At 34.8% G+C, this 72089-nt stretch overlaps 1 protein-coding gene across 1 annotated transcript in view; it reads right to left on the bottom strand.

Annotated features, from left to right (window-relative positions):
- Positions 1-1898, bottom strand: part of LOC120185371 (IAA-amino acid hydrolase ILR1-like 3) — a 13768-nt gene extending 11870 nt beyond the window's left edge. The window contains exon 1 of the mRNA XM_039189611.1: positions 1548-1898. Coding sequence (XP_039045542.1) covers positions 1548-1898 — 351 coding nt within the window. The remainder of the gene's footprint in view (positions 1-1547) is intronic.
- Between the last annotated feature and the right edge of the window lie 70191 nt (positions 1899-72089).

Genomic DNA, 72089 nt, shown 5'->3' with positions numbered 1-72089 from the left:
GCTTGACAGCTTTATCTTTTGCTATCGCACCGGGTCCTTTCCTGTGCTTGACTGCTTTGACACTTGTAGTCTCGTCATGCCTCGCTCCTCGATTTACTACTTGTGGACTTGTAGTCGCACCATCCTTGTCCCTTGATTCGGCTACTTTGGAACATTTAGCCTCATCAAGTCTTGCCCCTGCCTTGATACTTGAACACTCGCAATTGCATCGGGCTTTCTTCTGGGTTCGGCTGCCTCAACATCAATAGCTTTGCCTCGTCTCGATCCTTGCTTGGCCGCATTGGCCCCCTCAATCGAACCAAGTCTTTTGCCTAGATTGGCAGCTTTAACACTTGCAACCGTGCCAATTCTCGCTACGTCTCCTTCTTCCATCCTCTTAATGATGGTTGCAAGGAGACGCTTCTCGGGACATCCTCTAATCAAATGAGGATCATCACATAAGTATCACTTTAACTTTTCTTTGCTCACCTTCTTCGTCGCACCGGACTTAGCCTTGTCATTCTTTTCCGATGGCTTTTCTTGGCTATTAACAGTAGATGGCTCTCCTTGGCTATTAATAGTCGATGGCTCATATTGGCCATTCGAATAGCTTCCTATACCATCTCCCCACTGTACCTTTTCCCGATCTCCCCCATTATTGCCACTATCTCTAGGCATGGGCCTGGACGAAACATCGCTACTTGGCTTGACACCTGCAAGCTCAGTCAGCTTTCCGGCTACATCTATGGCCTCTGAAAGTCTCTAGGCATCACCTTGCTCTCTCCCTAGCATTGCCCCTGGTTTAATTCCTTCCAAGAAGGTCTTGAGTGCACCATCCAACTTCTCAATTTACACATTCCCTTCGTCTGCAGTCATCGCTCCCACTCGAATCTGGCTTCGTTTGGATCGTTTCTGACAATTTCTGCGAACCACCGTTTACTAGAACACCTCCGGCGACAAACTCGTATCGCCAACCAAATTTTACTATTCATGTGAATAGTAACTCATAGAAAAATTGACAAAATTCACAACCAAAAGCTCTTATACCAGTTGTTGAGAAATAAAAAACATGTAATTTCTTATAACCAAATTAGTGAGAATGTCAAATAAAAGCGAAAAAAATAATACCCAAAATTGATAACGGAGATCAACCAATTATGCCTACGTCTCTGGACTGTTGCAGATCTTTTACTTAAGGGAGAAAATTTACAGGTGCTTACAAAAAACACTTGAGAGAGAGCTATAATGATTTGGGGATGATTTTGAAGCTAAATGGCTTAGGGTATTTATAGTTGAAGCTTAAGGACTAATCTTATAAATACCTTAAAGTGTACAGGGACTAAAATGCAATTATGTCAATACCATTTTCAACAGAAAACAAATGCACCGAATTCGGTGCCACCCTTAACCCCCTTTTTGACTTTTCTAACATGCATCACTTGTAAGATGTATATGCATTATTATATGTTAAGAAAAAATATGAATAATTACTACATATTACTACTAAAAATATATCTTTTTTTCTGATCCTTTCTACTAACCTATGAAGTAGTTCTAAAAGAGAAAACATGGATAGGAAGGGCGTCCATGTCAGCTCGAAGACCAAACCAGGGCTCTACCCCAGACCCCACGGTGGCTACAATTCCGGTCTTGTCAACATGCCATGAGTAGTCAATCCCAAGCGACTCCAACTCAGATATAATGAGTCGACCAGTCTCGTGTTCTTGGAAAGCCAACTCTGGGTACTCATGGATTTTCCTGCTAACCCTCTTTAACCAATCCAAGAACTCGGGCTCCTTGGTAGAGTCCAAGAGGCATCGTGTGAGCGAACTCAGGTTCAGAACTGAGTGATGCTTCTTCGTGTCACCTTTCGAAACACTTGAGATATCAATTACGGTTACCAAACAGAGACATGCCATTGAAAAGAAAAGATAGATGATGACGCTCTTTTGGATGGTCTTTACTTGGTTTATAACGCCTCCTCGTGAATTCAAGGTAAACAGCACAAGTGGTTACTGCTTTTTTCCTCTCTCTTTTTCAATTATATATATTTGAAAATAGGGTAAACTACACATTTAGTATCGCTACTATCACTTTTTTTCCGTCTTGGTCACCACACTACTTTGTTTTTTCAAAATCATACCTACAATTTAGTTTTGGTTTCATTTTGGTAATTGGTCATTGAAAAATTAATAGTGACGTTCCACTATAAGGTAATTCCATATCATCATTGAAAAAATAAAAAATTCGCATCAACGGTTTTATTAATTTTTTAACGGTGAGTGGTCAAAATAAAACAAAAACATAATATTCTGTATGGTTTTAAAATAAGAAATAATTAGATGATCAAAATGAAACAAAAATGACAGTTGATATACTAAACATGTAGTAAGAAAGCGTTTTAATAATCTAAAATACTAATACATTAGACATTAGTAATCTAACATTTAAACTATATGTTTGAAAATAATATATCTAGAAGAATATTTTAATAGTACCATACTATTTGTCATAACGTTTCCCCGGGGGAGTCCGTTAGACTTAAAAACAATTAGTGTCAGGGAAGGTGATGAAATATGATTTGAAAAAAAAATTGGTTTTGGAATCGCCACCTACTATTAAGTTAGGTAGGTTGGAAACCTTAAACGTCAAAAAATGGTCTGCGTTTTACTAAAGATTCTTTTTTAAGAGTTCGGGAGTCAATTACGTGTGGGGAAGGGTGAGCACCCCCACAACGCCCAAACTTTGGTACCTAAACGGTTATATGTTTTTTAAATATTGGGAATTACAAACTCGAAAATATATTTAAATTACGAACATGTTATTCATTCGAATTTATTCACAAAATGTTAATTTTCGGATAATTAATGCTCTTTTGTGTGAACAATCTTCGGGAAAGTACTTCCTTTACAGTTAGGAGACTTTCCCATAGATTCCCCTCACAAAAGACTTTATTTTGCAAATTTCGTAAAGATAAAATAACATAAAATAAAATAAAATTGAAAAGCGGTGAAAAATACTTGAAATAAATAAACGTATAACAAAGAAAATTATCGAATATAAAACAAACATTTATGCGAAAAATCTTCGAAAAGATACATTCCCTTTAGTTGGGACATATCTTCGTAAAATTATGATGAATTAGAAAAAACACGGTGAAAATAAAATTTCATACAAAGAATGCTTTCAACAACCACATAATTTATATACAAACATGCATGAAATTATAACGATCAATAAAAACAAAGTTGCAAATTTGTACTAAAATGCACATTTACAAACATGACAGACTAAAATACAACTAAAAATAGACATGCTTAGTAAAATAAAGGACTAAATAGAAAAAAATAGAAATTTATAGGACTAAAACAATAAAAATAAAAACTTAAAGGATTAAAATAGTAAAAACATAAAGTTCAAGGACTAAAATATAAAAAATAGAAAGTTAAAGGGCTAAATAGTAATTTCAAATAAACCAAAGCCAAAATCATAAACATTAAACAGTACATGTACTAAAAATAAAAAATAAACCATAAATAATACTTATAACTAAAATGAAATAAACAAAAACATAAAGAACTAAACAATAATTAAACCAAATACCAAAAAGTGACTAAAATAATATAATTACAAATGTCATGGCCAGATTCAAATATTAACAAAAATACATAACATACAAAATCAGTGACTAAAATGAAACAAGCATAAATCACAAAAACAAATTAAAAATTAAACAAGCATATCGTGATATATAATCTGATGACTTAAATATTAATATTTAAAATTAAAGGATCAAAACAAATTAAAGTAATATTTCATTCAAAGGCCAATGTACAATAGTACAAAGATATAGGGACCTAAATGAGTATTTACCTCAAATATGAAAACACGTTGGGTGAGTTTACAAAGCCACGGGGATTAAAGTTGAAATTACCCCTTTACATTAAAAAACATGCATGGGAGATTATAAAGCTACAGGACAATCCCAACAATTAACCCCGAAACTGTGTCATTTTGATCCCAGTATTTAAGCCCCAAAATGGTCTTGTTTACCCACTTCCTTCCTCATTCCTCATTTTTTTCAAAAATAGAAGGAGAAAGAGTTATAAAACTCTCTTAACTCCCCTCGTCGAGGAGAGAAAAATAGATGCCGCCAGCGTCAACCACGGTGGCTCACGGCGGCGACTACGATGGCACACTGTGGCTGGAGTAAACCCAAACCCTCAAAACCTTCCTCTCTTCACCCCAACCCAATTTCTAGCTCACTTTTCCCTAAGACCTCTCATAGAATCCTAAATCTAGGTTTATACCTTTCGGGAAAATGAAGATCCGGTTACCTCTTTTTGCCTCCGACAAACGTGCAATTTGGTAAGGATTCTCTTCCCTTTCTCTTTATTTTTCTTTCTTTGAAACCCCTAATCTCTTTGTGTTTGGTTTTTTTTCTTCCCCTTCACCGAATGGTTCCTCTCAGATTTCCCTTTCTATTTTTCTCCCTCCAAACCCCTCAGTATTTGTCTCTCTAACTCTGAAATGTATTCCCGAATGGTTCCCCCTTGTTTCCCCGATATCTCTCTCCTCTTATGTTGCCTCTGCCTCTGTGTGTGACTGATGATAGATTTGGATTGTCTGAGATTTTATGGGGATTTGCCTTAGATATCACATATTACTTTTCAATTTTTATTTGGTTTTTCTGACTGCTTTTCTTTTCTTGATTGACTGGTGACATCGAGCTGACACGACGACATTAAAGGTTTGGTTGCTATGATAGTAGCTAGGTTTAGGGTTTTATACCCTAATTAGCCATTAATCTGGATCGTTGCATGCGTCCAGATCAGAAGATCCTGATGGTGCGACGTTAGGACAGAGAAGGGGAAACCCTAAAAAGTCTAGGTACTGGGCCTAGATCGGGTCAGATTCAGGCCTCGGGTCGAGTCATGGACACTGGGTTGATATTGTAATCTAGGTTGGGTTCCAGTTGGGTTACTGGATTGGACTGCTGGATGTTGGGTTGGCCTCTTGGTTGCTGGTGTTGTAATTAGGCCACACATTTGACCTATACAAAATTGAAAACAAAATAACATTAATAATAATAATAAATATAATATAATAATATTTTTGGTATACTCAGACAAAAATAAGTGTCTACAGCTGCCCCTCTTTGCACATTCTTGTGTTAACACTAATAGGTCAAAGATGAAAAAGATAACCAGTTTTTGTCCGCTTCTCATTTTTGGTTTTGAAAACTTGATATGTTTGGTGGTTGGGGGACGACACGCCTCATACGTGATGAATAGTTTTGGTCGTCTAAAGGTGTCACGGTTCCTACGTGTTGAGGAGATCTGGTTGGTGGATGACACGGATGATACGTGATGAAGAGTTATAGCCATCTTTAGGAAGGGTGATAACACGGTTCCTACATAATGAGGACGACTAGTTATCTAAGGTTGACGTGACTCTAACATGATGAGGAGGTCTGGTCGAGGATGACACAGTTCCTACGTGATGAGGACGACATACCATCTTTAGGAATGATAACACGGTTCTTATGTGATGAGGATGGCTGGTTATCAGGGGTGATAGGACTCCTACTTGATGAGGAGGTCTAGTCGGGGGATAACACGGTTCCTACATGATGAGAATGGTAGGCCATCTAAGGGTGTCACAGCTCCTGCGTGATGAGGAGTTCTAGTCGATGGATGACACGGTTTCTAAGCGATGAGGATGGTAGGCCATATTTAGGGTTAATGGTTTCAAGAGAAATCGACTCAAAGATGATTTTTTTCAAGAGAAATTGCCTCAATAAAGAAAATATTTGTTTCAAGGGAAACGACTCAAAGATGATATTTTCAAGAGAAACTATTTGAAAATATACAAAATTTTGTTTCGAGAAAAATACTCAAATATTGTGTTTTAAGAGAAACTGTTTCAAGAGACAAAATTCGTTTCGAGGGAAACGATCTCAAAGATGATAAATTTTGTTTCTGGAAAAACAATTTCAGAATTTGTGTTTAAAAGGGAAACTGTCTTAAGCGAGATGGATCAATTTTGAAAATCTCAAGTGTGATAAATTTTGTTTTAAGTAAAACAAACTTTGAAATTTGTATTTTGAAGGAAATTGTTTCAAGTGAGACAAAATTTACTTCAAGTAAAAACAATATCAATTGTTCGTGTCTTATGGAAAACTGCATCAAGTGAGACAAAGTTTGTTTTGAGAAAAACAATCTCAAGGGAGATCAACTTTGTTTCAAGTGAAGTAAATTCAAAATTTGTATCTCAAAGGAAAAATGTCTCAAGCGAGATGAAATTTGTTTTGAGAGAAATTGTCTCAAGCGAGACAAAATTCGTTTTTAGATAAAGTTGTCTCAAGCAAGACAAAATTTGCTTTTAAGAAAATTGTCTCTAGCGAGATGACACTTTGTTTTGATTTTTAAAGAATATAATCTCAAGAGCTCATAATCCATCTATCAGTTCCTGCATGTTGAGGAAACATCTTCAGAAGATCTGATTGTTGACTTCAGGAAGTCAAATCTGTGGATGACATCGTTCTTTCAGGTTGAAGACATCTAGTTATTTCCGAGCTTTTATTTCCTACAAAATTGAAATGATGTATTTATGACTGCCTAATCTTGGATGTTTATAGGTGTCATAATGAAGTTTGTATCTAATTTTATGAATTATTGAATTTGTCCTCAAGAGAGGGAAAATAAAAGTCTTAATTTCACATGATAATGAATGCAAAGATTTAAATTTCATGTGTCATGTATGTATGTGTTGATGTATGTATGTTGATCTGTGAGGGGAACAGTTGTGTGAGCAGTCTTCATTCTTTGTTTGATTCAGTTTGTCCTCATTTCCACCAGGGTGTACTTTTACAAACCTCGAACTGAGACAATTTTCTTTTCCTTGCCCCACAAATTTATCTTCTCTTACCCAAGCTTCGATCTTAAGCTTCAAGGAGATATTCGTTGAATTCCAAGATATGCCTCCATAGAGATTATCTTGTTTGAAAATGTTTTTCTTCTTTTGAAAACAACTTGACGAAGAAAGAATATGTGAATTTTAATTGTCAAATGAACTAAAATAATGCCCTTTCTTCGGCCTCAGAATTGGAGCAAATCACAAAAATATGAATTCATTGAATATAAAAATTCAAGTGCTCTTTCAATCTTTGATAGTTGCAAATCTTTGACAAATATCAAGATTGAAAGGTTGGTTTTGAGGTTAGCTACCTAAATTCTAAGGTTTATTTCATCGATTGGTCCTTGTGAAGATCATAACATGCCCCTCTTTATTGGTTTGGCATTTTATTTGGAGGTGGACAAAATGTCGTAACTAGCATAGCCAATTGCTAGACTCTTTAGAACACTTTTTTTTCAGTTCTCTGAAATCTTCCATTGTTCAAACTTTATAGACTCCTCTAGTCAAGGCAGTGCAAAAATATCAATATAAAAATGAGATTTGTATGTGCTCGTGTGAGTTCGACTATATTAGGCGTTCCTCAACTCCCTTAGTCCATATTCACCGAAACTCCTTATTTTAGTAAATTTGATTTAATTTGCCATTGTTTGGCTAGCTGAACTTAGCTTTATTGTGCATATAAATTATAATTTCCTTTGTTCGGCTAGCTGAAGGACTCATGTCGTCACAAAGTCTTCGACTTGACAACCATAGTGGAGCAAACACCGAATTACTAAGTACCCGATCAATGTCATGGTTTGAATGTAATCTATTCATAAAGCCAGGGCTTTCGAGTTTCCTCTATAACCAATTGCTTTAGCAGAATAGGTCAGCTTTATTGTATACATACATACATGCATATATATATATATATATATATTGGGCATACGGATTCCATTTCTTAAGCTTGCTGAGGAAAACCTGTTATAGTCAAGGTGTTTGTTAAAGGTCAGGAAATCTCATCGTTAGAGTTCAATTCCCAAGTAACTGGCCTAGACTAGATTCACCTACTTGACCAATACATCTGAGAAGATTATGATTATCATTGAACGTCATCAACAGAAGTAAAAACCAATTAATTTTGCAAACGCATATGCCAGTTGCCCCATTTTTTCCACTCCTAACACATACCTGAATGCCCAAACTGATTGATTGTACATCCGAGGAGAGAGCTAGCTTGGTTCCTTCAAGGGAAGGGTATGCACTCTGATGTATTTTTAGATTAGGATCAAAGGGTCCTTGTTTTGTAAAGGTTCAATCTTGTTATTTGTCATAGATTTACATCCTCAATTATTAAAAATCTTTTAATTAAAATGATATTCAAAGAATTCAAGATTAAAATTTGCTCATTGTTCATTTTCTAAGAATGAAACATTTTATTGAAAATGTTCAAACGTCAAGTGACTTACAAACATTTAAACATAAAAAGTACAAAAGAAAAAAAGTTCAAACAAGATGATATCCATAAGAATAAAACAAAACTCCTGATGGATGCCCCAACCGAATTCCGATCAAAATGCCCCATTATACATTGAACGTCAATGTCCCTGAATTAATGAGATCTTGGACCTTGCGCTTTAATACCCCACAGTTCTCAATGGTTTTCCTTGAGCTCCCAATGTGATAGATGCATATGGTGTTTATATTATGAACTTCAGGATATGGTGCCTCTCTTGGTTTAGATTGAACTAGAGTCACAAGATTCTTCTCAACTAGCGTTGGGAGCAATTCCTCATATTTCATTAGGATTGGATTGATGCGAGACTTTTCACGAAATGCCTTATGAGGTTTGGTCCCCAGATTAGCTAGATAAGATCCCACTATGTTAATCTCAGCTCTTTCCTCAATATCAGTACTGCTAGTGTTTCTTATCTAGCCATTCTTGACAGCTCTTTCGATAATTTCTCCACACATGATGATGTTAGAGAAATTCTTAGTTGCAACCCCTATCATATGGTTGATATATGGAGACTCTAATGTATCGATGAATAGAGTGATGAACTCTCTTTCAGTCATTAGTGGATGTACTTGAGATGGACATCTCTCCATTGTTGTGCGTACTGTCAAAAGCTATCATTCTTCATCTCCATATTTTGTAGCGTTGTTCGATCAGGGGCCGTATCAGTCATGTACTTACATTGGCCGAGAAAAGCACTAGCCAAATCCTTCCAAGAGCAGACTTGAGTATAGCTCAGTTAATTATACCACTTAGAAGTTGGTCTAATCAAACTGTCTTGGAAGCATTGTATCAACATCTTATCGTTGTGGGTGTATCCAGTCATCATTCGAACAAACATCGTGAGATGGGCATTAGGGCAACTGTTTCTATTGTATTTTTCAAAGTCATGCATCTTGAATTTGGGTGGAAGCACCAAGTCAAGAACTAAGACTAGTTCTATTGCATCCATTTCATTGTGAAAGCTCTTGTAACAACCCGAAAATTTTAAAATAATATTTAATTGGGAATTGAGGTTTTAATTAAGTTAATTGGTGAAATTTGAGGATTTAATTGGAAGTTTTTAAAACTTGTAGCATGTTTTAAAAAGTGGAGGAAATTCAGTGACCAATCACTGAATAATGCCAAGGAGTGTCGGCAGATTGTTCTTCTTCTTATATGCGTGCAAATTGATTCTGGTTTCATACCAGAACAATTTGCTAAGTTTTTACCCCACGCACCTCAACTTCCGACGACGATTCTGACACCGTCCGAATTCCGATCGTCGTTTTGAAAGTACCATCGTGTTCGTTATCGAGTCAGGAACAATCCCCTCAATTTAATTGAAGCGAAACGCTGCCAAACGTCGTGAATTTCAAGTCAAAGCATCGACGTTTTTTTTTTAAGCTCAATCGCCTAGAAAATCCTAAATTCATCGTCGATCGTTGCTCCTTTTACGACACCTCCCGCACCATCGTGTTCCTTGTGCCGTTCCGAGTCCGCTGGTGTCATCCTCGATCTCCGTTGACGGCGGCGCGTGGGGAGGTGGATCAGTCAAAGATTCGGCCGAGTCGAAATCGAGCTCTCCGCCGTTCAAAAATTTGAACGATCTTTGTAAGTATCTCGAAATCGCTCAAAATAATTTTTAGAAAATTTTCCGTGATTTTTAGAGCCCCGGAGGACGTCGCACGCGCCCACACGCGCCGCCGCAGGCGAGTGAACGCTGGAAACCGGTTTTGACCGGTTTAACCGGTTTTGAACCGGTTTTGACCGGTTTGACCGGTCACGACCCGTTTACCCGTTTACCCGACCCGTTGACCCGACCCGACCCGTTGACCGTTGACCGGTGCTATTCTGGGAATTAATTCGGTTTGGTGCTATTCTGGGAATTAATTCGAAATGGGTGCTATTTTGGTTTTTTTAAAAGGGTGCTATTTGTGTAAAATGTTTGACAGTTTGTTGACCTCCTTTGACCAGAACTTTGACCGGCTTTGACCAGCTATTAGACGACCTTTGTTTTTGACCAAGAATACCTATCCTGATAGTTTTCGACGTTCCGAATCCGTTTTTGGGTCCGTTTTGCTAAATTCAAACCCGAAAGTCTCCAAATCGTCAGTCAACCCCGTTGACTTTAATTTGACCAAGAATTCGAAATTTCGGAAGGTCATACTTTATATTTTCGACGTCCTGAATTTGATTCCGAAGTCCGTTTTGCCAAATTCTGACCCGAAATTCCCGAATCGAGCTTGTAAACCAAAAGGCTTAATATTTTAATATTTTGATTATTTAAACGAGATTTGGTAAAGGATTATTCAATAAAATATTTTATGAAGGTACTCGTGTTTCACCTGAACAAGGATCAATTAGGTCCGGTATTATCCGTTCGTTAGATCAGCCTGAACCGCGTACTACGAGAATTACCCGTAGGTTTGTATATTATTTAAATAATATTTAGATTATTTATATTAGGATTCCAATATGGATTTTTCCAATTCGTAGGATCTAGCGCTGCAGCAGAACGTGATCGACAGACCCAGCAATAGGCTTCCCTATCTGATTTCTCAGACTGTTACAGGTGTGTTCCCGACAGTGTTAATTATTTCTGTTTTAAAATATACATCTGAACATTATGTATATGACATCTGATTTGCCACATATTTCTGAAATGAATTCTGGTTACGGTATTTTATACCGATCTTCTGAATATTGAATATTCGATATCTGAAATTCTGTATACTACTGACTTGTCTTCTGATTTCCGTATTTCTGTATATTATTGTTAAGCATGAACACTTGTATGTTTTAAAGATTTAATCATTGTTTTCATTCAAATACATTCATGAACATCTCCATCATTGGGGGTATCGTTGAAGGAAGTATATCCGTAGGTTCCTCGGCTTTGTGCTCAGGGCCTTATTTGTTGTGTGGGCTGGGTGTATGGTTCTGGGGAACCTACACATTCTGTTGTGATGGGCTGGGGGTAGTGTTCATATTTTTTTTACGACATGATTGCATAAACCGACTTTACTGGAATATTTTTATCAGTATGTTTTTATATACACTGTATGGAACACACTGGGCTTTTTAGCTCATTCTGTAAATTTTAACATTTTTCAGATAACAGCAGACCGTAAGCTAGCAGATTTGGCATCAGGAGAAATCAACTACTTTATTTTGTACGAACATATATTTCTATATGTTTTTTTTGTTATGTTTGGTGACATGTATTTTATTATCGTTTTGGACATATTTGTATTATTAATATTATGTTCTATATTATATTTATCGTCCTATAAGTGGAAAAAAAAAACCTCTGAATGGGATATGTGACCACTTAGGTTTGGGTCTAACTCACAGACCAGGTCTAGGGGGTTACAGCTCTGTCCTCTCATTCCTTTGAAGTTCTCTCAGCACCACTATTTTAAGTTCTCAGGGATCTCATTCTTGGCTCTTCTCATCGTCTTAGGAACGAATATGTTATGATCAGTAGAATTACCCTGAGGATATGACATAGTTGCTTGCGTTTTAGTGTCGGAGAAGCCTACCTGGTGGCTAGGAAGCTTGTGATGGGAACTGAGTATCAGTGGATTAGCATATGCCCTCCCATATTCAGAGGTTTTCATAGTCGATGGAATCTCCTCTTTACCTCTTTCTTGGTTAAGCCCACTCATTTGGCCACAAGTTGATCATCCAGGTCGTTTTGGTTTTGCAAGATACGATCATGGTGATTTTTTGCATCTGCTCCATTTTAGCTTCCCACTCTTTTTGTATCTTTTGCAAACTCTCTTTTAGCTCTTTATTCAGCTTCTCACATTTTGCTTCCATTCTCAGTACTGTGTGAACAAAGTTGCACAATTAGAAGTACTTCCTAAGAGTTCTCCACTAGACAAACCCATGATTCCATGATAAATGCATATAAAAAATGCTTCAATGAATGCCATGCAGAATGCGAATATGCAAATACGAATGTAAAAAATGTGAAAATGTTTAAATAAATGCAGTGCAAAATGAAAAAGCTAAAGGTATCAATTTCCAAAAGTAACCATTTTTATAAAGAGTTACATTCATCCAAAAGAGTTTTCATCTTTACAAGAGAGATCCATCTACGAATGTTGTTTGTGATACATAATCCCCAGGCAAACTACCAAGCTCAGACTATCGGGTTGCATTCTTCCTTGTTATGAAAACTCTTTTCCATTTTAATGGTCGCTCTTCTACTATGATGATTACTTGGTTAATCAACACCTTTCTTTTATTTATGATGATCATACAATGCCAAACAATAATAAAAAAATAAAACATATAAGATATGTTAGTATAAAAGAATTCAAATATCAAGCAAATATCAAGAAAATAAAATAATGCAGGTAAAGAGAATAGGTTTAGAGTCGTTTCTCTTTTGTATACACTTATTTTGGGTACTTACTGATGGACAAAGGTTTGACATGAATTTTATCGGGGTGGGTTACTAGCGCTCAGTATATGCTGTGTTGGGTTCTAAGAAAAATGGTACTCGAATTGTCCATGTTGGTGCCTTCTTAGGGTGCCAAACCCTCAACCCTGACCCATTACAGGCACAAGCGGATCGAGTTCAATTCAAGAGGTTACATTCCTTTATGTCCATGCAGAGAAACAATTTATCTCACGTAGACATAAGGTATATTAACCCCAAAGTTTACTTGCTAAAACCCGTGCGAAGAAACAATTTATCTCACGTACGCTAAGCTTTCACCTCAACTTAAAATGGACAAATCTCGTAAGTGAGATTATGGTATGTAAATGCATGTGTTGTGTGTGAGGAGAAACTCACAAACCTTTGAAAACACGACAAAAGACAAGACTTTCACAAGTTCCAAAAATCTGTTCAAATCTGAAGACCGCTAAAATCAAAAAATCAATTAGTTTAAAAATAGAATAATGCATGATATGTTGAAACCCAAAATAAACAAAAGGATCATAAATTAAATACAATTTAAGTTTTATAATTCCCAAGAAAAAAAACAACGTATAATCATTTATGGCCTGACTCTCTAAATCCCATCGGAGTTACGAAGCTGTCATAAATGAAATATGATTTGAAAAAAAAAATTGGTTTTGGATTCGCCACCAACCATTAAGTTAGGTAGGTTGGAAACCTTAAACGTCACAAAATGGTTTGCGTTTTACCAAAGATTCTTTTTTAAGAGTTTGGGAGTCAATTACGTGTGGGGAAGGATAAGCACCCCAAAACGCCCAAACTTTAGAACCTAAATGATTATATGTTGTTTAAATATTGGGAATTACAAACTCAAAAATATATTTAAATTACAATCTTGTTATTCATTCGAATTTATTTACAAAGTGTTAATTTTCGGATAATTAATGCCCTTTTGTGTGATCAATCTTCTGGAAAGCACTTCCTTTACAGTTAGGAGACTTTCCCATAGATTCCCCTTACAAAAGACATTATTTCACAAATTTCGTAAAGAAAAAATAACATAAAATAAAATAAAATTGAAAAATGGTGAAAAATACTCGCAATAAATAAACTTAGAACAAAGAAAATTATTGAATCTAGAACAAACATTTATGCGAAAAATCCTCGAAAAGATACCTTCCCTTTAGTTGGGACATATCTTCGTATATTTCCCTCACATTGAAACTTTTTCATTTTCGTATATTAAACAATGATGAATTATAAAAACACTGTGAAAATAAAATTTCATACAAAGAATGCTTTCAACAACCACATAATTTATATACAAACATGCATGAAATTATAACGATCAATAAAAACAAAGTTAAAAATTTGTACTAAAATGCAAATTTACAAACATGACAGGCTAAAATACAAATAAAACATAGACATGCTTAGTAAAATAAAAGACTAAATAGCAAAAAAAAAATTATAGGACGAAAACAATAAAAATATAAACTTAAAGGATTAAAATAGTAAAAAAAGAAAGTTAAAGGACTAAAATACTAAAAATAGAAAGTTAAAGGGCTAAACAGTAATTTCAAATAAACCAGAGACAAAATCACAAACATTAAACTGTACAGGTACTAAAAATGAAAATAACCCATAAATAATACTTATGACTAAAATGAAATAAATAAAAACATAAAGGACTAAACAATAATTAAGCCAAATACCAAAAAGTGACTAAAATAAGATATTTACAAATTTCATGGCTAAATTCAAATATTAACAAAAATACATAACATACAAAATCAGTGACTAAAATGAAACAAGCATAAATCACATGAACAAATTAAAAAAATAAACAAACATATCATGATGTACAATCTGATGACTTAAATATGAATATTGAAAATTAAAGGCTCGAAACAAAATAAAGTAATATTTCATTCAAAGACCAATGTATAAGTGTGTAAAGATACAGGGACCTAAATGGGTATTTACCCTAAATATTAAAACACGCTGGGTTAGTTTACAAAGCCACATGGATTAAAGCTGAAATTACCCCTTTACATTAAAAACACGAATGGTATATTATAAAGCTACAAGGATCATCCTAACAATTAACCCCAAAACTTTGAAAACACAGAGATAGGAGAGCCAAAACTACGTCGTTTTGATCTAGTATTTAAGCCCAAAAATGGGCTTGTTTACCTACTTCCTTCCTCATTCCTCATTTGCTTCAAAAATAGAAAGAGAGAGAGAGAGTTATAAAACTCTCTCAACTCCCCTCGTCAGGGAGAGAAAGATAGACGCCACCGACGTCAACCACGGTCGCGCGCGGCGGCGCACTACGACCAGAGTAAACCTAAACCCTCAAAACCTTCTTCTCTTCACCTCCAACCCGATTCCTAGCTCACTTTTCCGTAAGAGCTCTCCTAGAATCCTAAATCTAAATTTATACCTTTCGGGAAAATGAAGATTCGGTGACCTCTTTTAGCCTCCGAAAAATGTGGTATTTGGTAAGGCTTCTCTTCTCTTTCTCTTTCTCTTTATTTTCTTTCTTTGAAACCTTCCAATCTCTATGTGTTTGATTTTTTCTTCCTTTTCACCGAATGATTCCTCTGAGATTTCCCTTTCTATTTTTCTCCCTCCAAACCCCTCTATATTTCTCTCTCTATCTCTGAAACTTGTTCCCGAATGGTTCCCCCTTAGTTTACTCGATATCTCTCTCCACAACTTTCTTTTATGTTGCCTTTGCCTCTGTGTCTGACTAATGATAGATTTAGATTTCCTGGGGATTTGCCTTAGATATCACATATTTCTTTTCAATTTTTATTTGGTTTTTCTGAGTTTTTTTTTCTTTCCTTGATTGATTGGTGACATCGAGCTGAAACGGTAGCGCCAGAGGTTCGGTGGTGGCGGCAGCAACTAGGCTTAGGGTTTTATACCCTAAATAGTTATTGCTCTGGACCGTTAGATGGGTCCAGATCAAATGGTCCTAATGGTACAGTGCTGGGGTAGAGAACGAGAAACCCTAGAGGGTCTGGGTACTGGGCCTGGATCGGGTCGGATTCAAGCCTTGGGTCTGGTTATGGACGCTGGGTTGATGTTGAAATCTGGGTCGGGTTCCATTTGGGTTACTGGATTGGGCTGCTGGATGTTGGGTTGGCATCCTGGGTTGCTGGTGTTATAATTGGGCTACATTTGGCCTACACAAAAATGTAAACAAAATAACATTAATAATAATAATATAATAATATTTTTTGTAGATCCGGACAAAAACAGGTGTCTACAGCTGCCCCTATTTTCACATTCTTCTGTTAACAAGAATAAGGCAAAGACGAAAAATACAACCATTTTTTCCAGTTATCTTTCTTGGTTTTGGAAACTTGATATGTTTGGTGGTTGGGGGATGACACGACTCATACGTGCTGAAGAGTTCTGGTCGTCTAAAGGTGACATAACTCCTACGTATTGTGTTTTTGCATAAGATACCTGATTTCTCGAATCAATTTCTCGATTCTTAAAATTTATCAACAGTTAATATTTCTAAAAAATACTTTAGGTTAAATAATTTAGATTATAATTAGGTTTTATTATTTAGTCATAAATTTTAGAAATTATCAATTTAGGTCCTTGGACTTTCAATTCTTTTGGAGCCTGGTATTTTAGTTCTTTGACCTTTTTAGTCCTCGAACTTTGATTAATGTTTTAATTTTGATATAATAGATTAAATAGAGCCTCCATTTTTAGATAGATTTCAATGTATCCCCCTAATTTAGGGAAAATATGAGTAGGCCCTCGTGTAAATGCTCAAGGGACCACCTCAATTATTTAATTCAATAATTAGTCTAAATAAATAAGGTTAATATTTTAACCTACACATCTAGGTTTGAGTCTTTAGGTCCTTTAACTTTCATAATTTAACACTTTAAGTTCGAAACAGCCTTAATTTACTTTTACTTTAATTAGGATAAATAAAATTTGTTTGATCGCATTATTTTTCTAACCTTAAGGTAATGTCCCCTTATTAGGGAATTAATAGTATATCTCCCGCAATCAAGCTGAGGGGGTGACTATCGGTTATTCCCTAAATAATTCGACATCCTTTTCAAAAATGTATCATGATTTTTAAAATTAAGGCAATATCCGGTTATTAGGCACAATAGTTGATCTCCCGTGTTTATTCTAGGGGTGAATGATATCGGCCTTAATAAACAAATACCCTTTTCAACTTTTTGCATCCGTAATGATTTTTAAATTAAATAAAGATGGAACTCAAATTTTCTGATTTTAAATATAGGTAATCAACTAGGTACCAATTTTTGGGAGCTTGTGGGGGTGCTAATCCTTCCTATGCGTAACTGACTCCTGAACCCGATTTCTTGATTTCCGCAGACCTTAAAACTCGGTATTTTGATAAAAATAAAATGTTTTATTAAAATCACCCAGTTTTTATGGTGTCTCAATCGCACCTAAAATGATTGGTAGTGACTCCTCACATTTTAAAAATCTTTTCAAAGGAAAACCCCCTGAGTCGGTATCAGTATTTTCCCCGCCCAGGAAAAAAATGGTGTTGTCAACTTGGTGACTCCGCTGGGGATCTTTTGTTATTTAAAACAAATTAAGAGTCGAGCCACGAGTTGGTTACCCTATATTTATGATTCTAGAAATTACGAGTTCGATCTTGTTTAATTTACAATACATTATGTTATTTAAAAAAAAGATTTTCTCTCTGGTTAATGCTTACACTTCCGTTAAATTATTTAAGATTGCGGTATATCATAGCTCTAAATTCGAGCTCTAACCCGGTTTACCTAAGTAGGGAAAACATCACACCTCATGAGGAGTATTGGGTTTCCTTGTGTGGGTTTGATAAAGTACCTCTTGAAAGCATCCTAAGTTGCCTATCCGGATATCATATCAGAGGTAAGCTTTTAGTGGTGTGATCCCCTTAGCTGAACCCGATTCGTAAGACTATAATGGGCAAAAATGGGGGTCAACCTTAGCAGGTTGTAAAAATTGCTCGGGAACCTTTGCTAGAAACCTACCACATATAGAGAATTTAGTAGACCTACCCGCTAGAGCCACATGGATAGCCTAGGAGAACTATAACGCATGCGGTTAGGACTTTCAATTTTCTTTGTCTGCTTTATTTTTTTAGTCTCAACTTTGAGTCAAATTTATTTATTTTTGCTAAGATTATACTTCTTTGATTAATCATTTCAATTTACTTGATTCTTTTTGTTTCTACTAACATTGATTTCCTTTTTCTAGTCTCGTTACATTTTTGCATAAACATGACATATCATTGAAAGGTATTGATCCCTAAAAAACTTATCATTTAGAAGGTTCTTGGAAAACAATGCCACATCACTGCCTTTCGTTAGGTTAGGTAAAATTTTGAAGATGCGCTACGTATATCGAGTAACATCAAGAGAAAGTCTACCTACTAAAGAGACAAGATTAGACGTTGGTCAGCTAAAGTAACAAGTCAAACTCAAGAAGATACAACATCAAAACCGATGATTTAACGTCACGATCTAGCTCGACAGAAACTTCTGAGAGTAGGAGATGAAGTAGAAGACTTTCAATATGCCTACATCTGACGAAGTACTGTGTGATACCTAGATGCTCGCAAAAGTTGAAAGATGAACTAGATTTGTTTTACTCCATTATACCGAGACATTGCTAGTTTTTCAAGAATTGTTCTAGGAACAATTATTTTGGGATCAGTCCTTTCATTGCATTTGCATCCGCATTTGCATTTTTACCTTTGCACTTACCTTTACACCTTACCTGTTTTTATACGTCCTAACTTGTTTTCTTTTTTTGGCCTTTCTTTTTTTTGCATCATATGGTCATGGCATACACAAAAGGGTGTCAATTCTGAGTATTCACTAATTAAAAGGTTTTCACCATGGACAAGGGGTTTCATAATCAGGTATACTGCGATACAGCTAAGAAATGGCATTTGAAAAAAGTCTCGAGAACAGCAGGGAGTTGTATGTCCAAAGATCGCATGTCTGATGAAGAAAAACGAGAACTACAGCAAATGAAAGAGGAAATGTCCAAGATTATGGATAGAATAATTGTACTGGCCAAAGGAAAAGAGGCTTCTATGCAAAGGGAGAAAGAACTAAACAAAAATAAAGCTGTAACACAAGAGGCTACTTATGAACAAGGTGACCCAAGCAAACTTAAGGATCCTCGCGCAATCATTTTCCACATCAGCAAGTTGTTAGGAAGTACAAAGGAAATAGTGACAACTGTAAAATTTCAAGGAAATATGGAGGAAGAGAAGCCACATAATCACTTCAAACGGGAGACGCGCCTCATGAATCACCGAGAGTTAGGAGGGAGTGAACTTGACTTTGATCTTGCTCCTATCCCATATGGAGATTTGTACAGTAAGTTGCTAGAAGCACGAGAAGTGACCCCGCAGTATGTGAAGCCTCTGCAACCTCTGTATCCGAAGTGGTACGATGCCAGCGCCAACTGTGAATATCACGCAGGAGCTCAAGGACATTATATTGATACTTGTGTTTCCTTCAACCATCGAGTTTATTGCCTGATAGAGCATGTAATATTGGAATTCGAGAAAGAGGGTCAGCCTAGTTCAATAATCGAACATCTGGTCAAGGTGAAGCCAAGGGATTCCAAGCACTAAAGCATCGGTGAGAATATCCAAAACAAAGAGCATTTACTAAAATACAAAGCTCTAATACGTTAGTTGCAGAGCGAAAAGGACATTCTGAACAAAGAATTGGAAGCCATGAAAGATGGTTTTCAAAGAATCAGTCAAGCCTTCTAAAGTATGCATTTAGATAATACCCCAGAGGAATGGGAAAAGAAGGCCTCTAAATTTAAGAGTGATATCGAACAATGAAAAAGAATTACAAAAAATGCACAAAGGACAAGCTAAGAAATGCTCTCGAGATCTGCAGATCTTAGAAGACATACGTAGAGCATCCTTACAAGATTTAACACTTTGGCAAGAGAAGAACGAATTGTGGAGAACAGCCTTCATCGACTCATAAGCAAAGCTAGAAGCCAGTAAAGCTGACAATAAAACATTGACAGAGCTAATAGTTGACTGTAGGAACCTTGTACGAGAACTTTATGATCGTGCTGAGTCTTTTAAGAAAAAAAAATGGTCAATATCACCTACAGCTTTAAAAGTTGAAATGTAAACTGAAGAATAAAGATGATGCAATGAATGAGACGATTACTCAAGCAAGCAACATGGCTCGCAAGTTGGTCGACTTAGCTACCTTTGTAAGGGATTTGAAGCAGATTGATGGCTCCTCACCAGACCATTCCTGGAAGATAACCTAGCTCCTAAATGAGATAGAAAAACTATGAGCTAAATCTATTCATTATATGTAGTTTGGTTATTCGATGTATTGAAACCTTTTGTGATCATTAAAATCATTTAAGATGATTACTCTGGATTGACACCTCTTTTTGCATGCATTGCATTTATTTTAATTTAATTTATATATATTTCTAATAAAAATTCATCAGATTAATTTTTGAAATACATGACAGTAATACCAATAACACCCATTCACATTTCTCCTCCACTCTTGATGGATAAGAGGTTAGAAGCAATAGAGCAGTCCCAAGGAGAGTTGCGGGATCAAATACGAGGTCAGATGGCCACGCTGCAACAGAGGATGAGAAGTCAGACCTTAATCTCTCAAGAAGAAGTATTGGGTCAGATGACTGGGATTTTGGATACAATGGTCGTCAACCGAGAGAAGGAGTCTACTGAAAGACGTCAACAAATTAGCACATCAAGGTTGGTTAAACACCCTGGGGCATCCTATTTGGATAAGGGGAAAGATCTCGCGGTCACCGAGCATTTCAAAGAAAAAAATTAAATAGTTAGAAGGGTCAATTGAGGCAATAAAAACTAGTGAGGCATCCCGTGAAAACTTAGACGCAAGAGAGGTAAGCTTAGTCCCCACTTTGGTCATTCCCCACGAGTTTAAGGTACTTGAATTTGAAAAGTATAATGGTACCAATTGCCATTTAATCCATTTGAAGATGTTTTGCAGAAAGATGGAGGGGTACTTGAATGACGATGGTTTACTGATTCATTACTTCCATAATAATCTTACTGGACCAGCTATGGTGTGGTATAACCGCTTTAGAAGAGAGCAAATTAAGTCATGGATCGATTGGCCAATGCCTTCCTAGAACAATATAATTATGTCAAAGACTTGGCTCCAAATTGTCAAGATCTCTAGAAATTGAAGATGAAAGCTATTGAAAGCTTTAAAGAATATGCTTTGAGATGGAGAAGCATGGCAACTCAAGTTCAACCTCTGATGCTAAAAAAGGAAATGTCGCGCATGTTTCATAGCACCCTCACGGACCCTTTTTTTGAATTACTGCTTGCAGATTCAACAAATGATTTTGAAGATCTTACGTCAAGTGGGGAGCAAGTAGAATATGTAATCGCCAAGGGGAATTTAAAGTTTGCCTCCGAGAGACCAGGCATTCAAAAACCAAAAGATATTGAGGTAAATGGATGTCATGTTCAGAGAGGGAGGCCAACTAGTCACTCATATCTACCAAATAAGTTTCCTCAAGTTAGAAAAGCTTTGGAGGTGTTCCAAACACCCATATCAAAATTATTCTTGTATCATGTTAAAGTTCAACATGTCACTCCGAGACCGATGAAAGTAAGGCCAAACCCTTCTGGTTATAGTTATGACAAAGACAACGTTTGTGATTTCCACATGGGGGCACCTGTGAATTCTACAGGGAGTTGCAGTCCATTGATGAAAGAAATATAGATGCTCGCCAGTAATGAAACATTAACTCAAGAGTTGGCTGAACAATGGACGACGAACTCGAATGGGGCATCAGAGCGCAATATGTAACATCCAATCGAGCCAAACGCCACTACATCACATGAGTAACAGGGCATCATAATTATGCAGAAATCATTTCACCCATCATGAAAACTTTATGTCATTTACAACATCTTATTTGAACTTGTTTTTGTCCATTTTCTCAGCTTTTTGTAATGATTTTAAAATGAACTTATGTCATTTTCCAAGGTCATTAGCAATAAATCAAGTTTTAATCTTGCAATTCTTTGAATATCAAATGAATTAAAGGTTTTTTTACTACTTCATTAATTATGGATCTTTGACAAGTGGCAAGATTAGACTTTCCATACCCTATTCAAAGCCGAAAGAATCATTACTGGGTTCCTTACCCGAAATAACACATGCTCATTACCAAAAGACCGAACTTTGACATCACCTCCCTTCGGAACAATAAAGTCATGCCCTTATCCCCCCGAGGCACCAAAAACGGTATTTTTACCTTCCCAAATATAATTAACCTTTCCATAATATTTCCTTTTTCATAATTACGTCTTTAAAGTCACATATTTCCCTTCCTAGACACGGAACCAACATTCATTTCCCAACCTCAATAAATCCTAGGGGAATGACGAGGATCTTTCTTGCAAAAAAGACAAGATGGAGTGTTTCAGATCAAGTGTTTCAGATCAAGCTTTTGAGAATTTGAATAATTGGGGCATACTATGAGCAAATAGAAGAAGAAGAAAATAAAGGAAATCATTGAAATTATTCTATCATGCATTAATTACATTATTTCCATGTAAATAGGATTAATCTTGAATAATCGTCCCCATAGGGATACCTCTTTTACAAAGACTTCCATATATGAGATGATGAACGGCTTTGTTTCATTTATCCTTTCAAATATATATATCCCTTGTTGTCCCCTTTTGAGCCTGTAATTTTTTTTCCTTCTGATTCAACCCTAACCAAGGATAACTCTCCACACTAGGAGGCAAAGGTGAAGGACATCTACTCGTATGAGTGAAGATCATCAATCCAGATTTCGCTACAGAAGCAAGTCATGATAAAATAAAGTGAGAAATAACAAGATACCGTGAGGTATACCAAATACAAAGAATTCAAAGAACAAATTGTGTTGACGACACATAAAGAAAGAATAAAAGATATAGAAAAAATAGAGAAAAAAATAGAAAAAATAGAAAAAATAAGAACAAATAAGAAAAAATAAAAGAAAGAAAGAAAACCAATCAAATAATTCAATATGAGTGACTCAAATCAATTCACCCGAAGATCATGAAACACCAAAGGAAAATAAAAAGAGAATAAAAGACACACGAGTAGATTCAATTCAAGCAAGACAAGATTGAAAACAGAAGAACGAATTGATCCTTGGTCCAATAACCCTTAAACACTTGTTTGGTCCTATTTATCCCTTTCTTTCATAACCGTGAGCCCCTGCCTACATTACGTGCCTGAAAAGTCTCATCTAATCATGCATGGATTTTTAAGTGGAGAGACTATCTTCATATTTCATTCTGCCCCTCAGGGTTAATTTTATTTGCAAATAGTTTTCTAAAATCTTAATGCATGATAGGGAAAAATAATAAAATAAGGGTTCAAGACGTAAAATTCTGGATAACGTCTTGAAACCAAAGGAAAATTCAAGTTGAAAACCTGAAAAGGCAGCTCAAACACAAAGATTGTCAACCAGTGTATAAAAGGTCGATCTTATACATCTCTTGATATAAAGCATTGCACAGTCCAAAGACGCTCAAGAGCATTCAGAACCAATGAACATTTCTAGAAGAGAAGCATGGCAGCTACTTCATCAAATCAATGAACACCAGAATCAAGAATGCAAGAAGCCAACCAGAAACACATTATCTCCCCAAATTAACCTGAAACACATAACCTTCCCAAGTCAACCTAAGCCAAAAACATTTTCAAACATGACAATCTCGAGTGAAAAAGGTCTTTGAGGTTCGTGAGGGTCATACTGCCTCTATCAGAGAAAAAGAACAAATGATGCCAGAATAATAAAGCATTTCTTAAAAGCTAATAATCTGAGAGATTAGAATGACTGGATGATAGAATTTCTAACACTTCATTGTGACGTTGTCAGAAGAAGATGATCGCCTTAGTTGAAGATGACATATATCCCAGCTCATGGAAAAATAAAAGACATATATGGTCACTTCTTAAGTGTCCATCTAGTTGTGGCATCATGAAGAGAAGTCCTTAAGCTATTCGATAACATTGTTGATTAGTGACACCAGAATTGAACCATTCGAAATCAAGGTTTTGGCACAAAGAGAGCCATGAATACCCACATTGGGGCATTACGTAAACCATATGTCGTTAATATCACAAGATTCAAACCAAACAGACATGGTGAATGACCCCCGTTGCTTGGAGTGCCAAGGTCGAAAGATGAAAACAAAAAAAAACTCACCTTGAATTAAACCACTCATACTTCAATTAGTGAATGACTATTGAGAAATAATTCTGATTGAAAAAAATTGAGTCAAATACATGTAAGGTGCCCAGTCATCTACCTGATCGCGACAAGAATTTAAGGGAGAAAGCACTTTTTCTATAATCATGTTGAAGAAGCAAGACAAAAAATAGAAGATAAGATAGACGTGATTATTCCAGAGGATTAGTTTGACCATGCTGATGTTGGGGGCAGACTCCATACAAGAGTGATCAAGTGAAGGAAGACCAAGATCTCTATTTGGAAGTCAAAAGATGGTTACTGATAAACATTTCTGCATATAAGAAAGTCATGCAGTACATATAGATACATATTGCATTTCATTCATCAAATCATATCTTTACAGATTTTTCAAGAAAAGAAGAGAAGGAAAATACAGAACTAAAGCCTTGAATGAAGGGAATTATATTCTGAATGGCAGAACCTCAAGAATTAAGGAACCCAATCCAAGAAGAATCATTACTTTGATGTGGGGGAACGTTACCCAAATAACATGATATTTTCAAAAGAATTTTTAAAGAAACTAAGCCTGATTTTCAGGGGTTTCTTGATTATAATTTTCAATGAATTCATCAACTACCGTCGCCGCCAGAGTGGAGACTCTATTTGCCGATGTCGCCGCCCGTCGTCCAAGAGGCCTACCACCTTCATTGTTCCACCATCATCACCTCAGCAACATAATAAAAGGAAAAGTCATAACAAATCCAACATAAACCCCAAAAATCCAGAGCATTTAAGGAGCAAAATCATCACAACAATGACCCAGCAAATAGATTAGGTTTCTGTTGTAATTTTTAATTTCATATTTTGTAAGGATTTCGAATATATAAACCCGAAACTTTCATGTAAAGTCTCTCTCCTTCTGTTTTTTCGAAATGAATAGAACTAAGCAAGCAAATAAAAAAACCACAAAAGATTGTTACAGTGGAAGGTATTATCCCATTCGTTTTTAGTTTCGAAACAAATTTTTTTTTTAGCTTTGCATGTATTAAAAACTGAGATAGATGGTTAGTTTCATAGTTGCCTGAGTTGTCGGGGGCATTTCGTCTTTGTCGAAGGTCGTCAGAGCGTGAGAAAGTCTAAGCTCTTTGGAGCGTTAGAAAGTCTAAGCTCTTTGGAGCGTTTAGGGGTGTTTAGGATCGTCAGAGGCTAGATTAGGCGTCTAGGGGATAGATCTAGGTTTTGGGGTTATTTTCAGGGAGTTTGGGGATTTACGGCATCCATGTGCGGCGGCCGATAATGGGCCAATGAGGGAGAGTTGAGAGAACTCTCCCATTTTTTTTTTCCTGTTTTTGGCTCAAAAGAAAAAAAAATTTGGTATTTATAGAAAATGTTTTGGGACAGGTTTGCCGTGTTTTTGCAATTTGATCCCTAAAGGGACCAAAACTGCTATTTTTCCATTTTTCGTGTATGTTTTATGTGTTTTTGGTAAATTCATTGTTTTAATCCCCTTAACTTTAGCGTGTTTTTGCATTTTGGTCACTAAAGGGACTGATTTTGTGATTTATCCACTTTTTATGCATGATATATATTTTTTGGTAAAATTATTTTTTAATCTCTGTTATTTAACAGTGTTTTTACACTTTGGTTATGTGTAGTGACCTTTGAATTTTTTTTAAATATTCACGGATTTATTTTATAATTTTTCCTTTTTATTTTATCTACTTATTTTTAGGCTTAAATAAATGGCATAATTTCATTTAGGTCCCTGTAGTTTAAGTGTGTTATTGTATTTTTGCCCCTAATCCTTTTTTATTTTATTTCGATTTAGCCTTCAAATTTTGATTTATTTTAATTTACCCCCCACTGCATGTTTAATTTATTCTCTTTTAGTTTAGTAATTTCAAATTTATGCAATTTGGTCTTTATGCATGTGTATTTTATTTTTTATATTTATGTTTATTTTGTTTTGTTTTGTTTACCTTTTTTATTATTTGTTGTTTTAATCATTTTAATTAAGTTTATTATTATTTATTTTGTTTCATAGTTTAAATCTTTTAGATTTAATTTTAAATTAGATTAACATTCAAATCGGATCTATAAATTAGGGTGACACTCTAGTTTAATTAGGGAGCAATTTGAGTCGAATTTTCGCATAAGATACACGATTACTCGAATCTATTGCTCGATTCTTAAAATTTATTAATAATTAATATTTTCTAAAAAAATACTTTAGGTTTAATAATTTAGATTATAATTATGTTTTATTATTTAGTCCTCAACTTTAGAAATTATCAATTTAGGTCATTAGACTTCCAAATCTTTTGGAGCCCGGTATTTTAGTTCTTTGACCTCTTTAGTCCCCGAACATTGTTTATTGTTTTAATTTTGACATAAAAGGTTAAATAGAGCCTCCATTTTTAGATAGATTTCAATATAGCCCCCCTAATTTAGGGAATAATCCGAGTAGGCCCTTGCATAAATGCTCAAGGGACCACCTCGATTATTCAATTCAATAATTGGTCTAAAAATAAAATAGGGTTAATATTAGAACCTACACATCTAGGTTTGAGCCTTTAGGTCCTTTAACTTTCATAATTTGACACTTTAAGTTCGAAATAGCCTTAATTTACTTTTAGTTTAATTAGGATAAATAAAATTTGTTTGATCGCATTTTATTTCTAACCCTAAGGAAATGTCCCCTTATTAGGAAATTAATAGTATATCTCCCGCAATCATACTCAACGGGTGACTACCGGTGATTCCCTAAATAAGTCGACGTTCTTTTCAAAACCGCATCATGATTTTTAAAATTAAGGCAATGTCCGGTTATTAGGCACAATAGTTGATCTTCCACATTTATGCTAGGGGGCGAATGCTATCGGCCTTACTAAACGAATACACTTTTTAACTTTTTGCATCCGTAATGATTTTTAAATTAAATAAAGATCGAACTCAAATTTTCCGATTTTAAATATAGGGTAATCAACTAGGTACCAATTTTTGGGCGCTTGTGGGGGTGATAATCCTTCCCCACACGTAACTGACTCCATCAATTTCTAGATTTTCGTAGACCTTAAAACTTGGTATTTTGATAAAAAAAATATTTTATTAAAATCACCCGGTTATTATGGTTTCCCAATCACACCTTAAATGATCGGTGGCTACTCCTCACATTTCGAAAAATCTTTTCAAAGAGAAAACCCCCGAGTTGGTATTAGTCTTTTCTCTGCCCAGGCGAAAAACGGTGTCGACAATCCCAAGCTACTCCAACTCGGATATAATGAGTCGACCAGTCTCATGTTCTTGGAAAGCCTACTCTGGGTACTAGTGGATTTTCCTTCTAACCCCCTTTAACCAATCCAAGAACTCAGGCTCCGTAGTGTGAGCGAACTCAGGTTCAGAACTGAGTGATGCTCCTCCGTGTCACCTTTCGAAACACTTGAGATAGCAATTATGGTTACCAAATAGAGCCACGCCATTGAAAATAAAAGAGAGATGATGATGCTCTTTTGGATCGTCTTTACTTGGTTTAGAATGCCTCCTCGTGGATTCAAGGTAAAAAGCACAAGTGGTTACTGCTTTTTTTTCCTCTCTTTTTTCAATTATATATATTTGAAAATAGGGCAAACTACACATTTAGTATCACTACTATCACTTTTGTTTCGTTTTGGTCACCACACTACTTTTTTTTTCAAAATTATACATACAATTTAGTTTTAGTTTCATTTTGGTAACCCGCCATTGAGAAATTAACGGTGACGTTCCACCATAAGGCAATTTCATATCATCATTGAAAAAATAAAAAGTCACATCAACAGTTTTATTAATTTTTTAACGGTGAATGATCAAAATTAAACAAAAATATAATGTTACGTTACATATGAATTTAAAATAAGAAACCATCAGACGATCAAAATGAAACAAAAATGACAGTTGATATACTAAACCTGTAGTGTACCCTTAAAATAATATAACATGAGAAAGCGTTTTAATCGTCTAAAATACTAATACATTAGTAATCTAACATATAAACTATATGTTTGAAAATAATATATCTTAGGAGAATATTTTAATAGTACCATACTATTTATTTCGTATATTACTATTTTGATATTTAACAAATAATTTTAGAAAAACAATACTTTAAAAATAAAAGTAAAATCTTGAAAACTAAAATTCAAAATCCTTTCTCGTAAATTAATTAGTTCAAGATATGTAGATTAAGATTTCTTCAAAGGTTATGAAATAATAATATAATGTAATTTAAATTTTGAAAAATATATTTCTAATATCATGTATATTAAAAATTCGTTTTAATAGTAATTAAATTAAATGTAAATGAATAAAACTCTTATAAAATACACATAAATAAAAATTTTATATCAAAAAATTTAAGTATTACTATCTTGGTCCCACTAAAAATGTTTCATATTGAACTTTTAAAAGTCAATATTTTAAAACTTTGACCATAATTACTTTAAATATTTTAAAAATTAAATTTTATTAAATATATATTTCAAAACTACTTAATTAAATATTTCAAAAATATATTTTTTCATATTTTTATCAATAATAATTTAAATAATAATTAATCAAAACTAAAAAAATTGACAAAATAGATCAATAAAAAAAATTTAAGTGAAACAGGAGAAATATAATATACTGATCAATTAAGATTGGTACTATAAATATCTGTCAATTCATTTTGATATTTTCAATTAAATAACATTTAATGCAAAATTGTTGGAAAAAATGAAAATTGTTAGTATTAATAAATTAGAAGTTTCTCAAAAAGGAAATGTTATAATAATGCTTCTGATATGATTGTCAGATTCGTCAAAAATATAATTTGCTTAAAATAATTTATAATAACAATAATCAGGATTCGATGAAAGATCAATTCTATAAATAAATACATAAAGGGCTGTGTTTGAATATAATTAGAAGAGTAAAGAAAGGAATTTAAAATAAAAAAAATTAATATGAAGTTGAATTTTAATCATGATAGATCTTAATATATTAATTTAAGACTTAGATCATTGATCTTCATAAAAGATGAATATATAGTAATCTCAAATAGCTTGATTATAGATTACCATATAAAAACACATGTATAATTGGATCTTACTTAATTTATCAGTAACATCAAGAAAAACGTAAATGATTACTTTCCTTATCCTTAAAGAAAAACACATAAATATTAGAACTTCATAATAGTATTATCAAATTAAAAGATCCGAGGCACATAAACTATCAAAGCACTAATCCGTCAAGTTATCAAGAATATGAATTCATATTTTCAACCATATTTTCAAGGTTACTAAGCTTTTGTATCAAGAATGTATTAATTGATTGTTGCATATAAAGATGGATAACTCGACAAATCTTATAAATCTATACATACTTACAAAGTAGGCGCGGAAAATATAAAGATACGCAAAATATATGAAAAAGATAAAAGAATAAAACATCTCACTAAGAACTTATATTAATAACTTTGAAAAATCCTAACTAGAAAAAGAAGAATTTAACAACTTATGAAGAGGGATCTTAGCTAAGAAGAAAATAATGTATGATTTGTGTCTTTCCCTTATGACCCTGTCTATAATAGAAATCATTTACATCAATAGAAAATATAATTATATATTAAAATACAACTCAAAGTGTAACCTAATCTAAAAACTAGACAAAAATAAAATATAGTTTGACTAGGATTGTTCTTTCTTGAATTCTTGTAAAGGCTTGTAAAAATTTCAAAGTATCCAAATTCACCTAAAATTCTACTTTATATACGAACTATCATTTAGCCATCCAAATACCCGAAATATCTAATTCTTGCCAAAAACAAAAACGTTAAGATATATTAGAATGCTACAATATAAGAATTTATATATAAAAATCATGCAAAAATCCAACTTATCATATACCCACACGTGGATTATGTATGTCCTCAAGCATATCAAGACTCAAAATATAAGATCCTTTTAGTAAAATCAAAATGAAGTATGAATCTCTGAGATCAAGATTTAAATTTTCACAGTTTAACACAAACAAATCATACCAAATTAATTTTAATGAAGATGGATTCAAATTAAACACACTCACAAAAGATACGTTCAATTTTGTTCAAAGGTGTTTAAGGGATAACAGCTCTCAATTCAAAGCACGAAGAGAATCTTACCATAAGTTTGCAAATATGTCACATCTCCACAACTTAGTTACGTTGAATACCTAGATCAAAAAGTAGTTAAATCATTATAACAAGCCTTGGTACAAGGTATGATTTTAGCTTTTGATATTGAAGAACTTCGTACTTTCCTTACTAGAAAATTTTTGCATTGTCAATTTTTCTCAAGCTTTCATGTGTTTGTAATTGGAGGAAGAATACAAAATTTTTCGCACATTTTTGTTTTTATTTTATTTTTATTTTTATTTTTGTACAATTTTGAGAAAGTAATACAAATTCCTTTTTTTTCACTTGTCTTAAATATGAATCAGTATGTTAAATATGCTATTATGTTAATTGTCGTCTATAGTATTTATAATTATTTGTTACTAGCTCACTAAGCTATCTATGCTTGGTTTTTGCGTTTAATGTCTTTACAAGTGATACATGCATCACACGCCACTTTTTCAAAGATAATGGGTTAACTATTCCACCTGACCCAATTACAAGAAACTGAACCAAACTCTTAAAAGACAAGCTTCAGACTGCAGTCCAGTCTTTAATCAACAAAAGAATCCAAACCCACATAGAGACAGAAGAATTTGATGAGGGAAACTCATTCATCATTCCTCCTGATGCTACTTGGGCCTCCATAACCCAAGTTGAAGATAACCCAGGACCAATTTGTAAGATTCTTGAAGATGGCCCTGAAATTAACTTCAAACCCCCTTAAATTTCAAAAACCTTTGTATAAAGTATCCATTGCTAGAATATAAAATTGATCACTTTCCTTGGAAGATTTTAGTTTTTTAAGTTGTTTTCTTGATTTTATTAGGATCAAGCCCTAGATAGTGATTGTTTGTAATGACAAAACCCTAGGAACGCTCATCATTTCCACCCTACCCTACAGGGCTGGCCCTTCCTTGTTCTCTAAAGTATTGCCACCCCCTCATCTTCTAGAAGACTCATCCGGATTGTCCATCAATCTAGAGGTTTCATTATGCATTCAAAAGCCTTAAATTTATCACAACCATTGGATCAAGCACTGCATCAACGACCAACATTCATGCCACCAATTCTAGTGCTATTAGGACATGTTTTTTTATTATTTTATTACATACTTAGGATCTTACAAGGATTTCTCTCACCTATATAAAGGAGGCTCTCCCTTCATTGTTTCACATAACCTTTTCTTTGAATAATAATAATACAAATGATACACAGAGAATTATAACTTCAAAATCTTTTATATTGTAATATTAACAAATGATACACATAGACATAGACATAGACATAGACATAGACATAGACATAGACATAGACATAGACATAGACATAGACATAGACATAGACATAGACATAGACATAGACATAGACATAGACATAGACATAGACATAGACATAGACATAGACATAGACATAGACATAGACATAGACATAGACATAGACATAGACATAGACATAGACATAGACATAGACATAGACATAGACATAGACATAGACATAGACATAGACATAGACATAGACATAGACATAGACATAGACATAGACATAGACATAGACATAGACATAGACATAGACATAGACATAGACATAGACATAGACATAGACATAGACATAGACATAGACATAGACATAGACATAGACATAGACATAAAACATTATTACATAAAAACATCAAAATAATAGAAAATGTTATAAGTATTGTTACTCGGAAAAAAATACCACGTGAAACTTGTTGTATTGTATACATATCGATATCAACAATTACAAAATCATGCCAAACATGTTTCGTTGTTCACCAATTTTCTTTTTTTTTTTATTTCCATTATTTATTTTAAATCATCAAATTATAATTAAAAAATGTGAAGTTATATGATTGGAGGATAATTCTCTGTGTATCATTTGTTAATATTTCCATATAGAGGATAAAATATAATTTCAAAATAATAACCAATTTGATAAATTGTGTAAGTAATAATGGCTAAATTTGTAATTATAAATTTTTTATTAACTGTCACGATAACACTTTCGTTAATTGTTAACGACAAGTGGCTTGATTGAATGCATTTAAATAGTTTAGTGACTTAATTGACAAAATTTCATAAATGATGTTCAAAATAAAAAATGGCAATAGTTAGGTGATCACTATTATAATTTACCTAAAAAATAATGAAAAATAATATAATAAATATTTTATTTTAACTAATTTACTTTTAAATGTTTAATTAATTTATAATTATAGGATGAATCCTTAAACTTTTAAATTTGTATAAATTAAACTAATGATAATTATCATTAATGGTGATTAACAGTACTCGTTGAGCGTCGTAAAATTTTCCAAAACAAATACTACCCTTTATAATTATCTTAGAATAAAAAATATCATATATTGATCCTCAATAACCAAATTGAAAGGCCATTTATAATAACAACTTTTGGGGCTGAAAACATATTTTTATAAACATTTTTGAAAATATTAAAAATCAATAATTTATTCGGTTAATAAAATTTGAAATATATATTTTTCTCGACATAATGGAATCTTAATCTTGTATGTTCAATTTTCTTGTATAACTTAAACTCTTTAAATATCCCACCGCTTATTTTGTTTTACCTGTTATTTTAATGGGTTTTTAAATCTAATTTTAAGAGTTAAAATCTAGGGTAAAGAATAGTAATGGTCATTGAACTTTTCTAAAGATTTCATTTAGGTCCCACATCTTTTAAAACTTGCAATACAATCCCCCAATATTTAGTTCGTTTGCAATACAATCACCTAACATTTAGTACATTTGCAATATGGTCCCCGACATAACCAGCCATTTGACGTCGTTACACTACCGTTAGTATGTTTTCAATATGGTCACTGAACTTTTCAGGCGCTTGCATTTAGGTCCCCCAACTTTTAAAACTTGCAACACAATCCTAAATTTCGTTCTAAACCCCAAAATCCTTTTCGATCTCGAATTTTCTTTTTCGCTTCTCTCTTCTTATTTTCAGCGTAACTTTTCAGTTGGGGATTTATGAGAAATTCTAATCTAACTTTGAATTATGTGGAGGTGTTGACTTGAATAAGGGTCCATTGAGAGAAGACCCGACCAAGGGACTATCGGGACCATCACGATTCAATGTGTAATGTTAGATACAGGTCATCTCAGGTGAATCATAGATGTTCGATGAAATGCTTGTGAGAAAAAAATAGGGTTAGAAATGCAGAGTTAACAAATACTACTAAGATGAACCAAGTATCATTGTTGAAAGTCACCAAAAAAGATGAAATTATTTTATATAAATGGAATATAATAATTTCTTCGTTTAATCCTTGTAGTTAAAGATTTTCCAATAGATGATCAAATATAATGAAATCCCAAACAACTCATTCACCTCTCAGTCTCTTTCGCTCACATGCACTCTCATTTGGTTTTTGTTCTTCAATTTTCCACCATGTAAAATTGTAAACCCAAGCAGTGCTCTGTCTTTCAGCTTTTTATTTTCAAAGAAAAATGGAGGAAGCATTGCTGGAATGCAACACCAATTGAGTTTATTCCTTAGCCTCTCCCCTCACTTGCAAGAAGGTATTTATTTTCTCTTTTGGGCTATCCAGAAGTAAGCTTTTCCTCTTTCGCACTTTCCCATTTTCAGCTCGCATTGTGTGTTTTTTGTTGAAATTTTTATTTTTCCGGAACTGCATGTCAATGATCTAGATATTCAGTGTTAGTTTTGAGCCAAAACCATCTAATTTTCTTTCTTTCTTCTTAATCAAAACTTTTAGTACTCCTTATGAAAGATATTCAGTCCATCGGAATAGAAGTGAAATAGGGTCCTAGGCTAAATTTTTTGTATCTTCTTGTTCGATTTTTCTTTAAATCGGGGAATTGGTTGTGAGTATCGACATAGTAAAATCGCCAGGCTCAATCCAAGAGACTACTGGTACTAGTTTACTGGGAATTGTATTGATCCGACCTGTGGTTTTCGGTGTCCTGTGAGCTCGTATTCTTTTTAATAAGTTCATGTTGATTATGAGACTAATATATCGTGAACGAATTAGATTTTTTTACATGTTTTGGAAATTTTACAATTGAACTGTATTGAATTATATCTTTAAAAGACAATTATGCATGCACGTAACTCGAAAAACACCGTGACATGGTAGTATATTTGGAGTAGTTACTTGACCCTGTCATGATGCCTTTCGAGTTGCGAAAGAGACTGAGAGGTGAATGCGCTGTTTGGGATTTCATTATATTTGATCATCTGTTAGAAAATCAATAACCACAAGGATTAAATGAAGAAATTATTATATGCAATTTATACAAAATAATTCTAGCTTTGTTGGTGGCTTTCAACAATGATACCTAGTTCATCTTAGTAGTATTTGTCAATTCTGCATTTCTAACCCCATTTTTTTCTCACAATCATTTCATCGAACATCTATGCTTCACCTGAGATGACTTATATCTAACATTACACCTTGAATTGTTTATGGTCCCGATAGTCCCTTGGTCGGGTCTTCTCTCAATGGACACTTATTCAAGTCAACACCTCCAAATAATTCAAAGTTAGATTAGAATTTCTCATGCATCCCCGCTGAAAAGTTACGTTGGAAATGAGAAGAGTGAAGTGAAAAAGAAAATTTAAGATCGAAAATGAATTTGGGGTTTAGAATGAAATTAAGGACAATGTTGCAAGTTTTAAAAGTTGGGGGACCTAAATGCATCGCCTGAAAAGTTCAATGAAAATATTGTAAACGTACTAACGGCAGTGTAACGACGTCAAACGACCGGTTACGTCGGGGATCATATTGTAAACGGACTAAATGTTAGGGGACTATATTGTAAACGGATTAAATGTTGGGGGATTGTATTGCAACCGAACTAAATGTTGGGGGACTGTATTACAAGTTTTAAAAGTTTGGGGACCTAAATGAAAGCTTTAGAAAAGTTTAGTGACCATTATAATACCTTAAAATCTATTTAAATTTAGGGTAAAGTATAGTAATGGTCACTAAACTTTTCTAAAGATTTCATTTAGGTCCCCAACTATTAAAACTTACAATACAGTCCCCAACATTTAGTTTATTTGCAATACAACACCCCAACTTTTAGTCTGTTTGCAATATGGTCTCCGATATAACCGGTCGTTTGACGTCGTTACAATGTCGTTAGTACGTTTGCAATATGGTCACTGAAATTTTCAAGCGCTTGCATTTAGGTCCCCCAACTTTTAAAACTTACAACACGGTCCTCAATTTCATTCTAACCCCAAAATCTTTTTCGATCTCGAATTTCCTTTTTCGCTTCTCTCTTCTCATTTCCAGCGTAACTTTTCAGTTGGGGATGAATGGGAAATTCTAATCTAACTTTGAATTATGTGGAGGTGTTGACTTGAATAAGGGTCTATTGAGAGAAGACCCGACCAAAGGACTATCGGGACCATCATGATTCAATGTGTAATGTTAGATACAGGTAATCTCAGGTGAAACATAGATGTTTGATGAAATGCTTGTGAGAAAAAAATGGGGTAAGAAATGCAGAGTTAACAAATACTACTAATATGAACTAAATATCATTGTTGAAAGTCGCAAACAAAGATGAAATTATTTTATAAAAATGACATATAATAATTTCTTCGTTTAATCCTTGTGGTTAAAGATTTTTCAACATATGATCAAATTTAATGAAATCCCAAACAACTCATTCACCTCTCAATCTCTTTCGCTCATATGCACTCTCGTTTGGTTTTTGTTCTTCAATTTTCTGCCATGTAAAATTATAAACCCAAGCAGTGCTGTCTTTCAGCTTTTTATTTACAAAAAAGGGAGGAAAAATTGTTGGAATGCAACACCAATTGTGTTTATTTCTTAGCCTCTTCTATCACTTGCAAGAAGGTATTTATTTTCTCTTTTGGGCTATCCGGAAGTAAGCTTTTCCTCTTTCGCACTTTCCCATTTTCAGCTCGCATTGTGTGTTTTTTGTTGAAATTTTTATGTTTCTAGAACTGCATGTCAATGATCTATATATTCAGTGTTAGTTTTGAGCCAAAACCATCTAATTTTCTTTCTTCTTAATAAAAACTTTTAGTACTCCTTATGAAAGATATTTAGTCCATTAAAATAGTAGTGAAATAGGGTCCTAGGCTAATTTTTTTATCTTCTTGTTTGGTTATTTTTAAATCAGGGAATTGGTTGTGAGTATCGACATAGTGAAATCGCCAGGCTCAATCCGAGAGACTGCTGGTACTAGTTTACTGGGAATTGTATTGATCCGACCTGTGGTTTTTAGTGTCCTGTGAGCTTGTATTCTTTTTAATAAGTTCATGTTGATTATGGGACTGATATATCGTGAACGAATTGGATTTTTTTACATGTTTGGAAATTTTACAGTTGAATTGTATTGAATTATAGCTTTAAAAGACAATTCTGCTTGAACGCAACTCGAAAGGCATCGTGGTAGGGTAGTATATTTAGAGCACATACTTGACCCTGTCATGATGCCTTTCAAGTTGCGAAAGAGAATGAGAGATTAAGCGTTGTTTGGGATTTCATTATATTGGATCATCTGTTAGAAAATCTTTACCCACAAGGATTAAACGAAGAAATTATTATATGCCATTTATACAAAATAATTTCAGCTTTGTCGGTGACTTTCAACAATAATACTTAGTTCATCTTAGTAGTATTTGTCAACTCTACATTTCTAACCTCATTTTTTTTCTCACAAGCATTTCATCGAACATCTATGCTTCACCTGAGATGACATGTATCTAACATTACACCTTGAATCGTTGATGGTCCCGATAGTCTCTTGGTCGAGTCTTCTCTCAATGAACCCTTATTCAAGTCAACACCTCCACATAATTCAAAGTTAGATTAGAATTTCCCATGCATCCCCGACTGAAAAGTTACGCTGGAAATGAGAAGAGAGAAGCGAAAAAGAAAATTCAAGATCGAAAAGGAATTTGGGGGTTAGAATGAAATTAAGGACTATGTTGCAAGTTTTAAAAGTTGGGGGACCTAAATGCAAGCGCCTGAAAAGTTCAATGGTCATATTGTAAACGTACTAACGGCAGTGTAACAGCGTCAAATGGCCAATTATATCGGGGACCATATTGCAAACGGACTAAATGTTAGGGGATTGTATTGCAAACGAATTAAATGTTGGGGGAATGTATTGCAAACGAACTAATTGTTGGGGACTATATTATAAGTTTTAAAAGTCGGGAGACCTAAATGATATCTTTAGAAAAGTTCAGTAATCATTACTATACTTTATCCTTAAATTTATTATTGTTAGGATGTGACATTTTTCAATAAATTTATTTGTAGAAACCCTAACGGAGACAATATATGCATGAATCAATTAAAACATTTAATAACTGAAAAGCATGCATCATACACCATTATCACCATCTTTCTTATCTAATTTTATGATATTGATTTTTATTACTTTTAATTAAAAATAAGAAAATAAAATACAAGTAAAATTAATTGAAACGGTCCATAATCACTATCTTTCTTATCCAAATTTATGATATTGATTTTTTTGGACGATTTAACTAATATTTTAATGAAATTGAAAAACAAAATGTACAAAAAAAACTAAAACGTGTTGTACGAAACAAAACTCTAAAAAAATAATATTAAAATAACATCATCTAAACAAAACCCACCCTAGAGTCTCTCTGGAAGACCGGGCACTGCGAACTGAAATAGAAAGGGTGAGAAGCCAAAAGAGAACCGAAGGAAGGGTAAGAATTCTCCGGTCGACGATGAAAAGCGAGACTGGATCAGTCAGGTGGATCAACCCACCATTTTTCCTGTAGAGCTGCCTCTTCAACTGCTGGTGGCGCCTCCTCAATCCAAACCATTGGATTGGTGAAAGTTTTCCAGACCTCGGCTAGAACATGCGTTGTGTTATTCATCCTCCTTGAAACATGCATGAACGTAATAAGCTCAAACAACCCACTTTTAGATTTAATATTTGAAATAATAGGGCAGATATCTTATCGATCTTCACTTCTGGAATTGATTCTGAGAATAATCATTAAAGCGTCGCCTTCACCATTAATCGTCGAAAACCAATATCCTCAGCGAGACAAAGGACCTCGAAACACGCAATAGCTTCTACTATTTCTGGGCTCTAGACAAATGGGTTAGGGTAAATAGCAACGGCCATAATTAGGGATGAACATAGGACCCGAACCGATGGGTTTCGATTGGACCCGATCTGATCGGGTTGGAATTTTAAAAAACGGGTTCGGATCGGGTTAAGTTGGGTTTTTTAATATGATGTTTGGGTCGGGTCGGGGTCGGGTTTAAGGTAAAAAATACTTAATCCGAAAAAATATATAATTTAACCTTAAATATTTAAGAATAATTACAATAATATCCATCTATATATTATTTTTTTCAATTAAGTCACTATTTTTATTGAATAAAAAAATTATTTTTTCAGGTCGAGTCGAGTCGGATTTTTAAGTTATATATCGGGTCGAGTGAAAACTTATTTTGGTTGGGTCGAGTCTCGGGTAGAAGACTCCTTATTCTCGGGTCGGGTCGGGTAGACCAAAAACCCGACCCAACCCGACCTAAGACTCGTTATTTATGAAAATGATTCCATGAAAGATTTTCGATTAGAATAATCATAACTAGCATTGAAGTTTATTTTGATCAAATCAGAGAGGGAGGCTGCCATGCTTCTGGACTGGCAGGAGAGGCAGAAGCATCCCGTTCTTGCAAGAACAAAGAAACAACTCTCTCAATGTCTTCTACTGATTGGTGAGTCCCTTTGTGAACTTCTTTATTACAAGTTGTCCAAATAGCCCAAAAAGCGGTGATAAGAGCTCTTCTCTAAGACGTACTGCAAGGTTAAAAAATGGTTACTAACCAACAGATGGAATTTTGCTCTGTAGGGGCCAGAAGAAGATTATTTCCAAGGGAAAGAAGAGCCTGGTGAACAAAATTGCATTTATGAGCTAAATGTAAGACAAACTCACTACCTTGATCACATAGAATGCATTTAGGATCCATTGCTATTTTCCAAATGATGCGATTAGAATATGTAGGGATATGATTTCTAGCATACCTCCAAAAGTGTGAATCCTAATTTTAGAAGAAAGATTAATAGATCAGATAGAGCCATAAAAATAGAAGACCAGTCCTCGTGTAGCATATTAGGATCTTCAGAATGTGAAAAATTGGTGTTGATAAGCCACCAGTACCCACTCCAAACAGAGTAAAGGTTTGAATGATCCCCCTCCAATAAGGACGATCAAACGATGAGGTTAAAGGGAGAGGCATACAAAGGATTTTGTTTTCCAAATGAGAAAGAAACACTGCTCGAACTATATCAGCCTTCCAAGTGTGAGTAGAACTCTCAATAAGATCAGAAACATGATTGTAGCGATGGTCGATGAGATTCGAATTAACCCTGTCATTACCACAACCAGCAATCCAAGCGTTTATCCAGATTATTGATTGAGGAGTCATCAGAGACTCTCCAACAAAGGCCCTTATCAAGAAGGCCACGGGCACACCATACGCTCTTCCACGAATAAGAGGGGTTCGAACCAAGATTAGCCTCACGAAAACTCGTTCTAGGAAAGTAACGAGCTTCAAGGACTCCAGAAAGCAAGCAATTTGGGTTTGTGAGAAGATGCCAGCCCTGCTTGGCTAATAAAGCGATGTTGAACTTGACGAGATCTCGAAAACTCATATCTCCAACTTTCTTTTATAAACAAAAGGTACTCCAATTTGCCAAATGAATTCCCTTCCACAACCCGCTATTATGCCACCAAAATTTACACATGATAGATTCAAGAACATGGCAAAGGGATTTGGGGAAAAGAAAACATTGCATAGCATATATTGAGATGGCTTGCAAAACAGATTTCAAAAAGACTTCTTTCTCGCCCATAGAGAGATGTCTATTGCTCTAATTATCAGTTTTCTTGTTCATTGTCTTTCAGGTTTGCGAAAGTTTCTTTTTTTATGTCTCCTAATCGTAGTAGGTAATCCAGGTAGTATTATGGGTTTGTAGAGCACCTAACACTAAAAACAGAGCTGTTTCCGCATAAGTGTGTCTCGTAACATTGGAGCTAAAGTAAATAAGGGACTTGGAATAATTAACCAATTGGACAGGGATGCTCTCATAGGTAGTAAGTAATAAGATCTTTAAGTCTTGAGGCCTCCACTAAATAGCTTTCACCAAACGAAATACTGTCATCAGCGAAAAATAAGTGGGTGATATGAATCCCATGTCTACCAGCTTTTGTGCCATGAACTGAACCTTCAACTTTGGCTAATTTAAGAATTCTAGAAAAGCCTTCTTCACATAAAAGAAAAAAGTAGGGACTCAAGGGATCCCCCTGTCTTAGACCACGCGTGGGAGAGAAATAAGAGCCATTCAATGTATTAAAATTAACAGAATACTTGACCGATGTAACACACTTCATGATGAGAGATCCATCTAATATTGAAGCCAAGGTGAGAAAGCATTTGTTGCAGGAAACTCCAATCAAATATGTCGTAGGCTTTAGTCATATCAAGCTTTAGAGTGAAAGCACCCTTTGAACCAGTTCTCTTCAATTTCATATAATGAAGCAATTCATACGTAATTAAGACATTATCTGTAATTAATCTGCTCGGGATGAAAGAACTTTGAGATTGGTCTACATAATGGTCAAGGTGAAGACGAAGCCTGATTTCAAGAACTTTGACGACTATCTTGTATAGAACAGTGCAGATGCTAATAAGGTGAAATTGGTCAATAGAAATCAGAGAAGTGACTTTCGAAATAAGAGTTATGGTAGTATTGTTCGCTTCATCAAAATTCCTTGGTCCATAAAAAATGGAGGTGCTATTGACGCCAGCAAAGACTTCTTCTTTGGAAATATCAGAAGCAAGTTGTCATTCATAGTGGAAGTGATTGCTGGTTGGATATTGTAGACACAATATTTTCGTCCCATGTAACACACTTTTATAATATATAGTGTATTAAACATATTCTATATTATATTAATTATTCTATTACACTGGCAGGCATGATATTCGACCCAAATTACAAGACCAATTTGCTGGCCCAACAAACACCACACGCCCAACACGTAACCCAGTTCAGGGTTTCCAAAAACCCTATCCATGCCTCGTCCCACAGCGTCGTTTCCTCTATAGGTTCCATTCACGCCTCTGCCCGAGTTTCACGATAGCACACCACCACAGCCGCACGGCTCGCCCAGTCCCGAACTGTCCGGCGCAAGAATCTCGCCCATCACCAACAACCAACAACAAATAGAAGCGTTAGAGTTCGATTAGGACTCAATAGGTCTAAAAATAGTCTGTTATGTCTACTATAAATAAGTGTAAAATCATCCATTTGTAAATACGGATTAAAATATGAAATACATTCAAAGCTTTTGAGTAACTCATAGCCATTTTTAAAAGCATTCGTAGTTCGACAGAAAGAAAGAAAGGTAAAAATCATACCTTTGCATGTTGTTTTTTGTGTCTTTGCTGCGTTTTGATTCAAAAAAACCAGAGATTGGATTTTTTTTAGCCGATGAACACAAGGGAACCGAGGTTATTTTTTTAGATCTGCGATTCCCTGAGGCCGATTTGTAAAAACTAGTTGGATCTTTAAGACGAGGGGTTGAAAGCTTTCGGAAAAAGGGTTTTTTTTAACTTTTGCCGCTGATGACCGGCGGCCGACGTCGATCAACGGCGACGGCGAGGCGGCACGAGGCGGAACATCCGCCGATTTCTGGAAAATACGGCCCCTGTTCTTCAGAAATAAAGAACAGGCGAGAGCATTTGAAGATAAGGGGAGGAGGCTTTTGTTACAAATGAGGACTTAACGTTTTTTTTTTTGCTTAAGTTTTAAGTTATATAGATGACTCGAATGGCCCATGACCCGACCCACCAAACCTTTGGATCTGTGTGTTTTTGAACCAAAGAGGGTTAATATCATATTCGGTCCCCCTATGTTTTTAAGGGTCTATTTCGACCCCAAATTCATCCTAATTTAGCCTCTAATTTTAATCCTCTCCTAATTTGGTCACATAATTTGCTTTTTAATTCAATTTGATCCTAATACTATTACTTTTATTGTTTTGTATTATTTACTTTGTTACATATGCGTGTTTTTATACTTATATACCTATTACTAATGTACATATATACATTTCAATTATTTTTTTCTCTCATTATTTTAATATTCTTTCTTATTTTTTTCTATTTATTTTGTTTAAATTTATTATATATATTTTTATATAACTATTATAATTAATATTTATTTCTACTATTAATGTATGTACATATATTTTATAATCATCGTTATGACTATTATTATTATTATCATTTTACTTTTTAACTTATATTTTACTTTTTTTACTCTCTTTTAGTTTCTGTAATATATATATATATATATATATATATATATATATATATATATATATATATATATATATATATATATATTGTCTTCATTTATTTTTCTATTTTCTTTATTTTTACTTTCTTTTATTGTTGTGTTATTTATTTGTTATGTTATCGTTAGGTTCTTTACTTTATTCATTTTCGTTTTATTTTCTTATTCTTTTATCGCATTTGGTTACTCACGTTGTTTATGTATTCTCTTTGTTTTATTTATTCACCTTCATTATCTTTTTTTCCCTCTGACGTGTTTCGCGATTTTCTTTAAGGGTTCAATTTAAATTAATCCGAGGTAAGTAATTTGGATCGCTATTTTTACCATTTAATTTAAAATTACAATTTTCTTAATTAAAAACAACTGGAAATTACATAGTACCGAAAGGGCAGTTCAAGGGTGGTAACCCTTCCTTGACTGTAACCGGCTCCCGAATCCGACATATCACTGGTAAGAAGCAGATCAGGTAAGAAATAAGGTATCCGATCAACCAATTTACTGTTAAATAAATGATCGGTGGCGACTCCCAACCCAATTATTTCAAGTCGAAACCCAATTCGGGGCCCAACCGAAAGACGGTTATGACAGATTGGCGACTCCACTGGGGACAGGTAAGTGAGTCAGACTAAGGTAATTTCCAGTTGTCTTTTTAACGAAAAGGGTAAGTTTAAATTTTAAGGTAACATTTCGATCCTTTTACTTACTTTTGATTATATTTTCGAGTAAATAGTTGTACTAATCGTTTTCTAATGATTTCAGCCTTCAAAGTTTTTTACACTTAAGGCTCTAAACTCGAGCTCCGAATCCGTTTTTAAGCGGGGGTGAAAGCGACGTATTCGTGTGAATTTATTCACCGCATATGCCTAGCAAGTAGCCTTCGGGATTCATATACCTTATGTCTTCGTGTGAATTTATTCTCTGCACAGACATAAGGGAATGTGTCCTCTCGAGTTTAACTTAGTCCACACAAGCTTGTGATGGGTTTAGGACTAAGGGTCTGGTAAGCCCAAGGGGGAACCGACAAGGAGAAATCGGGTACCTTTTATTAGAACCTAAACCAGGAGACTATGGAGAATTAGAGCCTACCCCGAAACCATATTCCAAAACCTAGGATATTTTTACCCTATTTCTTTTTTTTTCTTTCCCTTTTGTCATTTTATATTTATTTATTTATTTCTATTGTACTAACTTTTTGCCTATGTTTGTTTTTCAGCATTTGCATCATAACGCGAGGCCATTGATCCTTAAAAAAGCGTTTATTACACACAAAATAATCTGAACAAATGGACAAAGGTGTTGTAATACAAGAGATTAAAAAACCCTGAGGTACGACTATGGTCTGAGAAGACTCAGAATGAAAAGGGAGACAGTCTTAAAAGAAACTATGTGTCAGAGCTGGTCAGCTATGCCTCTATCAGCCTAAAACAGAATGACGTACAAGAGCTTCGAGATATCTGGGACAGTTGGAAGAATGATCAGAAACAGAAGTTCAGCCAACGGTACGGTGACATTGCACTTTTGCTTCATATCAAGACCGATGAGCCCTTAATCAGAGCCTTGGTTCAATTCTGGAACCCGGGATACAGTTGCTTTACTTTTAATCAATAGGACATGGTGCCCACCATTGAAGAATACACTACACTGTTGCACTGTGAAAGTATCAGACTAGAGAGGGCCTACCTTAAACATATTAAAAGCCAACCTTTCAAGAGTGCACTAGCCAAGGTTGCCGGAGTTGACGAAAAATGGGTAACTGACCAGGCTCGATGTAAAGGCAATGGGGAAGAAATTGTCTGGCTTCATATCAAGCAAGTGATGAAGAACCATCCCGATGAGTGGAAGGCAATAGACCTGTTTGCATTGGGTCTGTATGGTCTGGTTATATTCCCGAAGACTTTGGGTTACATTAATGCTGCTGTGGTAGAGTTGTTCGAACAACTTCCAAGACGAGTCAACCCAGCACCGACCATCTTAGCCGAGACCTTTCGGTCTCTTAATCATTGTCGAAGATCTGGTAGAGGAAGGTTCGTTGGGTGTATTCAGCTCCTTCAAGTCTGGATTCACAGCCACTTCTGGAAGACTAATGGGGTCGCCTACCGCCGATTTAGCACCACATATTCACCTTTGGGAGAGTTCATCACAATGAAATGGCATGAAGGTGCTTCAAAGGAAAAGTGGATGAAAGTTTTTACACATCTTCAGGATCGGGATATTACCTAGAGAGCCCCCTGGTTGTTCCTCGGTGACATTCTTTTCTGTTGTGGGGATTCTGATACTATAACTTTACTTGGACTTTGGGGTGCAATTGGGTATGCTCCGTTGTTGGCACTGAGACAGTATGGGGCACGTCAGTTTGTCCCCGCAATATACGGACTAATTAAATCAGAGTTTGTGTATAGCGGTGACAGTTATAAGAAGATGATCAAGGAAGCAACCGATTCATGGAAGCAATTTTTTTGGATGGATGTTGTAGCTGCCAGAGACATGCTTACTCCGGACTATATGGAATGGCGAAGATTGAGAAAGAATGATAACATCCCGGTGCCAGACTGCGAAGATACCCGAACTATGGAGGAACATCTCAGGTCTGTCCCTTCTGGACTTGAGATAGCCAGGGCAGAGTTTGAAGCTGTGAATAACGAGCTTAAGCAGAGGATTAAGGAACTTGAAGCTGAACGTTATCAATGGAAGCTAGATGCCGACTCTCAGAAAGATAAAGCAGAAAAACTAGAAAGGGAACAGAAGAGAGTCCGTTTTGAGCTCCAAGACTTAAGAAAAGGCTATCAAGATAAAGTCAATGATAACTCCAAGTTGAAAGTAACCTCTGAATACTGGAAAGACGAAGCTCACAGTCTGAAAAGGAAGTTCGAGGGGCCTGATGAAAGAGTTTGGAAGGAACAGCTAAAGACTGCTCAAAGGTTTTTGGCAGACAGTCAACATCAGAACCAACGCTTGAGAATCTGAGTGGCGGACTTAGAGAAACAACATGCAAAGGATGGCAAGACAATAGCTGAGTTAGAAGCTGTTGTAGATGGGTTCAAAAGGCAAGCGAACGAGCTTTAGATAGTGCCCTTTGATGGAGGTTTACAATGGAGTTTCCGTTGGGAGCAAGCACAATGAAGGGTAAGGGCCAGAGACGCAACCATCCGAGATTTCCTGGAACAAGTATAGAAGGTAGCTCATCATCTTCACGGCCTGGCAAGGGAAGCAGGAGTGGTCCGACAAGGCATTCAACTAGTGATAGATAAAGGCATAAGACTTGTCAACCTACTAGAAGCTGTTAGGGGTCTAGAGGATTTAGTCTGAATGTACCTTTAATTTGTTTTTATGTCTCTTAAAAGATAAAACATTTTTGTCTGAATAAGAATTGTTTATAATAATGGACAATTTTCTGGATCAATGCCTCCAAACTTCATACATCATGCATTGCATTTCTTGCATTTTATATTTCATGTTTGTTTTTTTTATTTTTTTTCCATGTTTTTACATTTGTATTAACTAACATAACATGTCTCAGACACCAAGCGTACCACCGCAAGCATTAGATACGTATCACCCTCACAACACTCGTGCAAAAAAAACAAATGGATGCCAGAATCGAGAAGATTGAGGAGAACATGGCAAGACTGCAGAAAGAATTGAAGGACAAAATGGCTCAGAACAGTCAACGTACCATGGAGTCCATTAAGAAAAGCACAGAGTCCTTAGTCGACCAGATCGTGGCTAAGTTATATGGTTTACAACAACAGACAAGTGCATTAGGAGAAAGTACATCTGAGGGGATAGCCATGCCACCAACCCCACAAGTGGTTGTCTCATCCGGGACCTTACCCGGACTGCAAGGTGACTCATCCACCGCCAGAGGGAAAGCTACATCAGTGGTAAATTTACAGACTTCTGTGGCGAAACATGACAGTCATTCGGACGACTGCCCTATCCCAGATTTTGACGAGGAGGATAAGGCAAAGAAGGTGGAAGAAAAGATCAGGATGTTAGAAGACCAAATGAAGATGGTCCAAGGAGACCATGATTATTATGGTGTGGATGCAATAGAACTAAGTCTGGTTCCCGATTTGGTGCTTCCACCAAAATTTAAGGTTCCTGAGTTTGAGAAGTTCGACAGGATAAGCTGCCCTTCAGCTCATATCACTATGTTCTGTCGGAAGATGACAGGGTACGGGGGAAATGACCAACTCTTAATCCACTGCTTTCAGGAGAGCCTGTCCGGTTCAGCTATCCGGTGGTACAACCAACTCAGCCGAACTCATATCAAGACGTGGAAAGACTTAGCCAAGTCTTTCTTAGAGCAGTACAAACATATCAATGATATGAGACCAGACCGAGTTATACTGCAGAGCTTGGAAAAGAAGCATAACGAAAGTTTCCGACAGTACGCACAAAGATGGAGGGATTTATCTGTGCAAGTTCATCCACCCTTGGATGAAAAGGAAACTAGAAAGTTGTTTGTACAAACCCTGAAGGCACCTTACTTCGGGTATTTGGTAGCAATCACGTCGGGAAGTTTCTCAGATTTAGTCATGGCCGGTGAGATGGTTGAACTAGCCATAAAACAAGGAAAGATTGAAGGAGGTGACTCTAGTAGAAAGCCTCTCGTGAAGAACAAGGACCGCGAGATCAATAATGTCAACACCTACAACGCTAGCAAAGGTGTTACGATCTCAAAAACAACTACAGCTATACCATCTAGTACTTCTAACCAATCTCAGAGAGAACCAAGGAGGGAAAGGGAAATGGAGCAGTTCGATCCCATTCCCATGACCTACAAAGAGTTATATCAACAACTCTTCGACACTCACGCAGTATCACCCTACCCAATGGATCCGATAAAGCCCCCATATACAAAGTGGTATGACAAAAACGCCCACTGCAAATATCATGGAGGCGTGTAGGGGCATTCAATCGAAAATTATCTCGTATTCAAGAGGCTTGTACAACGAATGCGAAACAAGAATTGGATCCATTTTAACTCCGGAGCACCGAACGTCGCCCAGAATCCCTTGCCTAATCATCCAGAGACCGGGATCAACGTAATCACCACAGAGAATGGCAAGAGAGTCAAAACTTGTGTTTCGAAAGTTAAAGCTCCCTTGGCTTGGGTATGGAGCCAAATGATAAAGGTGGAGCTTCTTACACCCCATTCACGGGCAACAAGGATAAGAGATGGTGACTATTGTTGTTACCACAATGAAGAGGGGCATAATGTTCAAGAATTCCTAGAGTTCATATCGTTAGTCCAGCTCATGATAGACCGGAAAGAGCTGGAATTTTACGAGGAAATTCCAGATTCTTCGGAAGAAGATGTTTGCACTACCGAAGAATCATCCGAAAAGAGGTATGGCAGGGGTGGTCCTCTGATAATTACCCCTAAAGAGAAGACGACAACAACAACACAAGCCAGGGTGGTGATCACAACACCTCGGCATTTTCAATACAAGGATAATCGACAAGTGCCATGGAAGTACGAATGCCAAGTGAGTACTTCTAAAGGATGTGATGGCAAAGTGGGACAAAGACCGCTTGAGCCATTTAAAGAAGATGTGTTAGCTGTCAACGAACCCATAAAAGAGGAAGAAGCTAAAGAGTTCCTCAAGATCTTGAAGCACAGCGAGTACAACATTGTAGAACAGCTCCACAACTTACCTACGCGTACTTAAATGCTAGCACTATTTTTAAACTTGGAGGCACATCGAGAAGCATTGTTGAAAGTTCTTAATCAAACGTTCGTGCCACAAGACATACCAGTCAGCAAGATAGATCGACTGGTAAACAATATTCAAGCTGATAATCTCATCTCGTTTTCAGATGATGAGATTCCATTCGGAGGAAGAGGCCGAACAAAGGCGTTACATATTACCACATACTGTAAGGGGCACGCTTTACCAAGTGTCTTAATCGATAACGGCTCAGCCTTGAACGTGATGCCTTTGGTGACACTGAAAAGGCTACCAATAGATACCTCACATATGAGAGCCTGCCAGAATGTGGTCCGAGTATTTGATAGAACTAAAAGAGAGGTTATTGGCAAGATCGAGGTATTTTGACCATTGGACCGGCCACCTATAATGTTGAATTCCTTGTGATGGATATCATGCTGCCCTATAGCTGTCTTTTGGGAAGGTCATGGATTCATCAAGCAGGTGCAGTACCCTCCACACTGCATCAAAAAGTTAAATTTGTTATCTATGGGGCCTTGGTAATTATCAATGCTGAAGAAGATATCGTGGCAAGTGTGACCACGGAGGCCCCATACATCGAAGTAGATAAGGAAGCGGTGGAGTGCTCATTCCGCTCTTTGGAATTTGTGAATGCCACATTCGTGGCAGAGGGAAAGAAGATTCCTAAACCTCGACTCTCTAAATGCACAAAAATAGAGATCAAGCAAACCTTAGGCCGAGGTGATAAAATCGAAAGAGGGTTTAGGAAACAACTGCAAGAAAGGATTAATCCAGTCCTTCCCATTTCAAAGCTAGATCAGTTTGGGCTCGGTTTTCAGCCCAGTTATCAGGAAAAGAGGAAAGAGATCCAAAAGAGTCGGGAGAGGAGATTAGCAAGGTTGACTGGAAGTGAATTCCAATGGAAGCCTATGACATTCCCGCCTCTTTACAAAACATTCAAGTCAGGTGGTTATGTGTTTGAGACCACCATATCCAAGTTAGAAGTGGCTCTGGAAGATCTGAACATTAATGTCGTGACCATAGAAGATGTTGACAACGGAGATAGATCCGGTATATGCCCTCTGCCACCTGGGTTCGTGCCTAGCAGTTGGTCGGTGGAAGAACTACTTGTGGTTTACAAGAGTATTTCAGAGTAATATTCGAACTATCCCTATTTGCCTATACCCGGGGCAATAGGTGATCTTTTGTAAGGGTGAATAAACATTTGGTTTAATTTTAATAAAGGATGCATTTTTTTTCTATATCCATGGCAAACAAATTTTCTTTTATTTCTTTTTGAATTCATTATCTATTTTCTTCATTTCAGCACTTCATTTCCATTTCTCTTTTAAATTTGATTTTTGACCGTTTCGTGTGGGAAATTTCCTCTCACACACCTTCTTTGTTCCTTCAGGACCCCAGATAACGATAATGTAGGCACTGATGATCTTGATCTGAAAGTGGATTTTTAATCAACCATTTGCCTCGGGGAATTTGATGAATGCGACACTGAAAAGGAGTGTAACTTGCCTACCGAATTGTTGAGGATGGTAGAAAGAGAGGAGAAGCAAATTATACCACATGAGGAAGCGATAGAAATCTTGAATTTAGGCACTAAAGATGACAAAAATGAGGTTAAAATTAGCACAACTCTCTCGGCTGAAGCAAGACAAAGCCTGATAGTCTTACTTCAGGAGTATAGAGATATGTTCGCCTGGTCATATCAAGACATGCTGGGACTAGGCACAGATATGGTAGTTCATAAACTGCCAATTAAGCCAGAGTGCAAACCCGTGCAATAGAAACTGAGAAGGATGCGACCGGAGATGCTCCTTAAAATTAAAGAAGAAGTCAAAAAGCAATTCGATGCCGATTTCCTTCAAGTGGCCAAGTACCCAGAATGGGTGGCCAATATAGTTCCAGTTCCGAAAAAGGACGGAAAGGTTCGTATGTGCGTCGATTACCGTGATCTTAACAAGGTGAGCCCTAAAGACAACTTTCCTATACCTCACATTGACACGTTAGTAGACAATACAGCCGGGAACGCTTTCTTTTCATTCATGGATGGATTTTCGAGATATAACCATATCAAGATGCATCCTGAAGACATGGAGAAAACCACATTCGTCACAATATGGGAAACCTTCTGCTACAAGGTGATGCCCTTCGGACTAAAGAATGCTGGGGAAACATATCAAAGAGCTATGATGACCTTGTTCCACGACATGATATACAAAGAGATAGAAGTTTATGTCGACGACATGATTGTCAAGGCACAAACCGAGAATGAACATGTCGAGAATCTGAGGAAGCTCTTCCAGAGGTTGAGGAAGTTCCAGCTACGACTGAACCCTAGCAAGTGTACCTTCGGGGTGACATCCGGGAAACTGTTAGGCTTCGTGGTCAGCAGAAAAGACATTGAGGTTGATCCTGACAAAGTTAAGGTTATCCAGAATCTACCTCCACCTCGAACACAAAAAGAGGTCTGAGGTTTTCTAGGTAGACTGAATTACATAGCTCGGTTCATATCTTAGTTAACCGATAAGTGTGACCCAATCTTTCGTCTTCTCCAAAACAACAATCCATGAGCATAGGATGAAAAATGTTAGATTGCATTCGAGAAAGTAAAGGAGTATTTGTCTAACTCTTCTATCTTGATGTCCCCTATTCCGGGCAATCCTCTATTCTTCTATCTCTCCATATTCGAGAACTCCATAGGGTGTGTCCTAAGACAACATGATGAATCCGAGAAGAAGGAAAGAGTCATCTACTATTTAAGCAAGAAGTTCACCGATTGCGAGGTCAGATATCCTCCTATCGAGAAGGTCTGCTATGCTTTAGTCTGGGCTACAAAAAGACTCCGACAATACATGTTGTACCACACTACTTGGCTGATTTCCAAGTTAGATCCTCTGAAATACATGATGGGTGTACCTGCTTTATCTGGAAGGTTAGCCCGATGGCAGATGCTCTTGTCATAATTTGACATTAAGTACGTGAGCCAGAAAGCAATCAAAGGAAGTGCCATATCGGAGTTCTTGGCCAGTAGAACTTCAACGAACAGTTCCTTGAGAATGCATTTCGATGGTGCGTCAAATGCATTAGGACATGGCATCGGGGCTATCCTAATTTATCCAGAAGGGAGTCACTACCCATTTACTAGCAGACTCAACTTCGATTGCACCAATAACATGGCAGAGTATGAAGCATGTGTCTTGGGAATCCGAGCTGCACTGGGGCAAAGCATAAAGACCTTGCGGGTATATGGAGATTCAACATTAGTAATCTATCAGCTCTGCGGAGAGTGGGAAACCAAGGATGTAAAGCTGTTAGAGTACTGAAAACTTGTACTGAATCTGCTCGAAGAGTTCGACGAAGTCACCTTCCACTACGTGCCTAGAGAAGAAAATCAAATGGCTGACGCTTTAGCTACCTTGGCAGCCGCATTCAAAGCTGGCGGGGAGTCTGAAATGATGCCAATTAACATGCAGTCGTATGAGTACCCGGCTCATTGTTACCAAATTGAAGAAGTGAAAGACACAAAGCCTTGGTACTACGATATTTTGCAGTATATCAAGCATCGGAGTTATCCAGAAGAGGCCACTAAAACCGATAAGAGAACCCTTAGAAGGATGGCAGCTGGATATGTCCTTGATGAAGAGGTTTTATATAAGAAAAGCCATAATCAAGTCCTGTTAAGATGTGTCGATACTGAAGAGGCAAAAATGATAGTGGAAGAAGTACATAATGGAGTTTGTGGAGCACATACAAACGGACATATGATGTCAAGAAAAATAATGAGATGCGGATATTTTTGGTCCACACTGGAAAGCGATTACATCAACTATGCTAGAAGATGTCATAAATGTCAGATTTACAGAGATAAAATCAATGTTCCACCTCATCCACTTCATGTAATGACGTCACCATGGCCTTTCTCTGTGTGGGACATGGACGTTATCGGGCAAATTCATCCGAAGGCTTCAAATGGTCACCGTTTTATCCTTGTAGCCATCGATTACTTCACAAAATGGGTAGAAGTTGCATCGTATGCCAGTGTCACTCAGTCCACTATTTGTAAGTTTATGAAGAAAAAGATTATATGTCGGTATGGTCTACCTGAGAGGATCATCACCGACAACGCTACAAACTTGAACAACAAAATGATGAATGCTGCTTGTGAGCATTCATATAAGCATCACATTCTACTGCTTACAGACCAAAGATGAACGAGCAGTAGAAGCAGCAAACAAAAACATTAAGAAGATAGTGGAGAAAATGACTGAAACTTACAAAGACTGGCATGAGAAGTTGCCTTTTGCTTTGTTCCCTTATCGAACCTCAGTACGAACCTCGACTGGGGCAACTCCATTTTCACTAGCTTATGGAATGAAAGCAGTGCTACCCATTGAAGTAGAGATTCCTTCACTTCGGGTCTTGACAGAAGTCAAACTGGATGATGCAGAATGGGTACAATATAGATATTATCAACTTAATCTGATAGATGAAAAGATACTGAAAGCCATTCATCATGGTCAAATTTATCAGAAATGAATGATCCGAGCACATGACAAAAAGGTGCGCCTGAGAATATTCCGCGAAGGAGATCTGGTGCTAAAATGATTTTGGCCAGTCCAGAAAGATTTCTGAGGAAAATGGATGCCAAATTAGGAATGACCTTATGTCGTGAAAAAGGCCTTCTCTGGAGGAGCCCTCTTCCTGGTTGAAATGGACGGACCTGAACTGCCACATCCCATCAACTCGGATGTAGTCAAAAAGTACTTCGCCTAGGATGAAAACCCGAGAGGGCGTCCTAAGTTAAAAAAATAGAAAATGGAAAAGGAAAAAAACAAAAAAATCATTTAGGGTGAAAACCCGAAATGGTGCCCTAAATTGAAAAAAATAAGAAAAGGAAAAGAGAAAACCGAGAAAAAAACAAAAGAAAAAGAAAAGAAAATAAGGTGGGTTCAAGATGAAAACCCGCAAAGGGCATCTTGCAACCAAGGATGGGTCCAAGTTGAAAACCCGAAGGGGTGATTTGGATATCAGTTCAAGAAATCCAGATAGTGGAAGCATCCCGGCATCTGAATCTCCAACAAACTCAACAAGTCGGAGAAGGGTTGCACTCTCCAGAACGTTGTTGCATTTTCAAAGATCCCTTGTCAAATGATGTGTTCAAGGTCACCTGACGACTTTTCAGCTCAGAAGTGCTCACATTATCGAGATCTCATACTTCATCATGTATTCATTTTCCAAAATGTTTGTCATGTATTATTTATTCTTTTTCTCCCTTATGAATAAAGACAATCTCTTTCTCTAAATCAATTCCTTTCGAGCATCTTGAATTGAGCTTAAACTCAATGATTTATCTACTTATGCAAAAGATAATCACATATTATTGTACAAAGATTCATTGAAAAGTACAGGTACCCGGAAGCCGATCAAGGCTCATGCATATACTTGAGATGGTCGAGAGGTATTTCTCGGACCAAGGATAAAAAAACAAAATTTGTACATCATATTTCAACATTTGAAGAATTCAAGATCAGTGATCAAAACTTCAAAATTTCAAAATCAAGAGTCAACAACGACAGGCCACCGAAGATCAAGATTTCTTTCCAGAGCCCAAGATAACATATGTTGCATATGCATTTTAGACACACCTAGGAGCATTGCATTCATAGCATCACATATATGCATAACTTTTTCAGGTTTTAGCTAGAGTCAATTTCAACTTCGCAGTGGAGGATTTTGAACTCGAAGCGACACAATTTGCCCGAGAGTAGATTTTAACTTCACGACGGAGGATATCTAACTCAAAGCCAAACTTCACAATAAAGGGGCCATCCACGGTTTCAACTTCACGGCGAAGGGAATCATGTCCACCCGTAACAAACAATACTTGGATTTCAACTTCACAACGAAGGATATTCAAGTCAAGGCTCAACTTCACGACGAAGGGGTCACCCACGATTTCAACTCCACGACGAGGATATCGTACCATTTGAGGCTCAACTTCACAACGAAGGGCTTCCCAATTTAGAGCCAATTTCAACTTCACACGAAGGATATTGGACTCAAGACAACACAAGCTCAACTTCACGACGAGGGCGGCTGATTTTCAAATTCATTCAGAGTCAATTTCAACTTCACGAAGATATTAGACTCAACAGCACAAGCTCAATTTCAGAGCGAATGGGCGGCTGACTGTCAACAAACAATTTCCCACTTCCAGAACATATTTCAACATCACGACGAAGATATTGGACTCGGAGCATACAACTTACTTGGATTTCAACTTCACGACGAGGATATCCAATTCTCAGGCTCAACTTCACACGAGAGGCCACCTACTTTCAACTTCACTACGAAGGAAATCGTGCACACAAGCAGCATCCATGTCTAGATTGGATTTCAACTTTACGACGAAGGATATCCAACTTAAAGAAGGAGTGTTCGTCAATAAACTTCCATTTCAGAGTCATTTCAACTTCACGACGAAGGATATCCAATCCTCCAACTCGACCTCACGGCGAGGGAGTCATTTTTGATTCATGCGAATTAACAGATCAGTTTATTACATTAGACGAAACTTGTGTCTTTAATCTTTGCTCTATTTCGTTATACGATAATGAGCAAAGAGGGCCAGTAGACCCAATATTTTCGTCCATGTACACTTTTATAATATAGTGTATTAAACATATTCTATATTATATTAATTATTCTATTACACTGGCAAGCATGATATTCGACCCAAATTACAAGACCTATTTGATGGCCCAGACCATGGCCTAACAGACACTACACGCCCATACGTAACCCATTCAAGTTTCCAGAAACCCTAGCCATGCCTCGTCCCACAGCGTCGTTTCCTCTATAGGTTCCATTCACCCTCTGCCCGAGTTTTCACGGTAGCACGCCACCACAGCCGCACGGCTCGCCCATCTCGAACTGTCCGGCGCAAGAATCTCGCCCATCACTACAACCAACAGCAAATAGAAGCGTTAGAGTTCGATTAGGACTCAATAGGTCTAAAAATAGTTATGTCTACTATAAATAGTGTAAAATCATCCATTTGTAACTACGGATTAAAATACGAAATACAAGCAAAGCTTTTGAGCAACTCATAGCCATTTTTCAAAGCATTTGTAATTCGACAGAAAGAAAGAAAGGTAAAAATCATACCTTTGCATGTTGTTTTTTGTGTCTTTGCTGCGTTTTGATTCAAAAAACACCAGAGATTCGATTTTTTTTGGCCGATGAACACAAGGGAACTGAGGTTTTTTTTTAGATCTGCGATTCCCTGAGGTCGATTTGTAAAACTATTGGATCTTTAAACGAGGTTTAAAGCTTCGGAAAAAAGTTTTTTTTTTAACTTTTGCCGCCGATCAACGACGGCGGCGAGGCGGCACGAGGCGGAACATCCGCCGCTTTCTGGAAAATACGGCCCCTGTTCTTCATTTCTGAAGAACAGGCGAGAGCATTTGAAGATAAGAGGAGGAGGCTTTTGTTACAAATGAGGACTTAACGTTTTTTTTTGCTTAATTTTTAAGTTATATAGCTGACCCGAATGGCCCATGACCCGACCCACCAAACCTTTGGATCCGTGCGTTTCTGAACCAAAGAGGGTTAATCCATATTCGGTCCCCCTATGTTTTTAAGGGTCTATTTTGACCCCAAATTCATCCTAATTTAGCCTCTAATTTTAATCCTCTCCTAATTTGGTCACATATTTGCTTTTTAATCAATTTGATCCTAATACTATTACTTTATTATTTTTGTATTATTTACTTTGTTACATATGCGTGTTTTTATACTTATATACCTATTACTAATGTACATATACATTTCAATTATTTTTTTCTCTCATTATTTTAATATTCTTTCTTATTTTTTTCTATTTATTTTCTTTAAAGTTTTATATATATTTTTATATAACTATTATAATTACTATTTATTTCTACTATTAATGTATGTACGTATATTTTAATCAGTTATGTCTATTATTATTATCATTTACTTTTTAACTTATATTTTACTTTTTTTACTCTCTTTTAGTTTATGTAATTCTATATATATATATATATATATATATATATATATATTTCTTCATTTATTTTTCTATTTTCTTTATTTGTACTTTCTTTTATTGTTGTGTTTTTATTTGTTATGTGTTAGTTTCTTTACTTTATTTATTTTCGTTTTATTTTCTTATTCTTTTATCGCATTTGGTTACTCACGTTGTTTTTTATTCTCTTTGTTTTATTTATTCACCTTCATTATCTTTTTTCCCTCTGACGTGTTTCGCGATTTCTTTAATGGTTCAATTTAAATTAATCCGAGGTAATAATTTGGATCGTTATTTTTACCTTTTAATTTAAAATTACAATTTTCTTATTAAAAAACAACTGGAAATTACATAGTACCGAAAGAGCAGTTCAATGGTACTAACCATTCCTTGACTGTAACCGACTCCCGAATTTGACATATCACTGGTAAGAAGCAGATCAAATAAGAATAAGGTATCCGATCAACCAATTTACTGTTAAATAAATGATCGTGACGACTCCCAACCCAATTATTTTAAGTCGAAACCTAATTCGGGCCTACCGAAAGACGTTCCGATAGATATAATCCAATAGGAGAGGGGCCGACTAAAGAGACGAAGAGAACAGTTATGGAAATAATTGTTAGCTAATCTGACCATACCGGTATCGTCCCAGATCCATTCCCATTGTCACCTTGAGTTTGCAAACCATGTTGTTCTTCCTTCTGAAAGAAACCCAATTATGGAAGAATGAGGTGTTTCTGTCGTCATTCTGAAGCCATTTTATACAGACCTTTGTTCTTAAAACATTTCTTCCTTGTCAGCTTCCATGTTAAGAACAATTTTGACATCTAGTAGTTGATCCAAAGTTTCCTTATTCGGGTCTTTCACTGAGAGATCGAAAAGTTTGAAGTTGAGAGAAACCTTCAGATTGGTCCTTTTTTTTGAGATAATGACTCCAACGCTTAATGACTCCACTGAGTTTATGAAGTATTAAAGGCCATCCCTTGAAGAGATTCCAATTAGAATGAATGAGCACCTCAAAATCCTCCTCAACACCCAATTAGCATCATACTGAAGAAATTTGAACATCCCACAGATGAATTACTAGAAATAGCAGCAGTATTCACTAGCACTGAACAATGGTCAAAGATAGTGCGATTAAGATAGGTAACCACGTAATGAGGAAAAAGTATCTACCTTGCAGTGTTGACGACCCCTCTGTCAAGTCTTTCTCTCATATTAGTACTCGAAAGGCGACCTCTTTCCCATGTATACCACCGACCTTTGAAGCCCAAGTCAGTGAGATCACATCTTGAAGGGTAGTAAGAAAGTAAATATATGACGATCAGAACGAATTTGACCTCCTTGTTTTTCGCTAGCCACATAATTTCATTGAAGTCTACGGTGACTAACCAAGGTAGCGTTTGATCAACGCCAAGAGAGCGAAAAAGTTGCCAAGATTATCCCACTGACTTTCGATCGGGTTACCATAAAAACTAGTGATCCTCCACACCAAGTTAAAATCTGGATCCATGAGTTCAGCGTCTATATGAATTGGAGAAACTTTAATTCCACTAGAGGAAAGACCACGAGAACCTTCAGTGGGAACATCAAACCACAGTGAAACCCATATTTTTTCCTAACATTTTTCATATGACAGTTTTGTTTCCATAAGAGACATAATTTGCGGACGAACTTCTCTCAGCTTATTATTGAGAATTCTGACAGCATGTGTGTAAACACTAAGTTTTTGTCCCATTTATTATAATTATTATTATTATAAAAAATAAAAATTACAATTAATTTTATAGGCCCAGATCATGAACCCGGAGGCCCAGATCTAGAATCCGGAGACCTAGATCCAAAACCCGGAAGCCCAGATCCAGACCCGACCCAACACCCATCTAGGGCTTTTTACATCATCCCAGCCACCAGCAATCTCAGCTGTTGTATCTAAAGAGATCCAACGGTCCAAAGAAGATCAGCAAAAACCCTAAGGTTGGTGAACCCTAGGGTCTATTTCCGAACCCCTTCAACCACTCCGAACTGCTCTGCCGTATGTTCCCTAGCTGCTGCCACGACTCCAAAGGCTCTAGAAGATGCTAGGCTAGCCGCACATGTCGTTGCCCTATGGTGAGTCACCACCATAGCTTCGGTGACTCACTGAGGGCCACCTTTGTGACCGTTTTGAAAGCAACGTCAATGAGGCCTATAAAAAGGCCATCCCCTGCAGAGAAAAAGAGGAGGAGGGAGCAACAAGCAACCAACAACCAAAACCATCAAATATCAAAACCAAAAAAAATAGAGAAAGGCTTACCGAGGAAGTAGCACTGCCACCGGAGTCTTCACGCGCCTCTATTCGCCGTCGAAAAGGTTGAAATACCGAAGGTATTTCTTTAGATTTATAAAAATCTAAGGTTTTTTTAGAGAAACGGGGTCGGATTTAGGTTTAAATCGGTCAGATCTATCATTTAGGGGAATTTTATATTTTTCGTCCACCGACTATGGTGGTCGGCGGCGGAGCTGATGGCGGCGTGTGGCTGCCGGCCGGCTGCCGGATTCCCTCAGATGAGGGAATTATAGAGAGAGGTGAGAGAGGAAAAAAATTATCTCTTAGAGAAAGAATGAAAAGAGAAGAAATGAGAAATTTGGCCTTAAGGCCGGTAATAAGGGGGTATAAATACCCTCAACAAAACGACGTAGTTTTGTTGAGGGCTTCTGTGTAATTTCGCGTACGGGTTAATTGTACCCGTAGCCACTGTGATTTTAAAATATTTCAATTTAAACCCAAAAAACATGTTTTAATTTATTTTAGTTTGATATTCGAATTTTAGGTTATTATAATTTAGTCCTTGACTTAATTATATATATTTTAGGTAAAATAACAAATTTAGCCATGTAATTTTATTAATTTATGCTTTAATCCTGATTAATTTATTATGGTTAAATTATATTAATATACTTATATTTAATAATTTAAAATTAGGATTATTAATTTAAATATTTAATCTTATAATTTTAATCACTAAAATTAGATTTTATGAATTTTAATTTAGATTTTAATTTTATTATGTTTTAGTCATTTGTTTAACGTAATTCAAATTTTCAGTCAAATTAATATAATTCAAATTTTGAATCCGTTTGTTTCGGGTTTTTAGTATCATTGTCATTAGCTGATCCACATTAAAATTAGGATAAGGACGTTTGGTGGTCTATTAAAGACAATAGTTTTCCTCCACCTAACATAATTAATATAATAAAAAAAACTTTAGCAAATAGTTTTATTTTTCTTTCCTTCATCAATGCCACCGTTTCTTCCTTTAAATATTGAAATTTAAGCTCTTGGTTACTATTATAAGTTTGACAATATTTTAGTAATATTTTTCTTATAATATTTTATTTCTTATAATAAATATTGGAAAGGATTTTCTCCAATTAAGAACAAAAAAACACTGTCATGGTGTAAATTTAATATAATAAATATACTATAATATTACACCTTTGTCGTCATTTTCTGCGGGTAAGAAACAAGAAAGTAACTTAATTATATATCCTAATAATACATATTAATAGTTAAGTTAAAATACAAATAGTGAATAATTAAAAAAATAAAAAAAAATGTTAGTTTATATAAATTAGTGGACATAGTTGGTGAAAATAGTATAGTTTTGAAATTGTTGTAAAGTTAGCATGATTGGTCACCTAACCCAATAAAAAAGATGTGCATGTTTTTCTTCATTAAACAATAATTATTGCCATTTAAATAATAGCTAAAATGCTTTTCTTTACCAACTTTTGCATTTTTAAATCCTTCGTGCATGTTTTTTTTATTTAATCATAATGTGCTTTGATTTTTGTAATTTCTACAAATATTTAAATTCCACGTATATGTATTAATAAATAAATGATGTATTAGTAAATTATACTATTACTTGTAAGAAATTATATTTATTAAATTTAATTTCAAAACTCTAACATTTGTAATTCTTAAGCTTTGATTTTTGTAATTTCTACACAAATTTTGTGATAATGTGCTCATTAAATTATTATTTTTTTGGCTAATTAATTTAACTTATTTTATAATTTAATTAAATAATAATATTTATTTATTTTTTTATATCAAAGAAATGGGTTGTCTTAAAGCACCTAGAAGTCTTTTTTTGATATTCTTATGTAAATAAATATCCTATTTTTATAAATTATATATTTTATTTTAGAGAATGTTTTATTAATATTTATTTATTTTTAATATTAAGAAATGATTTATCTTAAAGCACCTAGAAGTATTTTTCTGATATTTCTAAGTAAATAAATATCTTATTTATAAAAAAGATATATATATATATATATATATATATATATATATATATATATATTAATATATTTTCTTAAACTTATATTAATAAATTTGAAATAACAAGATTATAAATTAATATATCTTTGAATTTTTAAAATTTCTAATAATAGACAATTTATAATTAATAAGTACCAATTTTGGGCGTTGTGAGGGTGCTAATCCTTCCCCAAACGTAACCGACCACGAATCCCTTTTTTATTTCATAAAAAGAATGAATTTTTGGTTAACGCAGACCAATTTATCTTTTAAACTGATGTTTTCTTAAAAACTCTTTTAAAATATGATTTTTAGGTATTCGACCTGCCTAACCCAAAAAGATCGATGGCGACTCCCAAACATTTTTTAATCAAAATCATTTTTATCCACATTATTTTTTTCCCCCAAGTAAATTTTCATGCTCGGACAAAAACCGGTTACGACAATGTGATTTCCCCAAACCACGGACATTCCAGTTTAGGATTTTCACTGTTCGCGACGGGCCTGATAATCGAGGCGGTAGATAGAATGAAAGAGTCATCAGTCGAATCAATGAGCTTTGAAACTTCTGATGAGAATATTTAGATCCTTTGACGTTTAATTGGTTCAATTAGGAATGGAAAACGGGTACAATTTCATAAATTCTGCACAATATATGTTTCAATTGGGCGATGATGGTATATTTTAGTGGGCAGTGGGCGGGTGTGGATTTAGAAAGTGATACCCATCGCGAGTAATGGGTTGGTGATGTGTTTGAAACCTTACCCGCCCCGCATCCGCCCCCCTCACATCTTCCCGCCCACTAAATTCCTATTAAATTTTAGACCATTATAAATTTAGGGTTTGTTATTTATGTGTGCCAAAGAACAAAAATATTATGTGTTTTTCATTTGTTTCTAGGCTTTAATTATGTCTTTTATTATGGTGTTTTATGTATTTTAAGATCTATGTTAACACTTAACTCAGATAATCTTGGTTTATTATTGTTATGTTTCTTAATGGACATGTTTGTTTTATATTTGTTGCTTATGTATACTTAAGGTTGCTTATATATCTTAAGGTTGCTTATGTATAACTTAAGGTTGATGTCAGACAGGTTTAGTCGGTACATCTCCAGTTGGGCAGTGGGTGTGGGGATAGATTTGAGAATATACCCGCGTGGGCGGGTGTGGATTTGAAATATTTTACCCATCATTTTTAGTGAGTGGATGGTGGATTTGAAAATATTATGTGGGTATGATGATGGGGGAAGAGGTATCCGTACTAGACCCGTCCGTTTGTCATCCCTAGGTTCGATGGAGCTTAGGGGTTGTCTTCAACAGCGTTGTCCATAATAGTATCCATAATTATAGTAGCTCCCATTGATTGGAAGTGAATGACATTAGAAGTGAGAAATGAAGCCACAAAACATAATTCCAAGGAGTTTTATGAACCAAGGTCTGAGATTTCCATATCTAAACATCATCTTCACCATTTCCCAAAGATATATCTGCCCTGCTATTCTCTATGCTTGTTTTAAGAAATATATGAAAGAAAACCGATGATCAGGAACGTGCTAAGAAGCAGAGAAAAATATAAAAATAAATAAATAAAGAAAAACGTGCTATGAAGCAGAGACAGGACGTGTTATTTGACCTTATGATATTGATTTTACATACATTTAATTAAAAAATAAGAAAATAAAATAGAAGTAAAATTAATTAAAACATTGTTTATTTTTAAATAAGTAATGCCAAATTTATTAGTATAGTTTTATTTTTAAATAAAGTCGAAAGATGTTGAGTTAAATTTATTGAGTTTGAGACATTTTTGTTGAAAAGAATATATGTATTCAAGAAATTAAAAAAGAATGAATTAAAAATTTTGGGTCCTAACAATTGGTGACGGCGACGATTGATGTCGATTGACAAAGATGATGATGAGTGATGATCGAAGAAAGAATATTTTGATTAAATTTAGAGGTTAAATTAATATTTTATCTAAAGTTCAAGATTAAATTAATATTTCATCTAAAATTCAAGGGTCAAAATAAAAATTTAAATTGTTACTAGTGTGTTACGTTATCAAGCGAACACAAATTAAAAGGCTCAATAATCAGAATATAACAAATGATTATAGAAGTAACTAAAATATAATAAAATAATAACATAAACAAGCGAAACATATTTTTTTTAAGTTAACGAGTAAAATTATACATATATTAAAGAAAAATAACCAATAAGATGAGTTAGCCACACTCGACGAGCATCGTAGAGAACCACTAATGTTAAACACCACTGAACATCATTAATTTAATTTATAAAAATTAAAATTCTAAAGGTTTCAAGGTATGACTATAATTAATTAAAAATCTAAATTTTTAAAATTATACATATATTAAAGAAAAATAACCAATAAGATGAGTTAGCCACACTCGACGAGCATCGTAGAGAACCACTAATGTTAAACACCACTGAACATCATTAATTTAATTTATAAAAATTAAAATCTAAAGGTTTCAAGGTATGACTATAATTAATTAAAAATCTAAATTTATTTATTTAAATAAGGAAAAATATTAGGGTTTTAATTGGGTAAACTATACCAATTACACGTAAATTTAGTCCTTTTATTTTACCATCGATTTTTCAATTTATAAATCAGACCACTAAACTATTTAAATACATTCAATCAAACTACTAGTCGTTAATATTTAACAGAGGATTTGACGTGGAAATTAAAAAAACTTGGTATGATATACACTGATCCTTAATATTTACATTCTATCAATTTTGTCACCAATTTATCAATTTAATAAATTTAATCTCCAATTAGGTGGAGACATATGACACTTCCATATTTTAACAACCTCCCCATTTATATATTTATCAGGCCACCATTTTATCAATTTAAAAACTGAACCCAAATCTAAACATCCTTAATCCTTATGCACGCCTGAACCACTTGGCAAAGCACTCCATATTACCTTCTATAATTAATGGCAGAAGAAGAAGAAGAGAAAGTGACATGGATGAGAAAGAATTCAAACTTTGAGATTTTAAGAGCGAGTATAAACACCTTAACCATGAAACCAAGTTTATATTTGATTAAATTTAAAATATTATATATATATAATCAATAAATTTATTTTTAAATAAAAATAAATTTAGATTTTACATTTTAAACATTATTGATTTTATATATAATTTCTTTAAAACACAATAAAGTTTGAAATTTCAAAATAATTTCACAAAGCCTGAATTTAGGATAAGGACGTTTGGTGGTCTATTAAAGACAATAGTTTTCCCACCTACATAAATAATATAATAAAAAAAACTTTAGCAAAAGTTTTATTTTCTTTCCTTCATCAATGGCACCGTTTCTTCCTTTAAATATTGAAATTTAAGCTCTTGGTTACTATTATAAGTTTGACAATATTTTAGTAATATTTTTTATAATATTTTATTTCTTATAATAAAATATGGAAAGGATTTTCTCCAATTAAAGAACAAAAAACACTGTCATGGTAGAATTAATATAATAAATATACTAAATATTACACCTTTGTCGTCATTTCTGCGGGTAGAAACAAGAAAGTAACTTAATTGTATATCCTAATATACAATATAGTAAGTTAAAATAACAAATAGTGAATAATTAAAAAAATAAAAAAATGTTAGTTTAGATAAATTATATATTAATTATTTTTAGAGAAATATTTTTAATATTTATTTATTTTTTAATATTAAGAAATGAGTTGTCTTAAGCATCTAGAAGTCGTTTTCTGATATTTCTAAGTAAATAAATATCTTACTTATAAAAATAAGATATATATATATATATATATTAATATATTTTATTAAAATTGTTAATAAATTTTAATAACATGATTATAAATTAAATATATCTTTGAAATTTTAAAAATTTTAATAATAGAGACAATTTATAATTAATAAGTACTAATTTTGGGCGTTTTGGGGTGCTAATCCTTCCCCCAAACGTAACCGACTACGAATCCCTTTTTATTTCATAAAAAGAATGATTTTTTGGTTAAACGCAAACCAATTTATCTTTTAAACTGATGTTTTCTTAAAAACTATTTTAAAAGATGATTTTTAGGTATTCGATATACCTAACCCAAAAAGGTCGATGTTGACTCCCATTACATTTTTTTAATCAAAATTATTTTTATCCACATTATTTTTCCCGCCAAGTAAAAATTTCATGCACGAACAAAAACCGGTTACGATAATGTGATTTCCCCAAACCACGGACATTCCAGTTTAGGATTTTCATTATTCGCGACGGGCCTGATAATCGAGGCGGTAGATAAAATGAAAGAGTCATTAGTCGAATCAATGAGCTTTGAAACTTCTGATGAGAATATTTAGACCCTTTGACGTTTAATGGGTTTAATTAGGAATGGCAAACGGGTACAATTTCATAGATTGCGCACCATATATGTTTCAATTGGGGCGAGGATGGGTATAATTTTAGTGGGTAGTGGGTGGGTGTGGATTTAGAAAGTGGTACCCGTCGCGAGTAATGGGCGGGTGATGGGTTTGAAACCTTACCCGCCCCGCATCCGCCCGCCCACTATATTCTCATTAAATTTTAGACCATTATAAATTTAGGTATAATTTTAGGGTTTGTTATTTATGTGTGCCAAAGAACAAAAATATTATGTGTTTTTCATTTATGTTTCTAGGCTTTAATTATGTCTTTTATTATGGTGTTTTATGTATTTTAAGATCTATGTTAACACTTAACTCAGATAATTCTTGGTTTATTTTGTTATGTTTCTTAATGAACATGTTTGTTTTATGTTTGTTGCTTATGTATAACTTAAGGTTGCGTATGTATAACTTAAGGTTGATGTCAGATAGGTCTAGTCGGGTACATCTCCAGTTGGACAGTGGATGTGGGGATAGATTTGAGAATGTACCCGCGTGGGTGGGTGTAGATTTGAAAATTTTACCCATCATTTTTAGTGGGCGGATGGTGGATTTGAAAATATTAGGTGGGTATGAGGATGGGGGAAGAGGTATCCGTACTCGACCCGCCTATTTGTCATCCCTAAGTTCGATGGAGCTTAGGGGGTTGTCTTCGAAAGCGTTGTCCATAATAGTATCCATAATTATAGTAGCTCCCATTGATTGGAAGTGAATGACATTAGAAGTGAGAAATGAAGCCACAAAACATAATTCCAAGGAGTTTTATGAACCAAGGTCTGAGATTTCCAGATCTAAACCATCATCTTCACCATTTCCCAAAGACATATCTGCCATGCTATTCTCTATGCTTGTTTTAAGAAATATCTGAAAGAGAAAACCGACGATCAAGAACGTGCTAAGAAGCAGAGAAAAATATTAAAAAATAAATAAAGAAAAACGTGCTATGAAGCAGAGACAGGACATGTTATTTGACCTTATGATATTGATTTTACTTACATTTAATTAAAAAATAAGAAAATAAAATACAAGTAAAATTAATTAAAACATTGTTTATTTTTAAATAAGTAATGCTAAATTTATTAGTATAGTTTTATTTTTAAATAAAGTCGAAAGATGTTGAGTTAAATTTATTGAGTTTGAGACATTTTCGTTGAAAAGAATATATGTATTCAAGAAATTAAAAAAGAATGAATTGAAAATTTTGGGTCCTAACAATTGGTGACGGCGACGGCGACGGCGACGATTGATGTCGATTGACAAAGATGATGATGAGTGATGATCGAAGAAAGAATATTTTGATTAAATTTAGAGGTTAAATTAATATTTTATCTAAAATTCAAGACTAAATTAATATTTCATCTAAATTCAAGGGTCAAATAAAAATTTAAATTGTTACTAGTGTGTTACGTTATCAAGCGAACACAAATTAAAAGGCTCAATAATCAGAATATAACAATTGATTATATAAGTAACTAAAATATAATAAATAATAATAAACAAGCGAAACATATTTTTTTTAACTTAACGAGTAAAGTATACATATATTAAAGAAAAATAACCAATAAGATGAGTTAGCCACACTCGACGAGCACCGTTGAGAACCACTAATGTTAAGCACCACTGAACATCATTAATTTAATTTATAAAAATTAAAATTCTAAAGGTTTCAACGTATGACTATAAATTAATTAAAAATCAAAATTTTATTTATTTAAATAAGGAAAAATATTTAGGGTTTTTATTTGGGTAAACTATACCAATTACCACGTAACTATTTAGTCATTTTACTTTTACCATCGATCTTTCAATTTTATAAATCAGACCACTAAACTATTTAAATGCCTTCAATCAAGCTACTAGTCGTTATTATTTAACAGAGGATGTGACCTGGAAATTAAAAAAACTTGGTATGATTATACACTGATCCTTAATATTAATACATTCTATCAATTTTGTCACAATTTTGTCAATTTAATAAATTTAATCTCCAATTAGGTGGAGACATATGACACTTCCATATTTTAACAACATCCCCATTTATATATTTTATCAGTTTGGCCACAATTTTATCAATTTAATAAACTTGAACCCAAATCTTAAACATCCTTAATCCTTATGCACGCCTGAACCACTTGGCAAAGCACTCCAATTATTACCTTCTATAATTAATGGCAGAAGAAGAAGAAGAAAGTAACATGGATGAGAAAGAATTCAAACTTTGAGATTTTAAGAGCGAGTATAAACACCTTAACCATGAAACCAAGTTTTATATTTGATTAAATTTTAAAATTTATATATATAATCAATAAATTTATTTTTAAATAAAAAATAAAATTTAGATTTTTACATTTAAACATTATTGATTTTATATATAATTTCTTTAAACACAATCAAGTTTGAAATTTCAAAAATAATTTCACAAAGCCTGAATTTAGGTCTTAGATTATATTTAACTTTCATATAATCAAAGCATAATTTTAATTTTTTTAATATAATTAATAAATTTATATATAATTTCTTTTTGAATAAACACTAATTCATGATTTCATTTTGAATAGTATCGGTACCCTAGGCCCAGTACCGATACTTCCTCACTATTATATCGATACTATACTTCAATATCGATACTTATTCTACATTTTGGAATTTTCCTTCTAAAAATGGTATCGATACTATTCAATATGAATTCAATACCCCTTGGTATCGATACTACTCATTCGGTATCGATACTAATTAAAGGATTTCATACAATTTACCTTATAGTATCGATATTGTTCATCCAGTATCGATACCCATACTTATATATCACCTATTTTTCCCTTGAGGTATCGATATTGTTCTTCCAGTACCGATACCCCTTGCCCAGAACTTACTTATTTTAACCTGAAAATCAACCAAAACTTAGCAAAATTTCTCATTTTACTCTTCTTTAAAGCCTTTAAACTCAACTACACTTATTCAAATCAACTTACATCCCTTTAACATATCTAAACATCCAAAATCTCACTAGCATACTTGAAACCAAAAATCATACCAATTAATCAATGTTGTTCTTAATCCTTTTTAACACTTTAGATTTCTTATTCTAGCTTATGACAAGTCAAATATGAATTCAAAATCCATTTATTAACTTTTTCTCATCAATTCACTTAAAAATATTTTTTCTTCAATCACCCATAACTTGAAATTCTTATAGTTTTTACTTCTTTTTAAGCTTCCTTGAGCTTTCGTAACACTCCAAGAATCAAAACCAACTTTAAAATGAAAGGAATAATCAACAAGAAACATACTCACCTTAGGTAGGAATTCACGGTGGAGAGGAGGAAGAAAGGATTCTAGAGTTCTCTGTAACTCTTCCTCTCCTTCCACATGTTTATAATACTTCCATAAAAAAATAATTCATTAATTGTCAAAAGACCAAAATGACACTTCCTCTTTTAATATTTTCTAATCAATCCTATATAAAAGTATTCCAAATAAATCCATGAACTATCCAATTTATCTAAATTGATCATAAAATTTTAAAATCTTGCACTTTGGTCACTAGCCCGATTTTTGGGATGTTACAATTATCCCCCTTAAGAAAATTCATACTCGAATATTCACTGCACAAAAAGATGGGGGAAATTGTCTACGCATATCATCCTCTCGTTCCTATGTTGCTTCATCTACTTTAATATTTTGTGGTTGTATTTAATAAACTTGTCTTCAATCTCCAAGGAATTTAACCACTTACCTGCCTTTTCACTCCTTAGATTCAATACCTACTTTTGACCTTTAGAAATCCATATAATGTCATTCACCATGTATATAATAGTGTTCTATCAACGCGATAACCCCAATTATTGTCAACTCAAGATCATAAGTAGTTGATTTCTTTCATCATTCTCTAATTGCTTTGCAACATAAATCAAACCTTTACTCTTGTACAATCCTCATCTGAATTACTATACACATAATCTTTTCCAATTTCTACTTATACAAACCTTGAAGTTAATGTCAATATTCTTTTATCATCTCAAAATTTCTTGGTATTATACCGTTCAAAAGTAACATGCCTATCTTAATAACTTGATCAGAGGGAAAATAATCATTCGACTATATCTCAAGCTTATATATAAATCCTTATGTCTTTGACTACGTCTACATGGCCAAGAAACACAACCTTAAACAAATCCACGTCAGACTTTATTAATTTTGCCTGAAATATTTCTTTTGATCTTTTTAACTCTATTACACTCACATTCACATAACCTTGATAATTAACATTAAACCTTATTCTTTATCATTTCTTATACTTCAATTTTCTCCACTTGATTCATCAAGGATTATTTTCAAATAATTACCTAATTCATTTTAAATACTTCTATTTCAATTTACACAATTTCTAACAAATCTTCTTATCCAGTTCACAAAATTTATACTCAAACCTACTTTCTTATCAAATAACCATTCTTAAATCCTTATATATTTTTTGGAATAAGTTTTACCTCAAACGAACTCGATACAACTTATTCACCCGAGCACTATGCCCTAATGGTCATTCACTTTTACCTCGTTACTTATTGATTCTAATTAGATTTTTCGAATCTCTCACCAATTTACTACTAATATAAATATGTTGATATCGGATTTATCAAAACCAAAACTAATTTACCAATTAATTGGAAATTACCTAAAATGATCTCCGGATCATTGCGATCTTCATTAGTCTTTATGTTGTAAACTCGGGTAGTTGAACACATCTCATGTTGAGTAGACTACTCATACTGATTTCTTCCTCGACCTCTGTCTCTACCTCTCTGAGATACCATAATAGATCATTCGGTTTGTACAGTCTCATCAGTCATTAATGGACAATCTCGGATAAAATGTCTGGTGTTACCACATCTAAATCAGGCTCCAGAGAGCACTCGACATACTCCGGTATGATTCTTTCCACAATGCTGACATTGCCTCGATTGACTTAGATTTGATCTTCTAGCAGAGGATGCAGCTGAATCAGACCTAGTATGAGGTTGAAAACCAGAATATTTGCCTCTCTTTGATGGTGTTGAACTCGATGAAACATCAGTTCTCTTAATCATCTGATATTTTTGTTCTCTATACCTCTCATTCTGAGCTCTCTCTAGAGCTTTAGCGCGATTAACTACTTTTTGAAACGAGGACAGATTGAAAGCTAACAAAAACTCTTTTAATCTAGGGAGCAAACCCTTTACAAACCAATCACATACATCATTTGTCCACCATACTCTAGCTTGTTTTGTAGCAACGAAACTACTCCATCTAACTTTTCCATTTCAGAGCAGTGGAGTCCCTCCAACATTATCTTCACATAATTTAGCCAAGGTCCGCAGTAACATGACATTCCTCAGCTTCACCCTTGAACTCGGGTCTCTTAACCCTTTTAACTATTGCGCTACATTTATTCTAGGAGTTGAGGGAACAGGAAGTTGAAAATGCGTCAACATAGCATTCAACGTCCTGAAAAACACCCCCTGATCTTGTACAGGCACTCCCTGAGGTGCCTGCTCTTCACCTTGCCTGCTTTTCACCTTGACTGGCCAGGGAAGGTGAATTGCTACTACATTCATGTTTGTCATCTCCCGCTTCACTTCGGGAGATCTCGTGGTTAGACATCTAATAAAACATAACAATTTAACTCTATTAGCAATATATCACACTCCTTACACTATTAGATAAGATATTTTCACTTTTTGTTGGCATGTATACTTTTTAAAACACACTTGACTTCGGTTTGAGCCTAGAATCGGCTAAAACATAGCTATAATATCATTAAATATAACACCCCCAACTCGTATTGACCTGGATATAAATTTGAGGTGTCACATTGACTTTTCAAAGCATTTTTTTCAAAGGATAATTGAAAAATTAAACTTTTATTTGTTTAAAACGGAGGAATCCTTGATCAAAGTATAAAGAAAATTCAAACTCCAACTGAAAATAAAAGACTTAATAATTTACAAATATAGTAAGTTCGTTTACAAAAATGATCAGAGCATATACAATTTAACCTTTAATTACATGCCAACCATATTTAATACAACAAAACACATACTGTTAAATCTTTTTTGATCTAACCTTTGGAAGGTTTATGCTGTCTTGACTCCTAACTTTAATCTTCCTGCTTCTCTGAACCTACGTGTGAAACACTTACACGTAAACCCTAGGCCCAGTATCGATATTTCCTCATTATGGTATCGATACTATACTTCAGTATCGATACCTATTCTACATTCTGGAATTTTCCTTCTAAAAATGGTACTGATACTTGTTCATTGGTATCGATACTGATTAAAGGATTTCATACAATTTACCTTATGGTATCGATAATGTTCATCCAGTATCGACCCATACCCAGGTATTACCTATTTTTTCGATGAAGTATCGATATTTTTCTTCCAGTAACGATACCCCTTGCCCAGAACTTACTTATTTTAACCTGAAAATCAACCAAAACTCAGCAAAATTCCTCATTTTACTCTTCTTTAAAGCCTTTAAACTCAACTACACTTATTCAAATCAACTTACATCCCTTTAACACATCTAAACATCCAAAATCTCACTAGCATACTTGAAACCAAAAATCATACTAATTAATCAACGTTGTTCTTAATCCTTTCTAACACTTTAGATTTCTTATTCTAGCTTTTGACAAGTCAAATATGACTTCAAATCCATTATTGACCTTTTCTCATAATTTCACTTAAAACCATTTTCTTCAATCACCCATAACTTGAAATTCTTTTAGTTTCTACTTCTCTTTAAGCTTCCTTAAGCTTTCCTAACACTTCAAGAATAAAAACCAACTTTAAAATGAAAGGAATAATCAACAGGAAACATACTCACCTTAGGTAGGAACTCAAGGTGGAGAGGAGGAAGAAAGGATTCTAGAGTTCTCTGTAACTCTTTCTCTCCTTCGACGTG

The sequence above is a fragment of the Hibiscus syriacus genome, unplaced genomic scaffold (genome assembly GCF_006381635.1).
Source record: "Hibiscus syriacus cultivar Baekdansim isolate YM2019G1 unplaced genomic scaffold, ASM638163v2 tig00113099_pilon, whole genome shotgun sequence".
Taxonomy (NCBI): Eukaryota; Viridiplantae; Streptophyta; class Magnoliopsida; order Malvales; family Malvaceae; genus Hibiscus; species Hibiscus syriacus.
The sequence above is the reverse complement of the archived record's forward strand: the minus strand, read 5'-3'. Positions and strand labels throughout refer to the sequence as shown.